The sequence below is a fragment of the Lactuca virosa genome, chromosome 2 (assembly GCF_052849685.1).
Source record: "Lactuca virosa cultivar CGN04683 chromosome 2, Lactuca_virosa_CGN04683_v6, whole genome shotgun sequence".
Taxonomy (NCBI): Eukaryota; Viridiplantae; Streptophyta; class Magnoliopsida; order Asterales; family Asteraceae; genus Lactuca; species Lactuca virosa.
In genome coordinates, this window is record NC_136427.1 from 297,346,818 (window position 1) to 297,418,906 (window position 72,089).

Here is a 72,089-nt window from a genome sequence, read left to right on the forward strand (position 1 = left end):
AGGCTCCCAAGCCTGACCCACTCAGTTTATTTGTATCACAGGTATTTTACGAAGTTGCTTTACACTGAGAGATTAAAAGAGAAGTAGATCACTAGTGTAAATGAATGTAAGTTTTGTTTATGCTTATGTTTTTGTATTGACAATGACATCCCAATGGTTTAAGTGAATAAAATTTATTTCTTCGGAAATGATTTGATAACATAGTTATCATGTTTATCTGGGAACAAATTCCGCAACACTTTTAATCAAATGATTACTCTGAAATTATTTTAAAAGCATAAATTAAATCGGTCTTTTCTGGCTGTGAAATTGGGGATGTCACAATAATCCTTCCAGAGAAAGCTAATTCTAATGGAAAATTTTCCTAGGATATGATGAACAATAGAAGACAACTGGGAGATGAACCTCCTTGTGCCGAACGACAATGTTTCCTTTAACTCCCGAACCAATATACACATCACTGCTAGCCCATAACCACAAACACCCATGACTGGTCCGATCAGCCTCGGGCTGGAATACCAATATGTCGAACCCAATCAACTATCGGTTGAAATTCTAAGTGTTTGTTGGCCTACCGCCTCAACCCTAGCACTCCTCCTGAGCCTCCGTGCCTACGACTTACAGTCGGCCCGCACTGGGTATCTTGGCCTACTGCATAGAGCAGGACCGCCTTAACCCACCCAAATACAATGTGTCGCCATAGACAACCAGGAGAAAGATCTAACCCGGTTCCCGGAACCTGAAAGACAAAGACATTCTAACCCAACAACCCTCGATTTCACCCTCGATGACATCACACCCTTCGCCTGAAACTCGCGACTCGCACCACAAGCCAAAAGATTCCCCCACTTACCTCACTGACCAACAGAATGCATGCCTCACACGGATAAACTTGCGATTCCAAACGCAAGTTTCCACTATAAGCCATCCTGAAATGGCCATCCATGAATCCGCCCCAAGTTTCTGACTGAAGATACCACAAATCATGCAGAAAAGATCCTCAAACAGGTCGATAGCGAACATCTCTCAATCCGAATCCATATGATACACCAAAACCTTAGTATAACCTTTGACTCTCTGCCATGCCATTACCAATCTCCGAACCGACGAAAGAAGATGATTAAACCAAGAACTTCCGCATTTCATCCGATCCCTAACAACAACTTGCAAACAAATAGAAATACGGAGCAAACATTCCACAGATTCATTCTGATGCCTGGCTGGCACTCCCAACGGCCCTTGACCGTTCCCTATCCAAACCAACTGATTTATGGGTTCTCCGATCCCCATCAACACGTCACTACCGAGAGTATCATAAATAGATTAAATGAATAATCCTGATCATTAGGTCCACAGCCCACGACTGGAATGCTCATGATCTCATACCGACCTTGTCGGTATTACATTGTATTCTTAATCAAATTAAGTCACTCTGGAAAAAATTCTTTATTTGTAGTGGCTTGGATCAGACCAGACAATTCAATACACGACACGACTGATATGACACGTCTTTTTCTTGTACGGGTTTAAGAAATTCGTATTTCGTGTTGACGCGAATTCTAAATTCGTGTTTCATGCCTTATACACCATATAAGATACAAATAAAATTTATGTGATACGTGACCTGCTAAGACACATGTAAACACGTTTAGACATGAAAATTTTAAATTTATTTCTCTATAAAGACTGGTTTTCTTTATTTTAAAATAAAAACTAAATTATTAAAGACTAGATTTGCAATCATCATATGTAAACTATAATATTCATCAAGATGATGTTATCCTCTTTAATAAATGAAAGTTTTTTTTGTCACTTATAATTTTGTGGGAGTTTTAAAATTATTATTTTCTAATTGTTATTTTTTGGGAATTTCCATTTTTTTAAAATAAAATTCCACAAAATTCTAACGAGTTTTATAAGGAAAGATAATTATTCTATTAATTTAATAATAAAGTCTTATAAATGCTCTAAAAAATATTTGATTTCTTTTATAAATGTTACAAAAGATTACATTATGTTATGTAAAAGTATTATTTTATAAAATATTTAATGTTTAAATATTGATATTAAATTTTTATTTTTTATAAACCCATGTAGTAGACGGGTTTCACATCTAGTTTGTGTAAATATTGATATTAAATTTTTATTTTTTATAAACCCATGTAGTAGACGGGTCTCACACCTAGTTTGTGTAATATACATTTGTATTAAATAATGCAAATGTATCAATGGTGCATTAGTGGACATAGAACGTCCAGAGAACATGGCGTGGCACAAGACATTTTGTCAATTCGATGGATAGCTGTATCTTGATGGACACAAATGGTGTCATAATATGTGTATCTAATATATTCATTTTTTTTTTGAACAGATTATTGAAATGGTCGCTAGAATAAGCAAAAATATCACATTTCGTCTCTATATTTTTAATTTGCATTCGGACCGTCCCTACAATTTAATTTCGTTGCGTTTTTTGTTCCTCTTAAACAAAAAAAAGACTATAATGCCCTTTATATTTTCTTTTTCATTTTTTTTATTATTTTGTTATTATTTATTAATTAAAGAAAATATATTAATATACATAGGTCCCACCATCACCACCACCTTTCAATGTCAACCATCACCTACCACCATCTGAAAACTACTAGCCACTGGAAACCACCATCAGTGACCGCCAACCACCACCTGATCCACATCTACCTCCGTCATCCCCTATTCAACCATCACAGTTGACATCTGATAGCAAACTCCGTTCAACCTCCACCGTTTATCTCCGGTCCCCACACCAAAATCAAAAGAAATTGAATAAAAAAATAAAAAAACCTATATAATCACAACCAAAATCTATATACAAAACCCAAAATCTAAATATGTATACAAAACCTGAAATCAAAATATGTTCTTGGAATCGTTCCTAAAAATCATTCCAGAAATCAAACACAAAGTCTATTTTTGTCGATCTTTTGGTTTCGTGGATTTCAAGAAATCTCCCGTATGTTGATTTTATCGTTTTGGTGTCCATACGTAGATACGTAGGTGACGGAGGTAGAGTGGTGGTTTCGGAAATGACTCTGGATCTTGTTTGATTTCGTTTTTCCTCTTTCTTGTTGTACAGAAGCATTAGAGTGCAGATTTGGCGACACCACCATTGCCATTTCTTTTTTATCGGTCATGCCTGTAGATTACGGCCACACCTGCACAGTTCGACACTACAAAAAAAACACCTACAAAATTGTAGGCAAAACACTAAATACCTTCAACCCAAAAAACAAAATGGTAACCCAAATCAAAACATGAAATGGCAACCAATATCAAATGAGAAAAAAAACATTTTTTTAGGATTTGCAACTTTTATGAAACTCATATATCAGCTGGATCTGGTTCGCATCTTCGTAAGAAAGTAGATTCAGTTCAGGGTGATGAACAAGCATGAGTGGCAACGATGGGGATGAGGAAGATTAGGGATGTCGACCTAGCAATGGAGAAGACATAATAGAGATCGGCGGTTGGTTTGGCCGAGAAGGGATCAGAAAGAAGAGATGAGGAGGGGAGGATTCTGGCTGATGAAGCACTCGTTGCCAACGGTGGTTGATGATGCCGACGACTGAAACGTTAGAGAAGAAAACAAGAATATGGGATATAGAAGGCGAAGGGATATTCTAGGGAAAGAGGGTCATATACATATTATTTTTTATTTGATAAACAATAAATAAATAATAAGCTAGTTAAAAAAGAATTACCAATGGCAATTTAGTTTTTTTAGGTATGGTAGGAACCAAAAACACAACAAAATCAAACTGTAAAGACGGTCTAAATGCAAAACAAAATATAGATACCAAACGTGATATTTTTGCAAACCACAAGAATGATTTTAGTTATTTGTTCTTTTTTTTTTAATTTAATTTTGTCATGTAAACTAAAAGTATCAATTCAAAGTATCAAAATTCAAAAATTCCCGTTCGTTTTTGTTTATCCTCAATTTGCATCCTAACATCGAAACTTCAGTTGTATTCTTTTAATATTTATTATTATTAAAACTGTTTTTAGATATGACTGGCTTAATGATAAAATATTTATGAAAAATATTACTATCAATCTTTTATATCAACTAGGAAAAGGCCTGTCCGTTGCACGGGTGAAAGTTTAGTGGCAAAAATATAAAGAAGTAAAAATAAAGTGCCAAAATTATAAAGAGGAAAAGTTTGTTGAAACTTTAGTGACAAAATTAGTAAAAATAAAGTACCAAAACTATAAAGAGGAAAAGTTTGTTGAAACTTTAGTGGCAAAATTATAAAAAAGTAAAAATAAAGTGGTAAAATTATAAAAGAATAAACAAAAAAGGGTTTAAAGAAGTAAAAGTGAATGTTTAGTGGCAAAAATATGAAAAAGTAAAAATAAAGGGGCAAAATTATAAAAAGGAAAAGTTTATTGAAACTTTAGTGGCAAAATTAAGAAAAAGTAAAAATATAATGTTAAAATTATAAACATGAAAAGTTTCCAGTTAAACTTCTCATGTGCTTTAATATATATATATATATATATATATATATATATATATATATATATATATATATATATATATACACGCTTTTACATTGGACGCACACACACCAGATTATACCAAAAAATCCATCATTTACAAAAAAATTCACCACTTTTTTTTCGTTTAAAATTTTTTTAAGCCATGTTTTTTATCAAAAAAAAAAAAAAACCGAATATACCGTTGTTCACAATTTTTCGTCTTCTTTCCATAGAGATCAATGATGATATATAAAAAACGAACTTTTTTTTTTCGAAAAAAACTCACTTCATTTTCTTTGATGAAAAAAGTTAAGGTCTATTTTTTATAGAAAAAAATTAATAAATATATCAAAATTCATACTTTTTGTATTTTTTAAACATAGATTCATATTAATGTTAAAAAAAACGATATTTGAGTTCAGATTTACATTGTGAACCTGTTCAGATTCATATTGTGCACCTGTTCAGATTCACATTGTGAACCTCCTCAGATTCACAGTGTGCATAATAATAAGTCAGAATCACAGTGTGAATCTGAACTGATCGGAGCCTTTTCACATTGTGAATGCTAAAATTTGAAATATTTACAGTTTAGATTCACAGTGTGAATCTACACTAATGGAGAGTTTTTTTTTTTTTGTGAACCTTCTCAGATTCACAGTGTGCATAATAGTAATTCAGATTCACAATGTGAATATGAACTGTTCGAGATTTTTCATATTGTGAATGTTAAAAATTGAAATATTTACAGTTTAGATTCACAGTGTGAATCCACACTGTTTGAGGTTTTTTTTTTTAATCGGTGTTGTTGTTTATTAATAGAGTATAAAAAATTAATATTTTTGGTATAATTAGTTTTTTTTTTTTATAAAAATAAACTTAAATATTGAAAAAACTAAGAAAATTAAGTGGGTTTTTTCGAAAAAAAAAAGTTCGTTTTTAATATATTATCATGGATCTCTATGGAAAGAGGACGAAAAATCGTGAACAACGGTATATTCGGTTTTTTTTTTCGATAAAAAACTTGGCCTAAAAAAAATTTAAAATGAAAAAAAGGAAGTGAGTTTTGTTATAATCCGGTACATGTGCGTCTATTATAAAAGTTTACAACATTTCCTTTTGCCGTTGATCGCTTTAAATTTCGACGCTTTGGATTGGTTCCTTGATTAATAATGGTTCTCTATTGAACTTTTCCATATATATATATATATATATATATATATATATATATATATATATATATATATATATATATATATATATATATAGTGCTAGGTTCAAATGTTTTTAGCAAGTATTGTGTGCCTAAATGCACCAATGAGAATTCAAGAAATAATAAACAATTAAATAAATCATTTAAGGGTATTCTGGACATTTTGTACTTTTGTAATTAAGGAATCATTTAATTGAAATCCTGCAATTAAGGAAATAAAATCAATATTTTTGACCTAGTCTCTCTCTTGCATCGTGTCTTATATTCAAGGAATTAGCAAGATGAATGACCGACACCCCACAACACAACCGATCAAGACCTTGATTTCTTCTTTCTTCTTTCAGTCGACGGACACCACAGATAGAAGGAGTCGATCGCTTCTTCGTTTTTTTCTGATGCGCACACACGAGATGGAGAAGAGAAACGCACGCACCCCTTTTCTTCCCTCCTGACGATCGATTCTTGATCTCGTATAATCCTAATCAATATGCGACGCTCTCAATTCGTACAGGTATATTTGAATATTGAATCTATTTTCTTTTAGCGTGATTGGTTCGTTCATCGTTTTGGAGATTGAGATGACTTGGAATTGTGTTTTAGGTCTTAACCAGCTCTCTTAGACGTCGCTTCTATCGCTCCAGACAGAATCCTTCTTTTAGATTCCTATTTTACAGTCGTTGTATTTCATGGATCTACGCTTGCTCAATGGCGCAAAGCTGGGTATCAGAACGAGCCTGAACACGAGGTACATGCTGTTTCTTTTCCTTGGATTTCCCCAAATATGGACCTTATTTTGAGAGCTCAATCATGTAACATGTTAACTGGTTTGCAGGCATTTGCCCAGTTGTTAAGAGCTCTTATTAGTGATGCTGAGGCTATTGTAAAGGAACGATTTCCAGTTGCTCGGTTAGTCATCTATGATCAGCATAGATCCCAGGTTAAATTCAGTTCTGTAAATACTTTGGCAATTTGCAGGAAATACTCCCAATTCCCATGGACAACCGAAATGTCTAATACAAATATGTTAGAATTCATCAATGCTCACCATGTGTTTGATGTAATTACTGAACCAGGAGTACAACAAATTATCTCTATTAATGTTATTATTTGTGTGCTATAATGTTATTTGAACTATCATATCTCTCTCATACTAGCTTGGAATGATATGAAATTTGTTTATGCATATTCTCCTTTGTGTTAGCTACAAGTTAGGTTCAGAAGTCATTTAAATTTGATTAATATTGGTTGAGTTATAGTCCTTCGAACATGCGATGTTACAGCTGTATTTTTAGCACTCTTTGTTCAGAAACATTTGTGATCTTTGAACTGTCATATTTACCACATTCTAGCTTGTAATAAGCTGACCTTTTTCCAAAGTACTGTCCTCTATGTTAGCTACAATGTAGTCATTGTAATTAGATTAAGTCGATAATTTGGATCAGGTGACTCGGGAAATACTTGATCAAGTGACTCGAGCACATTCTGTTAGAATAAATTAAAGTCTTTAATGTCTAACACATTCTGTTAGAATTATAGTTTTATTCTGTTAGAATATACTGAAAGTTATACTATTTTAAAGTTGATTATGTTTTTTTTTTGGATTTAGGTTTTGAAGGGGCTGCCATTGATGTGGAAAATGAAGAAAACATGGAGAACGAGAGTATTCTAGCAGAATGTTGTTATTTTTTAAGAATGTTATTCATTTTTGTTGATATTCTTTTAGAATATTTTATAACTATATTAAAATGTATAAGACTTTTAGTCTGTAAGAATATGTATGAATTTGTATTTAAGTTCGGATGTATAAGAATATATCAGAATGTTTGTTAATTTTCAACATTTGGTTCAAGAATTTTGTTTTTCTTCAATAATATTCTATTAGAATAAAATTCTGAAAGAATATCATTCTAACAAAAAATATTCTGACAGAATAAAATCGGTAAAAATTGAAATTGAATTAATTAAAAAATTAAGATTTTTTTAAATTAGGAGAATTAATCATTCCTAAAAATCCGAAAATTTCCTTTTATAAATGTAGTTAATTGTCCAAAATACCCTTTTGCTAAAAATTGTGTGATTATATGGTACATGTTACCCCATTGTAATATCATACACTCTCAAATCATGTCCATTGATTAATTTCATCCGTTGGTCTACATCTGTGCATTCTGACACACAATACTTAGTAAAAACAAAGTAACCTAAGCCTATATATATATATATATATATATATATATATATATATATATATATATATATATATATATATAATTACTCTTCATTAATTATTGAAACAAAATTTTGCTTGAGAATTGAAGGAAAGCAATGGGCAATTAAGCCGGTGGTCCAAGTGACGTGCGACGTGTCATTAACCGTAAAAGGAGGACGACCGTAATCCGGAGTAAATGCAAGCTGCCACCGGTCACCGCCCAAGAACACGCATGCCAATTGATGACCTGGCGGTTAACAACACTTCGCCAGTGACGTAATGCCACGTGGCACAGTTGATGACAGCCTGCTTTTGTTATGCTGATGTCATCCATGCTTCTAGAACACGTGATACCCAAGACAAAAAAAAGTCAAAAGCTTCCCTTGCTTACATTTTTATTACTATTTTTCCTTTCTATAAAAATTAGGATTATAATTTTCTAGAACGTTCAAAAATGGGATTATGGATTATATCACGTATTCACGTGCAATGCATCACAAATCCTGCAAATAATTACCACGGTGTAGTCATTTTCGGAATCAAACAATAATATTAAGGATATCATGTATGAAAAAAAAAACATTTATAACAATACAAGAATATTAAGGACATCATGTATGAAAAAAAAACATTTTATAACAATACCGAGAAAATAGACATAGTTTTTGAATTTGAGATAGATAATATATTATTTTTGATATATGTTAAATTGCGACAAATTTATATCAACACTAGACAAATTTCCTCGTATTATGATGCAAGAATAAATTGATGTTATAAAAAATACTAATAAAAATATGTTGTCAAAAACTACTAAGTTATTATTACAAACTATAAAATAAAAATTCTAACAATAATATAAAACATTATTATCATTTTAACTGTTATTGTTGTTAATCGATAAAAAATAGTGGTTAAAAGTAAAAACTTTTATTTTTCAAATATTACTTCAATGTAATTAACATATATAAAGATAAATTTATTGTTATAATAAATATTAAAAATAGATTAATACTACATATTGATTAAAAGTATCACGTTTCATTTAACCAAAATTCAACTAAATATTCATTTATATCAAAACGAAATCATAAAGGTTCATAATCTGTATCATTTGTACAACCAAGTAAAATAAAAAGATCATATAAAATAAATAAGTTACTTTCATTAACTATGTAATAATAATATATATAATAATATACAATATTATCGTTATTTTAACTATTATCCTTGTTAATAACATTTTTTAGTTTGAAGTTGAAAACTTGTATAATCCTAATAATACTCAGTAACATACAAAGAAAATTTTATTATCATAACAAATATTACTATAACGTCTCAAAAATACCGAATAAAATTTTATTTTAAATAAGTCAAAACAATTAAAAGACAATCAGAGTAAAAATATTCTCAAAACATTAGAGTAAATAAAAAACAATCAATGCAGAATAAATTTCCAGGAGATGTAATGTGATCCAGTCAAACTCTTCCTTTTGAAACCAGATGTACCTAAAAACATTGTAAACATAAACCGTAATCACAAAGCTTAGTGAGTTACCCCAAAATACCGCACACAACAAAACATATACAAACATGCACATCGGGTCCATATCCATCGGACTGGATTACCCCTGAACCCACAACATTAGTCTAGATTGATGGATTTTGATACAAAATATAAGTGTATTTTTCATAAAAACTGATCAACGGAAGCATTAAAAATAACAAATTTATTTTAAGTTTATAACAAAACCAAACCATCTAGGATCTATTTATAGAGATTAGAATGATATTAAAAACAACCAATGAGTGTTTTAGAATGACAACATTTGAAGCCTTTGAAACCACTTGGAATTGGGATGTTATCCACCATCAAGAATAATGCACTTTGAATGCTAGTTCCTTCTTGTATTCTTGAGTGTCTTAAGCCTTTAAGTACTTAACTCAAATAAGCATCAAATGAGATAGCTCAATGGGGCTTCTAATCACCAAAAATTAGCTTCAAAAGGAGAGATGATGAGAGCATAAGAATTTTCGTCCATGAGAAGGAAGAGTAGAAAAACTAGTCAAAAGCTCATGCAAAAGCCTTCCTTTTATACTCCCATGCAAGACATATCTTTATATTATAATAACATAAAGTATTGGTAGTATTTTAGAAGCATGGGGGACATAAGAAAAAAGTTGACAATCAACCTCTCTTCTTATAATAATAATTTTGGCCATGCCTTCAAAGAAGACAAAAATTGTCTAACTAGTAAAGCAGAAGGATTGTTTAAATTTTATAAACACAAAGTTTATAAAATATAAATTTTGTCTATAGGTAAAAGAAAAAAAGATTCAACTTAGGGGTGTGCGCGGTGCGGTTTGGTGCGGTTTAGAGTCAAAACCGCAAACCGCACCGCGTATGCGGTTTAAATATTTTAGAAACCGCAAACCGCACCACAGATGTTCAAAACCGCGTTATGCGGTGCGGTTTGATGCGGACGGTTTATGCGGTTTGGTTGCGGTTTGTGCGGTTTAATGAGTTGTTCAACACTAAATCTATCAAAAAACCAAAAAACTGACCCGGATAAAAAAATTGATTGCTTTCATTTTATAAAAACAAATACAATTTTCAAGTTAAGTCGTTTTTTATAAATTGTGATTCATGCTACTATAGTTTTGTAAGCGTCATTGTTATTGCTTTATATTGCAATTATAGTTGCTATATTCTTGTAAACCGTGAGATCTTGATCTAATAGTGATTTAATGTTACGTTATAGATATTTGGTTATTGTAAGAAATATATTTAAATACATCGTTTCTAAATCGTGATTTGAAATTATAACAAAGTAAAGAAAAAAAAAAGTATATATATATAACATGCGGTGCGGTTTGAAAAGCGGTTTTATAAATACAAACCGCAAATCACACCGCATAGTGCGGTTTGATAAAATGATGAACTGCAAACCGCACCACGAAATTCTAAACCGCATTATGCGGTGCGGTTTGGTGCGGTGCGTGCGGTTTGTGCGGTTTTTTGCACACCCCTAATTCAACTAGTACATAATTTTGTACATGACTTATTAAATCATATAATATGATATAATAACTAGTTATACTCTCTTTTAATTATTATTTTCACAAAACAATAATTATTCCCCAATTAAATACAAGAATTTATATATTTATTAATAATCATATTAATAATAAATATACAGAATGTTCAAACTTGATAAAGGTGTGACCCTATAGGATCATATATTATTAGCAACATCACTTAATAATGATTTTTGGGAATATAGATTCAACAATCTCCCACTTGCACAAGATTCATTACAAATTGACATAGATAGTAGTTGGAGTCTAGCAACGAGCTACTGCCACTAACAACATACGAAGGGTGCCATCTTAGCAACAACCAATTACAAGAGCTCTAAGCTACAATTGTTACTAAAGGTGTGGTATCAGTTATTCCTTTGTCTCAAACATTATGTTGAACATGAGATATGGATCGTGATCAATCTCATGTGGTGTTCAACTTTTAGTAAGGCCTTAGATGTCTAACTCTCAACGAATAAGAGGAACAAATCCCATCTTAATTACATATGACCATCATGTAGTTCATGTCATACCCAACGATGGCCCTTATGACTGCCTTTTACGGAACAACATTAAACCATGTTAAAGCACAAAAATTCCTACACTTCAAGTCCCAAATATGTATCTCAGGTATAAGAATAGAAAGATACAACCTTGATAAAAAAAAACACTCATGTCAACGATCGATAAAGTGATTTTGATGCGGGTCAGGTCCAATACTTATTCTCCTAATTAAGTACTTATGAAGTTGGTAGCAACTCTTACTATTTTCATCTCCATGAGAATCAACCAATCCACTAATATTAGTCTTACCTCATAAATGCTCCCACATCTATGAACAACTATGGACATTTAGAATAACCTAGTTATTCAATGGTTTAAACATGCTAATATAGAACACAAAAATTATTTAATGAAATACTTGTATCCAATATAGTAACTCATTACAATATATGGTGTTTGCATTGTTCCAATATCCAAATACTAAATTTTAATCAGATACATCTACTTAGGACACCAAGGTCATATAGCATCACTAGCTTGACTTTCATGCTTTAGCTAATTAAGGAGCTTTGTTAAGTAGATTTGACAAACTTGATTTGTATAATCTTTGCAAATACAAACATTTTTAGTTTTATATATATAACTTATATATAAAGAAAACTATTGAGAATGTATTACATGCTTAAATATGACTTAGATACCAATAATTGCGTAATAGGATTACTCATATTCATAACTGTAACACCCGTTTTCCAGGACGAATCGAATTAGGGTTTCAAGGAGTAAAAAGGTTGGATTTTAGAGAAAAATGATCCTCACGACGTGAGACATAGGGGCTCACGACGTGAGATGGGTTGCATGAAGATTTTGTACGGGACTGAGCTCACGACGTGAGGAGCGATGCAGCCCAAGCCCATGATATTTTAGGGTTTCCTTCGTATTTAAGCATCTATAACCTTATTTTAGGGTTCCTTATCAGGCCCAAACCCTCTTTCACCTCAGAAAAACCTAGTGCCCATCCTTGCTTGATCTTTGGTGGTTTTTGAGCCTTTCTTGGATTCGAAGAAGGAGGAAAGAAGAAGAAGAAGGTGGTATTGTGTATTGGCTTGCAAGAAATCATCATCATCATCATCACCTTGCTTTGTTTATGTACTATTGTAAGTGATAAAGCTCCTATCTTTATGGTTTTATGAGGATATATGTCACACCCCCAAACCAAGGATGGCGGAAACGTCCGGGGGTGGAGGACTTCATGTATAGTATCATAACAACAATTGTAATAGTAATTCAAGCAAACACAACCAACATATATATAATTGAAAAAGTTACATCATTGTATGAATTACATGTTTACGAATCAATTACAATACGTTGACAAAATATGAAATAGTAGACGCCTTAGCGTCCCATCCTCAAAAGCACTTGATTACCTATTTAATGATTTCCTGAGAATACAAGTTGTTTGAAAAAGTGTCAACACAAAGGTTGGTGAGCTCATAAGCTTTTGTTTGGTATTATTAAAAGCCTTTCGTTTGTGAAAGTAGTATTTGTGTTAGAAAATCCAATATTTTCCTTAATGTGTAAATGTAGTCTTAAAACCCAAAGACCGAAATGTACAAGTAATTTGTCATATTTATAGTAAAACAATGCAAGTTTAAATCGACATAAACTCGTTAAATTTTAATGAAGTTCCCGTAAATTCCAACGTTTATTAATACTTTATGTGAGTTATTATAACCATGCTATGACCTAGTTGGCCTGAAACGACGTTCTTCAAGCGTCGGAAATGTTATGACATTTGTCACCCCAGACCTGCCGGTCTAGCTGTTGCATGCAGCTTAGGTGTGGGTTTGTCAAACCCAATATAGATCTATACACAAGTATCACGCTCTCCCTCAAGGAGACTCTGGTTACAATACAGGACTTAATGGTAATTTGAAGTAAATGTCTCACAAAGTCATTAACGGAATTACGTGTTATGAAAACTTGATACCGTATGGCCGTACCTTGCTTAATGAAAATATCCTTTGTATAAATGTACCCTTTTTAAATGTATGTGTTATGTAATGTATCATAAACTATACCTATTATAGTTTATCAACCAAGGGTAGTACGTGGTAATGTATGCAAACTATATTCAAAATAGTTTATTAAATGTTTGAATGTATCGATTGTACTTTCATTATAATCACTTGTTATTCTTTATATTTTATATGACCCAATCCATTTGTAAACTGATGTGTGTCTAAATATTAAGATAAAATGTCATATATTGCAATAACATATAATCACATAAAGATATACACCTTGCTCAACATGTTACAAGGTGAAATGAAATTAACAGCAACTTTTCGTTGAAAAACCGTTTCTGTTACTGTTCTTAGAAAATTTATAGAAAAATCATCAAAGCTCTAAATCCAAATCCGCAAATTTTGAGAGTTTGGAATATGAGTCTAGTTTGTTCGTAAATTTTATCATGATTTTTAGTGATCTCTAACAGAGGTGAAAATGTTCATAATCACAGACTGGTCCGGGTTTGCCTCTGAAATGACAGGCAGTTTTGTAAAAATCACCATAAATTGTAGAAAAATCATATGGAGATGTGCAAGTAGCCATTTTAAAGCTAAGAGTTTGAACTACTTGCACCTGGAACAGTTTTGAAAACTAAAATATTTAAGTTGACCAAAATAGTCCGTGATTAACGTCCATCTTTTCTGATGTAATCTGTTAGAAAAAAGTTAATTGTGTTCTTGATGATTTTACTTGTATTCCCCCCTTAAAACTTAAGAAAAACATGTAAATGTAGGGGTATGAACTCACCTTATGTGATTTCATTAGATGAAAGTGAGATAGAGGAAGTGTTCAACCCAAGAACACTAAGAAGATGTCTTGATGATTCGAGAATCTAACACCGAATAAGATGGAATTTGTGTAAGATATCAATGATTTGAGTAGAATGAAGTTTAATAATTATGTGAATGATGAAGATACTTACTAATTGAAGGAAGAAATCCCTGGAGAAAGCCTTGAAGTTCTTGAAATTGAGAGAAAAGATGAGAGAATTTTGGAGAGTGTCCTTTGGTTGCTAAGTGTAGAATGAAAGAACTTTATGGAGAATGAGGAGAGAGGATCAATCCTCCAGCTCTTAGAACATGGGAAGAGCTGGAGATTGGGTGTAAAGGTCCACTAAGGTGACAAGGAGTAGTGGGAAAGAGTGGATGATCATAGAGTGAGGTGGTGGTGGCTTGCTTTTGTCATAAAATAAGGAAAAGCAAATATTCCTTCAATAATTAGTCCAACCACCAATTCTTTTAATACATTTTTATAAAAATCCTGGAGATTTATATATTTTGGGGCCTTAGTTTATAAAATAAAGTTTTGGGTGAAAATCCCACGTTAAAATAATGAAAAACGGAGTTAAAACGAAGTCGTAGTCGAAAAACCGGAAAAATTATGACACGCAAACATGCATGTCGTCTTCTTTTATGACAGGGGCTTCCTTGATACTCATTGCGTGTCATCAACACGCGAGTCGTAAGGTTACGACAGATAAATGTGTGTCGTCTTCCTTTATGACAGGGACTTCGGTCCTGAAGCTTCAGTTTTGGGTCCTTAAGCCTATTTTACCCGTTTTTACCCCGTTTCAAGTGGTTTTTGACCCAGTTAAGGGTCGGGATGGCCCGAATGATTACAAAAAATTAAAGGAACTTTTGAGAGAGATTTGGGAGAGATTCGGGAGAGATTTGGGAGAGATTTTAATAGAGAGAGGTTGAGTGAAAGAGATTGTGAGAGGTTTCGTTTGTGATCTTTTTGAGTGTCCGGCTTCGCAACGAAAGGTCCATAAACCCCGTTAAGCCATGATTTAGTGTCTTACACAATCCCGATGATTGTGCAATAGTGTTTTATCGCTTTGGTTTGTTGTTTAGCACTGTTAAGGCTAAGGAAAATCAAACACATGAATTTTTCAAATGATGTTTTCTCATTTAAATAGCGAATTGTATAATGTAAACCCTAACATACAAGGGTTAATGGAGTTGACCGGTTTGACTTGTTGACTTTGTTTGACTTTGACTTGAGCGAAATTTGACGGTTGTCACATCATCCCCCCGTTAGAGGGAATTTCGTCCCGAAATTTGCATTTTGACTGGGACTTCAAGAGTTTGGAAAAAGATGTGGAAAACTTCTCGTAGTACAAGAAATTGATTATGGCGAGGAACAACCTGCCTGATGTCACATGACGACCTTGGAAATTTCTTATTGTAACTTGAGCTGAGTCAATTTAAAAGGAGTTTATTGTTTTAGGATGATAGAGTATTCTATGTGTGCTTTTATACTCCCTGTTTTATCCTTGGTATTACCACTATGAATATTTTATAGTTAGCGAGTTCCATCATTACGAATGTTTCAACAAATTTTGACGAAATTTGCATTATAAGTCCTACTAGTTCTTTTATAGTCGATTGGCGTAAACTAGTCGTATATCATTAAGATTGCAAGGGCATTTTGGATGGGTGACCCCGCCTTAAGCCCACAACCAAACAAGGAACAGGGAATGAGGCGGAATCACACATTCTAAGTCCATAGAATCTTAATGATATATGACCATAACGTTTACACTAGCCATCATAGATTCCAGGGGCGTAGTATTATTGGGGCCAGGAGTAGGAATTGTAGTTCAAAATAAAATTGTTATAAGCCTGCTATCTTCAAACTTGGGCTTTGGCCCCTCCCGATTCCTAATCAGAATGGTCCAATACTCTTGCCCGCTCCAAGTCGAGAGTTGATTCATGTGGCTTGAGCTTAGGCTTGGGTCTTAGAGAAAGAGGCAATGCGTCAGGCTGGCTTCACAGAGCTGCAAAAACTCTTCTCTCTCGACAGTGGATAGATAACATGCCTCGGCTCTTCAGGCCCACATTGCCTACTGGGCCAACTCAAATGAACATCCACTTTGTTACCCCACTTGGGTTATAGGCAAGTGTTACCAAGCCCGATATCAAGAAATCAAAATCGATTCATCCCTATTTGCCCAATTCGCTGCCTATCTCGCCTGTTGTTCGTTTCTCGTTGTCTCGCTAAGTCAGTCGCCTGGTCTCACTCTCGCCAATCGCCATCGCCTAATGCCCAAATCCCTATTCACACTTCACAGAAATCAGGTATGTAATCCCGAGACCCATATCCTGTTCAGCTGTTCTTTCTTTTCTGATTGTAAGATTGTTGATTGTTGGTGTTGGCGTATTGCACTGCTGCTGCTGTTTTCAGTCAATCCGTTGCCTATTTATGCGTTACTACTGTCTTACTGAGTTTCTTTTTAATTTGGCTGTCATTTGTGATTTGGCGATTTTCCAATTTGATTTACTAGTTATGAACTTATAGATTTGGTTATTGTTAAATGAGTTATTGGTTATTGTTCAAATTTTGATTTTGATTTTTTTTTTTTTTAATTTCAGTTTATAATATTTTCGGCCCCCCTCCCCCAAGTTAATTGTTCAAGCTCCGCTACTGATAGATTCACTGGTAAAAACCCTGAGTTTTTACATAGATGATAAGACTTATTTGGGTTTTGCCGTGTTCCCAAGATTCATGGTTTATAGACTTGAATAGATGCTAGTTTTAGTAATAAAAAGAAATTTAGAATTTAAATGTCGATGTTAGATGCTTGTACTGATATTTAAGGGGTTAAAAAAAATAAAGTTTTATTAGTTACCTATAGCGACACTCAAGTCATAATTTGCATGTGTGAAGACTTGGAGTACTTTCTAATGAAAAGTGTGCTACTGGGGAAATTCGAAACTGGTACGTAGCTTCAAAGTCAAGAATATGCAGTAGGCATGTGATGCATTAAATGCATGAGGCACAAAAGTCCTAATTTGCAGCAACATATACGTATATGTGTGTGAATTGAAGAAGAAGGTTACGGCTCAAAGACCATTCATTTCCTCTTTATTTTTTTTATTTATTACTCCTCCCACTTACCTTATATAAATCATCACAGAAGAAGGGTACGGCTCAAAGTCCATTCATTTCCTCTTTATTTGTTATTCGTTACTTCTCCCTCACAAATGGATCCGCCTGCAGATCATCAAAACCCCATAGATGACCTCGATCGGTTTCAGTACTTTGATCATCAGGATCTGTTCAGGTATATATAAATGTCACTCATTACACCATCTTTCGCACAGAAAAGTGATTTTGTTTATATTGATCAAAACATGGTTTGATTTTTGCAGTGGTGACCTGCTCAACCATCAGGATTTCGAGTTGTCGAAAAAATCGCATGAAGTGCTCGATCAGAATGTTTTCACAGTACTTAACAAAGATCAAAACATCATTTCTAGAAATGAGTTTCATGATCTTGATCCCCTTGAAGACATAAGCTTATGGGATTGTTGGGAGGATGGTAATTTACCATTGGTTAGTTTCAGTGAAGACTGTAAATCCGGTGGTGAGGCTACAGGTAGTTCTAGTGCTGCCACCACTGATCACGGTGGCCGGAAGGTGGCAAATAGATTGAGACCATTGGAGTTTGAAGAGATAGCGAAGTACTTTGAGATGCCGATAATCATGGCAGCAAAGGAACTAGGGATAGGGTTAACATTGTTGAAGAAAAGATGCAGAGAGCTAAACATAAACAGATGGCCTCATAGAAAACTTAAGAGCCTTCAATCCCTCATTCAAAATGCCAAGGTAAACTACGATAATAACCTTCTATACATTACTCATGCATGCATGCATGCACTTGGTAACCAAAGTAGTTTTGGTATTTTCTAAAATTTTAATTATTAGTTTCTTTATAACATAAACATAGGCCCTAGGCATATGCCACATCGAATCAATTGTTTTACTACGATTTCTGATTTATATTTACATAAACTTAACTCATTGTAAATTTTATGAACTCACACGAAAAATATATTGCATCTACCTAAAAAAACTAGGAGTTGGGATTAAAGGAGGAGGTAGAGACGTTAGCAGGGCACAAGAAGATGATGGAGAAATTGCCAGGTATGGAACTGACAGAAAGAACAAAGAAGCTTAGGCTAGCTTGCTTCAAAGCTATTTATAAGAAGAGAGGACTTAACAATCCTTAGTCCTTACCTTTTCTTTTAGCCATTTTGTTATCATTAGTGGATTTTAATCTACATTGTATGTGTTTTTCTCTTGATAGTTTGATACTCTTTTTTTTTTTTAGTTTCATTTTATGTATTTGTCTATTGATTTTTAATGCAGAAAATTTTGTATAATTTGGGTATTATAGTTTGTATTATGTATTTAGCCATATTTTAGATTGCCGACACGACTACGCCGACGACTCTATACCAGAGGTCTATATAAATAGACTTACGAATTTAGTAGGAATAACTTGATTATAATCTTGTGATTTGTTCCATGTCTGATCCACTCCTAAGATTCTCTTGACATGCCCCCAGTTATGTGTAATTAAAATTTTATTAGACTGTTGATCCTAATGAGTCTACCCTAAGTCCACAACCAAACAAGGAACATGTCCTAAGGCGGACTCACCATTTCTAGGTCAATCATTCCTTAATTACACATAACTTCGAGGTACACCTAAAGAATCTTAGAGTTACCAGTTGTAAATTGTTTGTAATACCAAGTCGTGAGATTCAATGAAATAAAATGCATGCCTATTTCATTGATAAACCTTTTAGTAAATATCCTTACCAATTATATACACATGTATATTTTCGCACTTTAGTGAACTATTCTTGGTGTTTCTGTTAACGTCTTGGAGATGGAGTTATGGTAGTGGGTAGAAGTAGGTTTTGTACGGGCGTTAAAATTTACACATCATGTTGCTCCTACGAAAATAGGGGTAGAAGAGATAATTAATAGACGCCTAATCCTATAATTACTTATAGGGGTGATCCTTATTAGTTACGTCTATAATCACGTAGTGCATATCAGTTATACATAATTTGAGATAGAATAGACTTTCGAATAAATGACTCTACTCTAAGTCCACAACCAAACAAGGAACAGGAAGTAGAGCAATAGTCATAGATTCTGAGTCTATAATATCTTTAATTATGTATAACCTTGGCGTATGCACTCAGTTATCATAGGCCTACTAATAGAGGTCTTTAGTTTTCACATAAGTTGGTTATAGTATCACCAAATACTCCTATAGTATTTTTAGTTGTTTAGATTCGATTCTTAAAGTATTCTCTGTAGGGTGTAGTTAGGTTGATAGATTTGTTGCCCATTATGACTATCCCCCAGTATATGCAAGTCACTCCTCGGACAGATATAGTTGATCAGGCTATATCCTTCCCAGACTTGATTTACATATACCAAGGCATACCCATAATGTACAACTCCTCTTCTTTTATTTTATGTTCTTCTAGTTATGACACTATATGAGCATGTATGCATGTATTTATACTTTTAATAAAAAATCATTTATTTTCTAAAAGTATATTTATTTAAAAAAATGCACAAATCAGAGACTATTAGTCCCAATTGTGTTTATAGTTTGTATATCTTATGTGGTTTGATATACTTAATTCACTATAAACTGTGCTCTGATACCAATCTGTCACACCCCCAAACCAAGGATGGCGGAAACGTCCGGGGGTGGAGGACTTCATGTATAGTATCATAACAACAATTGTAATAGTAATTCAAGCAAACACAACCAACATATATATAATTGAAAAAGTTACATCATTGTATGAATTACATGTTTATGAATCAATTACAATACGTTGACAAAATATGAAATAGTAGACGCCTTAGCGTCCCATCCTCAAAAGCACTTGATTACCTATTTAATGATTTCCTGAGAATACAAGTTGTTTGAAAAAGTGTCAACACAAAGGTTGGTGAGTTCATAAGCTTTTGTTTGGTATTATTAAAAGCCTTTCGTTTGTGAAAGTAGTATTTGTGTTAGAAAATCCAATATTTTCCTTAATGTGTAAATGTAGTCTTAAAACCCAAAGACCGAAATGTACAAGTAATTTGTCATATTTATAGTAAAACAATGCAAGTTTAAATCGACATAAACTCGTTAAATTTTAATGAAGTTCCCGTAAATTCCAACGTTTATTAATACTTTATGTGAGTTATTATAACCATGCTATGACCTAGTTGGCCTGAAACGACGTTCTTCAAGCGTCGGAAATGTTATGACATTTGTCACCCCAGACCTGCCGGTCTAGCTGTTGCATGCAGCTTAGGTGTGGGTTTGTCAAACCCAATATAGATCTATACACAAGTATCACGCTCTCCCTCAAGGAGACTCTGGTTACAATACAGGACTTAATGGTAATTTGAAGTAAATGTCTCACAAAGTCATTAACGGAATTACGTGTTATGAAAACTTGATACCGTATGGCCGTACCTTGCTTAATGAAAATATCCTTTGTATAAATGTACCCTTTTTAAATATATGTGTTATGTAATGTATCATAAACTATACCTATTATAGTTTATCAACCAAGGGTAGTACGTGGTAATGTATGCAAACTATATTCAAAATAGTTTATTAAATGTTTGAATGTATCGATTGTACTTTCATTATAATCACTTGTTATTCTTTATATTTTATATGACCCAATCCATTTGTAAACTGATGTGTGTCTAAATATTAAGATAAAATGTCATATATTGCAATAACATATAATCACATAAAGATATACACCTTTCTCAACATGTTACAAGGTGAAATGAAATTAACAGCAACTTTTCGTTGAAAAACCGTTTCTGTTACTGTTCTTAGAAAATTTATAGAAAAATCATCAAAGCTCTAAATCCAAATCCGCAAATTTTGAGAGTTTGGAATATGAGTCTAGTTTGTTCGTAAATTTTATCATGATTTTTAGTGATCTCTAACAGAGGTGAAAATGTTCATAATCACAGACTGGTCCGGGTTTGCCTCTGAAATGACAGGCAGTTTTGTAAAAATCACCATAAATTGTAGAAAAATCATATGGAGATGTGCAAGTAGCCATTTTAAAGCTAAGAGTTTGAACTACTTGCACCTGGAACAGTTTTGAAAACTAAAATATTTAAGTTGACCAAAACAGTCCGTGATTAACGTCCATCTTTTCTGATGTAATCTGTTAGAAAAAAGTTAATTGTGTTCTTGATGATTTTACTTGTATTCCCCCCTTAAAACTTAAGAAAAACATGTAAATGTAGGGGTATGAACTCACCTTATGTGATTTCAGTAGATGAAAGTGAGATAGAGGAAGTGTTCAACCCAAGAACACTAAGAAGATGTCTTGATGATTCGAGAATCTAACACCGAATAAGATGGAATTTGTGTAAGATATCAATGATTTGAGTAGAATGGAGTTTAATAATTATGTGAATGATGAAGATACTTACTAATTGAAGGAAGAAATCCCTGGAGAAAGCCTTGAAGTTCTTGAAATTGAGAGAAAAGATGAGAGAATTTTGGAGAGTGTCCTTTGGTTGCTAAGTGTAGAATGAAAGAACTTTATGGAGAATGAGGAGAGAGGATCAATCCTCCAGCTCTTAGAACATGGGAAGAGCTGGAGATTGGGTGTAAAGGTCCACTAAGGTGACAAGGAGTAGTGGGAAAGAGTGGATGATCATAGAGTGAGGTGGTGGTGGCTTGCTTTTGTCATAAAATAAGGAAAAGCAAATATTCCTTCAATAATTAGTCCAACCACCAATTCTTTTAATACATTTTTATAAAAATCCTGGAGATTTATATATTTTGGGGCCTTAGTTTATAAAATAAAGTTTTGGGTGAAAATCCCACGTTAAAATAATGAAAAACGGAGTTAAAACGAAGTCGTAGTCGAAAAACCGGAAAAATTATGACACGCAAACATGCATGTCGTCTTCTTTTATGACAGGGGCTTCCTTGATACTCATTGCGTGTCATCAACACGCGAGTCGTAAGGTTACGACAGATAAATGTGTGTCGTCTTCCTTTATGACAGGGACTTCGGTCCTGAAGCTTCAGTTTTGGGTCCTTAAGCCTATTTTACCCGTTTTTACCCCGTTTCAAGTGGTTTTTGACCCAGTTAAGGGTCGGGATGGCCCGAATGATTACAAAAAATTAAAGGAACTTTTGAGAGAGATTTGGGAGAGATTCGGGAGAGATTTGGGAGAGATTTTAATAGAGAGAGGTTGAGTGAAAGAGATTGTGAGAGGTTTCGTTTGTGATCTTTTTGAGTGTCCGGCTTCGCAACGAAAGGTCCATAAACCCCGTTAAGCCATGATTTAGTGTCTTACACAATCCCGATGATTGTGCAATAGTGTTTTATCGCTTTGGTTTGTTGTTTAGCACTGTTAAGGCTAAGGAAAATCAAACACATGAATTTTTCAAATGATGTTTTCTCATTTAAATAGCGAATTGTATAATGTAAACCCTAACATACAAGGGTTAATGGAGTTGACCGGTTTGACTTGTTGACTTTGTTTGACTTTGACTTGAGCGAAATTTGACGGTTGTCACAATAGATCTAAGTGTTGTCCTACTTTTCTTCTTAGATGTGCATGTTTGAATGTAAAGAAACCATAAAGTTGGCAACTTTATGGGTTATGAGGGCCTTAGGGATGTCTTGGAGTTCAGATCTAGAGAATGGTTGAGTTTTGGAACCTTGCATGAAAACTGGATGTCTTTTCTTCAACTTTGGGCCTAAATGAGATCTAGACATGTATTGGACATATATGTCTTAAAAGCATCGACTTTCTAGAGTATTAAGAGGTTATAAGACCTTCTGGAAAGTTAGAGTTCAAGGCTTAATGGATTAAGGACTTAAAGGTTAGATTTTTGGCCTCAGACTGTTCTCACGATGTGAGACACAAGGTCTCACGACGGGAGGAGTGTTTGATCTCATTTCTGATGAGCTTATTGACGCCCACGATGTGAAGAAAGGATGCCCACGTCGTGAGGACAGCTCGGGTGTCATTCCTTGATTGAGTTGGCTAGGTTGAGTCATTATGAGTTGGGGATCAGATCGGGTGAGCTCTCACGACGTGACCAAGGTCTGGTTATGACGTGAAATGTGATTTTGGGCTTTGGGCCTTGTTGGAACCTAGTTTTCTGTTTTTCTCCTTCTTGGATTAGACCCAAGAGGGGTTTGGGCCCAATTAGGAAGTTAGCCCATATTACGCTTCTTGGTGCTAATGGCTTGGGCCTTGGTTGTTGGGCCAGGTAAGGAAAGGTAAAATGGACTTTTACCCTGGGTGTTAGACAATCGGACTAGGATTCCACCTATGGGTTGTGGACCAATCATTAATTAGGTATTATTTGATGATGCTAGCGTAGGGATTTTTCCGGTTCAGCAGTTCGAGCTTTTATCTGAGATATTTAGCAGTGTGAGGTGAGTTTCCTCACTGTGTTTAGCGGGTCGAAGGCACCAATGTCGACCCATGGTTTATTATGATTAGGATGCTAGTTGTCTGCATGACTCTGCATGTATGTTTTGATGATATGTTTACCGGGCGGGGCCTGATGATTATATTATATGCTATTTATCTTTGTGATTCTTGCATGTTTTTATGTGTTTTTATGTATACCAGGTGGGGGCCAATGCCAGACGGAGCCTGATGACTATCAAATTTGTTCCGAGCGGGGCTCGATACCGGGCGGAGCCCGATGACGGGCGGGGACCATTATATGTTTATAAGCTTTGTGCTTACAGTTTTCAGTTTATGTTTCAGGTAAATCAGGTTTGAATGGGAAGAGCTCGGGATGACTGCACTGCACACACCACATTGTTCTGTAATTTTACATGACTCTGATGTTTTTGGATGTTATTTGATATACTCTGATTTCACTATGGTTTTATGATATTGTTATGGATAATGGTTTTATTAAAATAAAAATCGAAATTTTTGGTCTTAATTTTTGTGACGTTACAATAACGAACTATACAATAAGCATCTTACATTGTGGTTCCCGAACAACAATGTATCCTAATTCTGGTGTGTAGCTGTAGTTAAAATCTACATGGAACTACTACCCATGTAATTTCTCTTCATTCATAATGAGAACACACCCGCTTGTGATCGAGAGTCATCTCAATCTACTTAGAAGTTCAACATATGTGTAACAACTTAAACATAGCTTTCTTTCAAATATTCTGCAAATTAGGAATATTTCTTTAGTTCTCGCAAGTACTTTAGAAATTTCCTTTAATTCACGGCATAACTGATTCTCGGATTATACTGGTATCATTCGACATGCTCTAAGCATACGACTTATTTGGCCTTCATGAATAATTATGACATATATGATTAATCCAATTGCAACAACATATGGAATACAATCATATTATCTAGTTCAAAACATTGTACTAGGATTTTAAGGAGTGCTAAAATCATGTCATGTGGTATTTGACAAGATAACTCTCTCAGAGTCCTTTATCTTAAGCTCTTTAAGATCCTTGATAATTAATGCAATTTTACTTAATCCTTTAAGTTGCCACGATCCATCTATATAGATCTTTATTCCAAGAATTAGTATGTCGACTACATATAAGACTAGGAATGTTACTGTGCTCCTACTAGGTTTATAGAAACACAGGAGTCGTCTTGATTTATAATTAAATCACATTATGTGATTATCTTATAAGAAAGAAGATTCTTACTTTGAGATGTTAGCTTAAATCTTGGAAAGATTTTCATTCATGTATGTTTTCTCCTTTAAAAACTCACTTACTCTTTATAGCCAAACTATATCGAGGAAGATTAATCAAGCTCATACTTGATAATCATACATGAATGCATCTCTATGTGTTTCATTAGTTTCTGATCAACTATTAAGCATATTTAACAACAGTTGAAAACTTGTTGGTTCCAAACCATGATGTATTTAGCTTATGGTTTTTTAACTCTTAAAGTTCCATATAGCTCCCACTTAGAAAAAAACTTCCTAAGCATTTGTCTTATGGAATGTCAATTAGAGGGATTAGTAGAAACTTCATCCTAAACAATCAATTAGGTTAATCTACATAAATGAAGTTAGTAGATGCTAGAGTGGTTAAGTTTATTGTCTAACACAAGCTTCATAACTCTATACCTTTTAGATAATGATAAACCATTACATCTTAGTCTAATGAAAGTATTTAATCTACTTGTTTGGTTTGAAAATATATTTGTTGCAGTGAGCATAATTCAAAAAATTTATAAAGTAAATAGTTCTTTTAAAACATCATATAGTAGATTGCAATGTCTACGTTTTATCCTCTTCAAAAACTTGTACTATCGACATTCAACTAGTGGCCATATGACCCTATCCCACTAGAGAATATAAAGGCTACCTCGAACATCAAAAGATAGATCCAAATGACTAGGTGATCATATGCCACAAGAACCATACTAATGATGAGTAAGTGTTTTTGACGGAATGAGTTGTGAATCGATTCCATAAATCCAAAGATGTTACAAGATAAACTTGGTTTAAAAAACTCATTTTCTTTATCACAATGAAAGGTTCATTATAGTCTCATTAAGTTGTATTTCAATCTTCACTATGAAACAATTTGAGCAAATCAAAAGTTTCAATAATAACGAATAAAAGTCATTAGTGGAATTGACTAAGTATCTATCACCAAATCTATTCATGGATTGAACAGATTACATGCATCACTTATGTATAATTCTTTGTCAAGCCTTTGTTCTTTAACTACTGATAGATAAAGACACTTACAAATCTGTAACATCCGGTTTCAGATTATCCATGATTAGGGTTCATGGGCCGCGAGTCGGGGATAGGAGGTCTTGGGTGGAGGCGAGTTGCTAGAAGCGTAGGGCATCTCATTACCTTTCTGTAGGTATGAGGATTTTTGATATTCGATTCATTTTGAAGATGCTATGGAAGTTTAGGAGAGTTGGCATTATAAGTCCCTAAGTGAGGTTTTTGGGCTGCGAAGTACGCTGGGCGTACGTATGCGTACACTTAGCGTACAGATACGCGTGTTTCTTAAGCAAGAGACACCTAGTACGCTGGGCGTACCAGTGGAGGTACGCTGGGCGTACTAGGAACATAAGGAAACCCTAATTAAATGAAGTGCCCCTATATAAAGAAAGAGATGGTCTCATTTCTGACCACCTTCCTCAGTTAATAAACCCTCTCAAACCCTAATATCCGTTCTTGAGCTTGTGAGTGGCCATGATGAGCTTGTTTGTGTTCTTATGGGCTTTTGGGAGTTAAGAAGGAGCATGGAAGGGAGTGAAGTTGAAGAACCGGCTGTGGATCTGAGCTTTCTTGGGGCTAGAGCATCATTTGAAGGTATAAAGCTCCAAGCTTTCCCTCTCTTTTTGTTTTGTGCATATTAGGGTCCATTTTAGGGTTTTTGGTCCCAAGCTTGAGGCTTTATGAGTTGATGCACTCAAGAGCTGAATAACCTGTCCTTTTCAGTGTTTCTAGTGGTGGAGAACCATAAAAATAAGTCCTTGATCGTGTGAATCCACCCATGCATGAGTTATGGGCATTTTGGATTAAGAAAGTAAGAGTTTTTATGTGTTGTGACCTTATCAACCATGCAAAGGCTTAAAGTTGTTAACTTTATGGAGTAAGAGAGGTTAGGAAGTCCAGATCCAAGAATTGAGCTAAGGTCTTAACGGGTTAAGACCTAGAAAATGGATTAAGTAAGTCCGAGGGTACGCGCCGCGTAATCCTAGTACGCCCCGCGTACTGGGCTGAGGTCCCCGATCAGTATTGTGCATGCTTGAGTACGCTGAGCGTACCAAAGGAGGTACGCCCCGCGTAACCCCTCTGTGGGTTTTTGGGCTAAGTGATGTTTTGGGCCTTGAGTGTTGGGCCTGGAGTTTGGACTTCATGCATAGAGTCTTGGACCATCGGAATATATATATATATATATATATATATATATATATATATATATATATATATATATATATGTGTGTGTGTGTGTGTGTGTGTGTGCTTTGGGGCCCTTGGGTTGGGTTTGCCTTTTTGGTTGGGAATTGGGCCGTGTGAGGGCCCATTTGTTATTGGGCCTTGGTGGGCCCAAAGGGCTTAGAGTATTAATGGACTGTTAGGTGGTCTATCTTTGGACCCAATAAGTGAGAGGTTGGACTTAGCTCCTAACTGAGATTTATTGGGGGTTTGGCACAGAGTTAGAGTCCGGTACGTAGCAGCAGTGATTATAGGAGCTGTTCTTCATCCGAGGTGAGTCTTCTCACTATACTTTACCTAGAGTGGTAATTAGAGTTATGTGACAGAGTACTTTGTATTTTATTTATATGATGTGATACACTGCATTATTTCTATGTGATTTATGCTATGTATGTTTCAGAGTTTACAGAGTTAGGACCGGAAGGTCCACAGAGTTAGGACCAGAGGGTCCACAGAGTTAGGGCCAGAGGGCCCACAGAGTTATGGGACTGGAGGGTCCCACAGAGACACTTTGACCAGAGGGTCAAACAGAGTTATAGCCTCGAGTGGCTAATATGTGTTGTATGTGGTATTTTGGTTAATTCACTAAGCTTCGTGCTTACCGTGTTATGTGTTATGTGTTTCAGGTTTTCTTGTTTGATCGCGGGACGACACCGGCTTGATTGTACACACCAGAGAAAGAGTTAAGAGGATCCTGGATTATCTGGAGCTATGTTTTTGTGGATTAATAATGGAGTTGTGCTTTGTAACCAAATAAAAGAGATTTTTATAAGATATGTTATGAAGAGTATGCATTTTAAAAATGAAAAATTGTTTTGAAATTTACGGTGTTACAAAATCATCTTCCCATATAAATAGAATTCACATATATCAAATGGATCAAACTCATTTGCCTTCAAAAATTCCATCCTTTTGAAGTTGGTATATATGTTTCATATTTATATAGTTATGATGATTATGACATAGATAAGTTTAAATCAAATATCATTTGATTATTTAGGTGTTATGATTAGAACTATCATTCTAATGAAAGCTTATAGATTTACTTCATAAATGACATTATGAGAAAATATTCTTAACATGGAATACACCATTTCAAAACATGAATGTGAACATTCATTAAACGATAAGTAAATCTAGATTTATTCATAAATTTAAAGTGTTACATGTTCCTATAAAACAGGTACGAAACATCTATTGTTTAAAGACTATAACAGGACTTGTTATATCTTCAGCATGAAATACCATTCGTATGTAATCAGTTGGTTATTTCTTCCAATCATCAGCACATAATATCAATTATTAGTGTCACATGCATCATGAAATACTCAAGTGAATGATGGAAAAATCAATAGTTCTATCATATAGACATCTGAAGTAATGGTCAAGTCAGACTTCCTCACCTCGATGAGATTAGAGGAGCAGTTCCTCTTTTAGTGTTCAGTTTCTTCCACAATTGAAACACCACTAATCATTTAGGGTTCTTTCTTGATTTTTGGGTTTATATTGTATTTCCCGTAACCGAACTATAAGTCTATTTGAGTACACAATATCCTAGACTTCCTTTTATTCAATGGTTGAACAGATTTGAAGCTCATTCTACTATTCATAATGAATATCTGCTTCACTTGATGAGACATCTGATATGTTTCATAATTATCCAAGACTTTCATCAAGTCAAGGTTTATTACTCTAGTATGATGTGAAACACATCAACATCATCACAATAATACTTCCATCAAAGTATCATGATTAGATTGACTAGTTTGTAGAGGTTGTTCAAGTATGAGATCTTTCAGTATATATAATTTCTATTTATCCTTAAGGCAAAACCTCAAGGTATTATACCAGTTATAGAAATTATAACCATCAAACTTTACTATCTCTTGAAACTCAACAAGAGAGATATTTTTCAGGCGTAAGAGTATTAACAGTTATTAACTGAATTTAACAAAATTTCATTTAGTATTTTCAATATTAAGTATATAAAAATTAATACTTTTTATTATTTCTTAAAACATTTTTTACTAAAGTCTAGGATCCAAATAACAAAACAAGTAAATGGTTAGGTTACCTTTATCCCATAAACTTAATCAAACTCGGTAGGTAGCGATTACCAATTTGCATAAGATATGTAACTCCTAGATAATGGGATCCTAAACAACTATTGCTTAACTTGACATGTTTATCCCCTCTATGGCTCGAACCTCTCATGCTTAGGTGACCTTTATCACACAAGATTATGATCAAGTCATCATACTTGAAACAACTTGTAGTAGTGCAACTAATCAGTGACAAGGTGACCCTTTAGTCACCTTAAACTACAAAACTACCCCGAACATCATAAGACAATCCAAATGATCAGGTGAGCCTGTGCCACAAAGACCATGCAAATGATACCGAGTGTTCTTCAAAATGACGACAATGACTTGTATTTTTAAAAAAGGTTATATGTATGTATGTGTATATATATATATATATATATATATATATATATATATATATATATATATATATATATATTACAATTATAGTTATAAAAACATGGTCTCATGAATGTTGCATGCATCCAACAATTCATGTACCCTTTTGTAAAATTCATATCAGTTGTTATGATGTTCTTTAGGTACTAAATAAAACTTCATTTTATTTACCATTAACCGCGATCAATTATAAACTAAAATTCGATATTTTAAATTTTAGTCGTAGACGGTTAAGAACCGATCATAGTTTTAATAAAAATTCAGTTTATACTTAAGACTTGGAGTTTTGGATGAGTTCTAAAATTACAGTTTTAAATCTCCTTTTAACAATAAAAAACTTATGACTTCATGATAAACCAAAACTTAGGTGATGAAACTTATGTCTTAAATCTCATTTGGCATGCATAAAACATAATATCAACATATTGCGTTATGTTAAAAAAACTAATATCATATATTAACTTTCGATTTAAAAAATAATCACTAGTTTTATTATTTGTCGGTATAATGCTATAAACCGATTTTAGTGTTTTTAATAAAAACTTTTTATTTATTATAAATACGTGGAGTTTATATAATGTTTAAAAATCTTTTAAACCTTTTTAAATATTTTAAAGTTGGCTATTTATAAGTTCTACAATAAAACTATTTTTAACAAAAAATAAATTTTTAATCGGTAAATCGGTAACCGGTAAAAACGTTTTTATAAATATCCATTTATAAACATCTTATGTTATCTTTTAAATATTTTTTACTTAAACTCCAAGTGATTTATTTTATGATAAAACGTTGTTTAGCTTGTAAAAACCATTTTCATACATCAGACATAACATATAATAACATAAAATAAACATCACATGCATGCATTAAAATGTGTATAAATCAAGCTATATCTAGTATTAATTTTTGTGAGCCATCACAAGAATTAAGTCTTTCCTAAAGGACTTAAAGGACTCTTCAAAAGGTTTCAAGCTCCCACTTGACAAGTCAACTCTTGCTTGCAAAAAGAAATTAAAGTCTTCATGTTATAAAGGTTGTTGCACTTAAACCATTAAGACTATAATTAAGCTCAAAACCAATAGTAGAAGCTCATGGCTGAGATTATAGTCTCAAGTGGTTAAATCATCTTCAAGGAGGTTATTTCTTCATTTTTTACATTTAAAAAGAAATACAACTAGTCTAACTAATTTATTACAACAAATCAACAAATGAAAAAAAATACATATTTATCTATTACATCTTATGAAGAAATAAATATCAACCAAACACGACACAAAGTTCCAAATGACTTGTTTATACACAACAGCATATCAAATATTATAACAAACAACTCTTAATTTTTTCTAAGGCAACTTTTATATAACCAAAATGCACGAAAAATGGTTATATTTAATAATAAACAATTTTAACCAAGAAGTTGTCGAACAAGACAAATATGGATTTTTCTTAACAAAAAGAAATTCATGCTTTTTTTTCAAAAACCAAAGATTATCAAACATAAAAAATCATTCTAACATATAAAATATGGCTTTGATACCGCTGATTGGGTTTGATACAAAATATAAGTGTGTTTTTTATAAAAACTGATCAGGGTTAAAAAGAACAAGTTTATAACAAAACCAAACCATCTAGGACCCATAATAGAGGTTAGAATGATATTAAAAACAACCAATGAGTGTTTTAGAATGACAACATTCGAACCCTTTGAACCCACTTGGAATTGGGGTATTGATGAAGATAACAAAAATTCAAGAATATAATTTCTCTATGTGTATCCACCATCAAGAATAAGGCACTCGAAATGCTAGTTCGTTCTTGTATTCTTGAGTGTCTTAAGCCTTTAAGTACTTAACTCAAATAAGCACCAAATGAGACAACTCGAGGGAGCTTATAATCACCAAAAACTAGCTTCAAAAGGAGAGATGATGAGAGCATAAGAATTTACGCCCATGAGAAGGAAGAGTAGAAAAACTAGTCCAAAACTCATGCAAAAGCCTTCCATTTATACTCTCATGCAATACATACATTTATATTATAATAACATAAAGTATCGGTAGCATTTTAGAAGCATGTGAGACATAAGAAGAAAAAAGTTGACAAACAGCCTCTTTTCTTATAATAATAATTTTGGCCATGCCATCAAAGAAGACAAAAATTGTCTAACTAGTAAAGTAGAAGGATTATTTAAATTTTATAAACTCAAAGTTTATAAAATATAAAATTTGTCTTTAAGTAAAAGACACAAGAATTCAACTAGTCCAAAACTTTGTACATGCCTTATTAAATCATACAATATGATATAATAACTAGTTATATTCTCTTTTAATTATTATTTTCACAAAACAATAATTATTCCCAAATTAAATACAAGAATTGATGTTATTTATTAATAATCATATTAATAATAAATATTAAAAATGGGCCAACTTGATAAAGGTGTGACCCTATAAGATCATATTTTATTAGCAATATCACTTAATAATGATTCTTGGGCATATAGATTCAACATTGGTTTCCCTCCCGGTCCCAGCTTATGTCTGGATTGCTCTCGAGCCCATATCATAAGTCTGGAATGCCCTTCTGGCCCTCAGCTTATGACTGGATTACTCCCGAGCTTACAACATAAGTCTGGAATACCCTTCCCGACCCACAGCTTATGACTGGCTTGCTCCCGGGTTTGTTGGTGTACAACACAAAGCAATAGTGCCTCAATCTAACCACGCTATGCCGACATATGGAAACAGATAAACAATAACCAACAATACATGTAATCATACAAATCTATAAATATAACAAGCCACTATAACATATCAACATCCTATACACAAGGATACATAACATAATCTAGTGGGCCGGCATTGGTAACTTCGACCCATGAGTATAGTGAGAAACTCACCTGAATTACTCAACAACTACCTCAACATCAGAATAGCAAACCCAAGCTTCAATAGTCTAGAAATGTAGTGTCTTTGTTGGATCCAAACTTGAAGAATCATTCCTTGCAACCAAAATAACCTTCTCGATCTTTAAACTTCATAAAAATAACACAAAAAACATCCAAAAGAGGAGATATGAGAGAGAGCAGAAGCTCAAATCTTGAAGGTGGAGGCTAGGGTTTCTCCCAAGGGGTTGTAAAGGTGATGGAGGCTAAGAAAATACCCAAAAACACGAATCCTTACCTTTAAATACCTTGAAAACCCTAAAAATTTTAGGGCTTGGGCTGCACAGTTCTCACCTCATGATAGCCTGCTTCTCACCTCGTGAGAAGGGTTTTTTCACCCAATTTCATTCCAACTTCATACAATCATAACTTCTTCGTTTCTACTCTGTTTTCAGAGATCTTTATATCCACGAAAAGGTATTGACGAGCCCTACAGTTCTATCTAGTTACTTTTGGATTAACTCATGTCGAACTAAAAACCATAATCCATGCAAGAAGTCTAAAACATCACTTTATCCATTTAACCTTTTGACTCCAGAACACAAACCAAGAGCTCGGATCATATAACCAATATTGTCAACATCCAATAAAGTCTAAACCCTATTTCCTTGAAGCCCAATGCCTTTACTCGCTCCATTTATTGTCCATAATCCCGAAATAAGAATCTCCTTCAAACAAGCTGTTACAACTCTCCCCCCTTAAACTGGATTTTGTCCTCGAAATCCGTCTTGGTTAGGATCTATGAAAACAACGCCAACATATTCCACATGCTCCCTCTAACTTTTCGAAATAAGGGAATCTTATAAAGAAAACTCGAGAGACCACTCGGAAACCAACAACTGCCAACAAACAACCCAATAACTTGGAAATAATCAACCGCAACAACTATATTTCTCTCCCTAACTGTAAGACCCAACTTCCATTGAAAACCACTCAAACCGGGAACTCTCAAAGCTAAAACCACAAACCACATCCATTAGAAACCATACCCTAAGACTGACGATCATCCATTCGCCGTACCTGTTGTATTATGTGTCTAAGCCCATAACTATTTTGGTATGTACTTAACCCGATTATGAGCATGGTCCTTTTGGGTTGCCTTCACTCATGCAACTTGATAGGATGACAAGAGGAGGTAGAGTAGAATTTATTATGTGAATAATAAATTCGTACTCAAAATGGTTTTATTAATATATTACAAGATTAATATATTATTTGGAAATCATATTATTTAATTAGTATTGATCAGAAATTAATTTGGAATTAACTTGGTGGTCAAAAGAGATTGATTAAATAATTGGGGACTGTTATGCAAATCAATGATAGTTGCATAAATGGGCTGATGGACTCCATAGAGTGAAGTGGACGAAATTTATGGGGAAGCCTATATGATTTCGTCCAAGGGCTCTAAGGAAGGAGTCCATGGGCTGCTTGTTGCCTAAGTTAGGTATTAGGGTTTCCATCTGAAAACCCTAGCAGCCACAGCTATATAAAGGACCCCATACAAGAGGATTTTCGTGGAATGCTTCTAAGAGTCCCTAAGTGGCGAAATCCTTCCCTCTCCTAAGTCATCTTCTTGCAAGGGTGTTTGTGACTCCATTAGAGGTGCAACACTTGGGGCACTAACCTTTCAGAAGTCAAGATCAAGAAGGATTGTGATTGTTATTGCTATATAACAATCAAGGTAAAGTTTCTAACTTGTTTATTATGTCAATTTCAAAATAAGCATGCTAGATTAGGGTTTATTGCTTTGGTATTCAATGTTGTATGTTCAAGTTAGAAAACCTAGATCAAAGCAATTAGGGTTGCATGAACACCATAGGATTGATGTTATGCTCATAACCCAACAGTGGTATCAGATCCTAGGTCGTTTTTCTAGTTGAATAGATGCAAAAGTGAACTGCCAAAGGATCAGAAAGTCGATTTTTTGCTGTCTGCGAAGCCGACTCAGCGAGTCCATGTATGGACTCGGCGAGTTGCATGAACTCAGCCAGTTCCATAGTGGACTTGGCGAGTCCAGTGTGCTGTTGCCGGGATTTTCGATTTTCTGGCCTGGTTTTGATGAGGATAATTACCAAAACTTGTTTTTATTGCCTAAAATCGATTTTTTAAGTTTGGTATAGTTATCCTTATCAAAATTGATGGATTTAGTTAAATATGGATAATATAGGATTATTATGATTCAAATATTTAACCTAATAATTTTGAAATAAGTTTTAAATTACACCCTTTAGGTTTTGTAGTTTAAATTTGAACTTAAAAGTTTTAGTTTTTGAAATTTAAATAGTTAAACCCTAACGTTTTGAAAGGTTTCAAAACTTGTCCTCAAGTTTTGGAATTTAAAATTTAATTAAGAGTTTTAATTTTGAAATATTAAATTCTAAAACCCTAGTGATTTGAAAAGTTCAAATTGCACCCTTATGGTTTTATTAAATTAATTAAGTGTGTAATTATAAGAGAATTAATAAATCCATAATGTAATGGTTTATATTTACTAAAATTAAAAGTATAATTTATTAGATTAAACCATCTAGTATTTTAAAAGTGTAAAATACACCCTTATACTATATAAAATTAAAAGTCTAATATATTATATAAGTATAAGTAAAAGTCAGTCTTACCCTTAGTAGGCCTCATTCACGAAGCTGGTCTATATGGGGTGTTTAAGGAAGCGGCCTGTAAAATGACCGCCATTGGGTATCCACTCTTACCCACCGCACCCTTGACTAGTGGATGGTCGTTAGCCGAACGGGTATGATAGGACACAACCTTCCATTATATGTATAATGAAATACGTAGTAACTAAGCGCTTTTATAAAATTCCCAAATCTTAGTTACTTTAGGAAAAATGTAAAATTGGTGCTAATCCATGAAATTGCACATTGCACCTTGTTGGTCATTAATGGAGCGTGTGTGGTTAACCCGCACACTAATATGGGACCAATGAAGGATGACAATGGGTAGCTCGTAGATTATCGTAGATCAATGGAGCGTGTGTGGTTAACCGGCACATTGATTAGGCGATAAACATCTTCGAGAGTACCAAGCTAATTTGCATGGTTATTCACACCTTGTTTGTGATCCTCGGTATCCCAGTCACAAACTTGAAGGGCATAATCAAGATTAAACATGCCATTGAAAAGTTCAATGAATCTCAAAAGATCTAGGAGTTTCAATTCATTTAAAACCTAAGTTTTCTTTTTCGTTTTTCATGGTGGAAATTGGTAAATCGTCATTTACCCACCTTCAAATATTCTGCAACTGGATTACGGCATCCCTCTTCCGAGTTTTAGAATATTGTGTTGGGTCCTAGCCTTGATATTCCATTTGGGTGTTATATCGAGGAATCTTATCAACTAACTTGAATTTTCTCCCGTTTTGTAAATGTCAAACAACTATGGTTTTCCTGAATCCTTTAGAAAAAGCTTTCCACAAGAAGATGATGTTCCATGATTGGATCATGGAAATCATGTTTCACTTCCTCTACCTCCTCCAATTATTCTTCCTGACCCACGTATTCGAAGACTTGAAAAGTTCAAGATCACTCAAGCCCTATTGGCAAAAAGACATGAAGATGGAAAGTCTATGTGTGTACACGTCTTGGAGATGAAGTCACACATTGACAAGTTGAGAATGTTCGGTGTCGATATCTCAAGGAAGTTGGATGTTGACTGGGTTCTTCAATCATTTCCTGACTCATATAGTGAGTTCATTAGAGAGTACTATATGATGGACCACGACATGACCATCATTGATCTTACTTATTTGCTTATTGCTGCTGAATCAACAATGATTTGGCGCACTGGTCAAGCAAATTTTTCTGGTAGATCTACTTCTCAAACTTCCATGGACATAGGCAATGGCAACGATAGTGCAGAAAAGATTTCTTCTCCTAAGGGAAGGAAACCTGCCATGGTCAAAAAGTTTGACCATAAGAGAAAGGAAAAGGCAAAATCTGAGATTGTCTCTTGTGTCATTCCTAAAGAGTCAATATGTTTCTATTGCCAAGAGAAGGGGCATTGGTTACAAAGCTGTCTTGACTACCTGAGAGATCTAAGAGATGGGAGAGTCAAGATGTATGACTCAGCTTCAGGTAAAATCCACTATCTAATTCTATTAAGTTTCTGTTTGTAGATTCTTAATACATGATGTGATAAGATTACATTTTGATGTTTTGTAGGATCGAAGAAAAGAAAGGAAGCTTAAAGGAATAAGTGAGCTGAGTCTGATCGCGAAGAAATGGATTTCGATCGCATGGTTCGATGATCGGATTTTTGAGCTACTACTTAGGAGTTATGATAGATTGCTTAGGAATATTTACATAGTTTTCATTTGTAATTGCGTTGTAAGGACAAGTTTTTCCGTAAATTTTATAAATAAAATAATTTTGAGTTTTGTCTTATTTATGTTTCCTTACAATGGCATTTGTGAAAATTGATGTTTGTATGTTTCTATTGTTAGAAATATTGAAAATGGATGTGATTCTTAATTACGTTATTTGTGGTATTGTCGAAAGTTTACCAAATAGGGAAAGTTTCTCATCGCCCAAGTTTCAATTGGACAGAAACTTGGAATTATACAACTTGTATTGTGTGATGAATGAGAACCTTTGTATTTGGTAAATTGAGACTAATTTCTTGACAAAGAGTCAAGTGAAAGACTAAGGATTTGGTATGCATTGATGTGCACTAGTCAAGTCCACCACAAAGAACAATAAGACTATTCGTCATGATTTACTGAAAATTTAGTAAACATGGTTATACTTACAAGATTAAGTGTAATTCTGAATCATTTGAAAAGTTTCAATGAATAGCAGAACGAATAAGAAGAATCAATTAGGCAGAAAGATAAAAGTTTCTCTAATCTGAAAAGAAGGGAGAGTACTTAAGTATCATGTTTTATGATCATCTTAATGATTATGAAACCATATCACAATTGATCCTCTAAGGACACCTGAGTACACTAGTATGGCTAAGAAGAGGGATCAGAAATTGTTGAAATGGTTAAATCAAAAGGTGAATCATACTTCGTTCCAAAATCGAGTCTTAGAGTCATACTCCAAGATTGTGACTTGAGTGACATATTTGTAAGAAGGTTTATAACACTAATCAAATGTGGAGTAAGAAATGTTTACTACTCTTACGCATTTGAAATTGGTAAGTTGTGATGTCTTGGATAAGACAAAGAGCAACTAGGACCAATTGTGCGAAGTGTTTGACTTGATAAGAACCCACACTAACTCTTGAATATTTGTTTGTCAAGGAATGTTTCTTGACAAGAGAATCTTATATGTCAAGAGATCAGTGGGAGTCTTAAAGATCCTGAAAAAGGTTTCAAGAACTAATCAAGAGTAAACCAATAGTTAATCACTAGCACACGACTTGAGGTTCGTAACCTATCGTGTTGACATATTCTTGTTTATGTGCCATTCCAGTCGGGTTGACTATGCATGTGAGTTCTACGAGTTCTCATTTGAATGCATAAAGGCAAAGCACCTTGATTAGTGAAAGTTCATTGATCTGTGAGGGTGAGATGCTAAACATACTGGAAGCATTGGTAGGCCCTTGTGCTAAAAGATGGCAAGAAATTGAGATTGAACAAGTTCAATCCGTATGAGTTTGATTTTGTCATAGACCTTGTCTTATGATAATTGTTGGAATTGACAAATTCACATGGATAGGAACACATACACCATAAAATCTAAGTGTCATAAGGTTTCTCTCCAATTCATGAAAATGATTGTGAGGAAACGCTTTCACTAAGAAGATTTTAAGGAGTTACTTGTTGTGTAAATTGCGTTCTCAAATTCGATTATGATTACGACATCCCTCTTCATAGTTCGAATTGTGAGAAGTGGAAAATAGTTTGAACATTTAAGACTTATTGTTGTAAGTTCTGAAATTGTTTAGACACACATATGAGCTTTCTAAAGAGTGTATGAGCTTACATAAAAGCTTATCGAAGTGTCTTGTATCAGAAATATGAACTTTGGAAAGAAATTCAGTAAGTATTGCTTTCTAGAAAGTCCAGCTGATTTCTGAATACATGTCAAAGCTAGTGGGAGCATAAGTGTTATGCTGGTAAGAAGATAATTATCATGATAGTGGGAGCATGATTATTATGTTAAGTGTTGCAAGTTAGCAATATTAATTATAGAAAAAAAAAGTTTAAATTTGCAAAGTTGCAGAGGTTGAAAAGTTGTTTTTTCTATAATTAAGGGAGAGAATACTATACTTCATTTGAAATCTAAAAGCTTAGATCGACAAATTTTAATCAAATTTAGTCAAAGGACATATATGAATGTTATCTTGAAAAGGTTCAACATAAGGGAATTCTATATATATGGCAACATTATAGCAAGAGACTGGTAAAGTATCACGTCTTTATGTAAGACATTATGAATCGTGTCCTATACGCTTCGGGTATAGGATCGATTGCATATGCTGTAATATTCGACCGTTCTGATTTTCCAAATGCCTAGGGCATTAAGAGGGAAAAAGGATTAGAACCGGGTATGACTAAAGTGGTTAACCAACTGTCGAGAACAATCCAAGGTTCGCTAAGGATTGGTCACTTGTGAGCAGTTGGAAGTATAGTAATGGATGGACCATATCGACATTATTATGAATAGATAGGATTCTATTTGGAATGAGTTGTCATATGGAAAATATGGAAATGTTTCCATATTGGGAGTTGGATATTAAGAATCTATGTGTAGGTTAGAAACTTTTATGCAAGAAGGATGTTCAAAGGAATGTAATTTGAATATGAGACTTCGTATCTATGAAATTGTCTTGTAAAAATCTCCAATAGAGTATTTTGTAATTTCGTTGGCAAAGTCTTGGTGACTTTGGTGTAATGACATTACAAAAGGGATCATTTCATAAAAGGTTAGAATCTAACATATTCTGATAGTGGCAAGAATTTGGTATTCTTACACTTATAATAAGGATTAGGAGTTGTGAAATGAGAATCATTGGTAATATGTTCAATTGATCTATTTCACAAAGTAAGGAACATAGGTAAACATAGTGTGCATGCTTGGAACATGGGACAACTAGTGTTTTGATTCAAGTAATAAGTTGATTACTCGAAACATTATACAATGAATAATGTGTAATTAATATGGTGATTAAATAAAAGGTGTTTTATTTATATTCATAAGTTCTGAGACCATATGAGATTCGATTATTCTTGTGTTTCACTTTGCATGTTTTGACTTCCCAAATAACTAGGTTATTCAAACATCCACAGTCGATCATACGTTGGAAGTAGGTATTGAGGCAAGACTATCATGGATCCGTCTGTAGATTGTCTGAGGTGTTTAGACATAGCACAAGTCTGCTGCAGAGTTCGTGAGTACTTCTGTAATAAGATTAGAGTATTGGATTAAACCCACGCTCACGTGAATCACTTCATGGATTTTATCACGGGTGATTGTGAGACGATAATATCTTATATTCTTGAAACCAAAAGATATGAGTTGCAGTCTACAAGTCGGTTGCACATTGATAATACGTAAACGCACCAGTTACTTGGTGTTATAAAACATATTGTTGTGTGTGATTTGATGAGTAAATAGAGCAAGCATATGAGTCGAAGTTTATCCATTCCTTTTACCCAAAGTGGGATAAAAGCGATATCTATGGGCCCCTTGATGATTTAGTGATGACACCCCAAAGCGCTTGGCCAAGCCTGGACTGATTTGATTTGTTCAATTAGTCAGTCATCATAAATCGGAAATCGAGAAACAACACATAGACATAGAGAATGATTAAAATCCATGTCTCGTGTCTATATGATATCTTGAGAATGGAGGGAATATATGATCCCTTATCTAAAGGACGCGCTTCTGATAAGATCAGAGTTGACAGCGGCTTTTGAAAGCTACGATTGCTAATCAGGTTCTGAAGTCGTACTTGCAAAATAGTTATTAGACTTATCCAAGTGGGAGACTGTTGGATTAGGTGTCTAAGCCCATAACTATTTTGGTATGTACTTGACCTGATTATGAGCATGGTCCTTTTGGGTTGCCTTCACTCATGCAACTTGATAGGATAACAAGAGGAGATAGAGTAGAATTTATTATGTGAATAATAAATTCGCACTCAAAATGGTTTTATTAATATATTACAAGATTAATATATTATTTCGAAATCATATTATTTAATTAGTATTGATCAGAAATTTTTGGAATTAACTTGGTGGTCAAAAGAGACTGATTAAATAATTGGGGACTGTTATGCAAATCATTGATAGTTGCATAAATGGGCTGATGGACTCCATAGAGTGGAGTGGACGAAATTTATGGGGAAGCCCATATGATTTCGTCCAAGGGCTCTAAGGAAGGACTCCATGGGCTGCTTGTTGCCTAAGTTAGGTATTAGGGTTTCCATCTGAAAACCCTAGCAGCCACAGCTATATAAAGGACCCCATACAAGAGGATTTTCGTGGAATGCTTCTAAGAGTCCCTAAGTGGCGAAATCCTTCCCTCTCCTAAGTCATCTTCTTGCAAGGGTGTTTGTGACTCCATTAGAGGTGCAACACTTGGGACACTAAGCTTTCAGAATTCAAGATCAAGAAGGATTGTGATTGTTATTGCTATATAACAATCAAGGTAAAGTTTCTAACTTGTTTATTATGTCAATTTCGAAATAAGCATGCAAGATTAGGGTTTATTGCTTTGGTATTCAATGTTGTATGTTCAAGTTAGAAAACTTAGATCAAAGCAATTAGGGTTGCATGAACACCATAGGATTGATGTTATGCTCATAAGCCAACAGTACCTACCCCTGGTTCCCTGACTAGGAACACCACCAAACCATGCAAAAAAGAATACTCAAAACATCCCGATCGTGAATTTCACCCAATCCCAAATCTGGAAATTGTGCCCAAAAACCTGAAATACACACTTGACTTCCTGACAAGTCGTCACCAACCTGCTGCTCCCATGAACATAATGATGGTCAATCCAAGAATCTAACATTGCATCCAAATCCCTCATCAGCTCAGGTATACATCCATCTGACGAATCACTTGAGACATTTACAACGAACTTCATGACTCGAGATTTCAGAAGTGATACCCAACATTGGTAACCAAACTCGTAACAAATAGCCCGCAAGCAAACGGGGTTCATAATCCAAACATTCAGCAAGAGACTTCTGATGCACAATTAATACTCCCAACAAACTTTTATTGTCCACCTTATACAAACCAGCTGCTCACTGAGCCTCCCGACTCCCTGAAATGTCCTTACACCCAATCATACCAATAAGACTAATGATATGAGACCTGGGAGTATCAATCTAATGACTATCGGGTCCCACTCATCTGAGTCATACAACCACTGGTTCATGATACATCGTGACACCTTCTAATCACTAGAACGATAAGCTCAAGGTACTACGCCGATCTTATCATCATTCCATCACTGTCCTAAAGACGACCAGCACCACAAGGGCCTAAACGTACCCAATCATCAACCCACCGACTTGCAGGAACCCAATCAACATCCACCTCCACAGAGCATGAGTCATACCTTTCTATAACACACAATTCCTTTCACAGAACAGGCTGCTACGCATGCAAAATCAAACGAAAACATGTTCACACACAACCAGAGAATGAGATAGCCGGTTGTACTCTTGTTCCAATTCAAGGTTGTAAACAAAATAAGAACTAAATCAATAACTCCAACCAAGTGTTCTCATGTTATCTTACTCAGTCCACACACACCCCTTCATGACTATATTTGATGAACTACAACAATATACACCACCAAGGGGAAACACATAATCAAACCTAGATCTACTGCATTCCTTCTTCCTCAAAACCTTACTCAAAGGGTGAAGTACCAGTTGATCTAATGAAATGACGAACCTCAATCGTTAACAGAAACATCCTCATGAATGAGTGAAACAAGATCCTACCCCTTGATTGAAACTAAACAAGTTCCAACAATACGTAACTAGCTCGATAAAACTTCCAAAGTTATCCAAAAATGTTGCTTAAACCCTGGTCGGAACAATCCAAATACCAACCCTGCCGACACGACATGCCAAAATTGGATTTTGCGTAGATCCAAAGCCACACCTGAAAAACTAAACACATCGCCCCGACATCGGAACTCTCAACAATTGAGGGTACCCATACCAGAAACCAAAATGTACAATGTACACATTTTGGCAATAGATTGACGCAGCCATCGAATTTCAACTGATAAAGCTCGAAACTTTCAAAAAACCTTAGCTATTAACGATGAACGAAATGACCAACGATCGAGAATGCATTGACAACTAATGCAATGATCCAATACACTACTGAACAAAACTCGCGTGGAAGTAAACATACCAAACTTTGAAGCTGATTTACCGATCAACAACGGCCTAGCCCAGACTATAGATAGCAATCTATACAACGAGCTGACAAATCCCTCAAGTACTGATACTTAACCTGAACGAACCAAACGCCTCCTTTTGTATTCATCAGCATTCCCGAAAGGAACCACTGGCTACAACAAGCTCCTTGTCCGACAGCTTCCTGCCGTGAAGACAACTCATGCATTCCTGAGCACATACTTCTGATCGCAACTTGCTCTGCACCTATATCTTGAGCAAATCTTAAACCAGAGTCTCGCATACCTGAACCGCAGATCGTTATGACCCATTCTTCCGAAACCATAAACTCGAACAGATCGATGATCCTCCAAGCAGGATACCCAGTTCTCCCTCACTTAGGGTCCGAACTACCACCAACTAACATTGCAACAAACCTAAATCCCAAAACCGTCTGATCCAAATCCCAAATCCCACTTAGGGTCCGAACTACCTCAAGAATTGTGATGGATTCTCTAAGTAACTACTCTTGTCCACTATCGTCTGATCCAACCACATACAACCATTCTCAAACGAATATACACCACTAAACAACGCACCAATTCCTCTAAGGCACTTCCTAGGCTCTCCTAGGATTCCCACCTCACACTGCCATCATCTGTTGAAGAATCCCTACTAATATCAACTAACTACTTCATGAATACAATTACATGCAACAAAACTTAAGTAATCTTTCGAATAAAAGACCTGACCCTACAACGGTTGGACTCAGAAAAGAGTTGCGCAATAAGGCCAAATCAATCACTCTAAGATTATTTAACCTTCGCGACATGTAACTTAACATATATAGTCATTAAGTAGTTAAATCACATCAATAAGAGTCCCACAAAGCACATATCAATAAGCATTTGTAAAGTAACACTCATAAGCCACAAAAACTAAAAAGACATCCTCCAACTCCCTTGCTTTTGTGATGCTAGGAACTTTAACCAACACTGTCGGTTGCCTTATGCATGCAAATTATACACAAAACGGGATTACATAAACTTTCGAATGAATGATTCTACCCTAAGACCACATTGAGACAAGGAACAAGAAATAAGGCCAAATCGGTCCTTCTAGGACTATATGATCCTGATCGTATATAATTTTAAAGCATACACTTAGCAATCAATCCCACCGACATAGATTCCAAATCTGCCATAGCATCCAATTCCTCCTAGGCTACAAGGCATCACAAATCAGGCCATTCTATTATGCAATTCCTAAAGGTATCCTTAGCCTACTCGCTATCAGGCATAAAAGGTATCTCTCCTAAGCATGTATTCTAGCATGCAACCCTGAGCAGATCCTTATTCTAACTTCTAGTCTGCATAACATACTATAACACATATAACATATCAACAAGTATGGGTATTTTGGGAACTACATACTTGAGCTCGACTGATTGCACACATCACACCCCTTTTGTTTATAAAACCTTTTTAGAAAATCATTTTCTTATAAAAGATTTTAGAAATCCTCTGTTTGAGTTCAGACACACCTGAGGGTGTGCCCAAATCGCTCAAACCAAAGCTTTGATACCAACTTGTAACGTCCTAAAAATACCAAGTAAAATTTTTATTTTAAATAAGTCAAAACCAGTAAACGACAATCAAAGTAAAAGTATTCTCAAAACATCAGAGTAAAATCATAAACAATCAATGCAAAATAAATCTCCAAGGGATGTGGTGTGATCAAGCTGGGCTCTTCCTTTTGAAACCAGATGAACCTGAAAACATTTTCAACATAAACCGTAAGCACAAAGCTTAGTGATTTCCCCTAAAATACCTCACACAACAAAACATATACAAGCATGCACACTAGGTCCACAATCATCGGATTGGATTACCCCTGAGCCCACAACATAAGTCTGGATTGCCCTCCCGACCCTCAGATTATGTCTGGATTGCTCCCGAACCCACAACATAAGTCTAGAATGCCTTTCGGCCCTCAACTTATGACTGGATTACTCCCGAACCCACAACATAATTCTGGAATGCCATTCCAAAATCCTCAGCTTATGACCGGCTTGCTCCCGGGTTTGTTGGTGTACAACACAAAGTAGTGTTGGAAAATTGGTGTTAACCAATTTATAAAAGGGGTTTCCCCATTTTTAACACGTCCAAAATGGATGAATGAAAATTAAACCTTAAAGTAAGGATGTTGGAAAAAGTAAATAAAAGAGTTTAATGGGTAGGAGAAAGAAAAGAAAAGTTCAGGGACCTTTCTTGAAAATATTTCTTTCTTTCATAACTGAAATTGTAATTAATATTACAGTTTAATTACATATTAAACACACATTAATCTTGTGATTAATCGAGGTGTTTAAATTGGAGGTTATAGAATGTGTAGCATATATACCACTACTCTACATCCATTTGATGACACCAAAAGAATGCAACAAATTCTCTTTTTTCCCACTTCATCTTCTTCTTTTTCTAGCTATATTAAAGATATAATCCATGCCTATTGAGCGTTCGGGTGGTCTAGAAGAACCGCTTCAAACTGTTGTATCGTGGGAAACAAACACCCGATAGCGGACGAATTTGTTTGAAGGACAATGTGTTAAACACATGCCTCAGTTTTTCTGATTTCTTGTTTGTTTTCGTACATATCCGTAATATTATTTCTACAATCTTAAAACGTATTCGTTTGTACGAAAGGAACTAGAAATCGGAAACAATTTTTTACTTGCATTTGTTTTGTTCGGTTTTAACAGGAATTGGGAAAAAACAAAATCATTTTTTTAAGTTTTTTTTGCTTGTTTTGAAAAAAAATAACAGTTTCAGTTCCGGAAGAAAAAGAAGACATTATTTTTTATGTTGTTATACTTTTCAGATTTTACAGCAAACAGATGAAAAGGAAAAACAATTTTGCTGAATCAGATTTTCAACATTTCAGTATTTTAGAATTTCAGAATGTGATATTGCATTAGAAAATGCATTCAAATTTCATAATCAGATTTTCTGCATTAGGATATTTTCATTAGAAATTCTTATTTCAGAATTAGTTTCAAGTTTTCATTAGAGAATTCATCAGATTTCTGAATCAGAATTTCTATCAGATTTTGTATCAGTTTGTATCAGAACTTTTGCATCAAATATTACATCAGATTCGTGAATCAGAATTTATATTAGATTAATACATCATAGTTCTAATTTCAACATCAGATTTCTCCATCAGTTTTTAGAAATATAGTATGAAATATTCGCATCAAAATTTCTGATTTCAACATCAGCTTTCTTTTATCAGATTTTCAGCATCAGATATTATATCAGATTTTGTGACTCAGATCTTGCATCAAATTTATGCATCATAATATATGGTTTACTCATCTGTTTTCTTTTTCAAGTTTGTCTATCAGAATTTCAGAATTCTAGCATAAGATTTTGTGAATCAATTTTCAGAAGAAGAAAAACCCATGGGTTTTTGTTTAGAAAATTAAAAGCTCTAGTTTTCTTTATCATATTTAAATATCATAAATCAGATTATTGGAAAAGAACTACTAACTTTCTGAAAACTCCATTTCATATTTTTATTTTTCAGATTTCAGAATTCCAGAAATCCAGATTTTTGAGTTTCAAAATTTCAGTTTTCAGCGTTCAGGATTCCAGAAACAGTTTTTAGATTTTTTTTGATAAAAGATATTTTATTTTTTTCATTAAAAAGAGAATAGTTTATTAATACATCTTAGTTATCATCGTACAACGAATGAGAAGGCAAACGGGCAACAAGTTGCGCCGCAAAGCACTTTTGTATGGTAAAGTCAATTCTTTTGAAGACTACATCCATAGATCTAGGGTATATAAAATTTCAATGCATGATCCGTTGTACTCTACTAAGAAGCTCCACCGCATTCGGCGCAGGGAAACCAAACGTATCAGGCTTTAGATTTGTAGTTTCAGATGATTGATTCCAGTTTTCTTGTTTCAGCATTTTAGCAACAAATTTATGATCTTAGATTTCAGAATGGTTGAAATAGTTTTTTGAAAGAGATTGAATATTTCATAATCAGATTTCATGAAAGTTTACAAAAGCAGATAATCTGATTTTCAGAATTTCGGTTTTCAATCGTTATAAATTTAGACATAACTTTCTGATTTCATAATTTCAGAATTGTTGAAATGTATTTCTGAAACAAGTTATAAATTTTGATTATAGTTTTTGTCTATTTTAGAATCTATTGAATTCTATCTAAGTAAGTGACATATATTCTTTTCTGGGAATTGTATGTTTAAACAATTACATTTAGTATTTAATGTTTCTAAATGTCACCATCTATAATGGAATGATTTCTTAAGTGAACTCTATGGATGCTAACTCCATTGAGTGATTGACTAATGCGGGTGCTACCCATAATGTGTGCTCAAAGAGAAAGTGGTTCAAGAACTTTAAAGTGTTGCATATCTAATGTTTTGTCCAAGTTGAGTCAGAAAGTTATTCTTGGAAATGTGATTCTAACCACTTAAATTTGGTGTTTAAAATATTCCATAAATGGTATCACCCATAAAAGAGCAAACACCTAATGATGTGTTGTATGTTCTAGAGATTTGGTAGAACTTAGTCCTTGGATGGTTGTTGAAAAATCATAGATTTTGCTTGGTGTTTGAATCTGATAAGTTTGTGTTAACCGGAAATGGTATGTTTATAGGCAGGGCTATACGGATAATGGAATGCGCAAATTCCATGTGATGGCTAATAAGCCTAATATCAATGACAATAACCCTTCCATTTACTTGTTTGAATTTTCTAATGTGTGGCATGCTAGACTTAGACATGTTAATTTTAACACATTAAGACACTTAATCAAATTTGAACACATACAAATAAGTCAAAATATAGATGCAACACATGTGTTGAATCAAAGTTAACATGCCAATCATTCAAGTTTGTTGAAAGGACAACTAAACCCCTTGTATTAATTCACACAAATGTATATGATATGAATTCGAATCCATCTAAAGGTGGAAATAAGTACTTTATCACTTTTATTGACGATTGCACTAAACTATGGTATGTCTATTTACTTAAAAGTAAAGATGATACGATAGACAAGCTGAAAGTGTATAAAAGTGAAGTTGAGAATCAATTCAACAAAAGGATTTAATTACTAAGAAGTGAGTGTGGAGGTGAATATGTATATAACCATTTAAAGAATTTTATGCAAAACATGGTATAAGACATGAGATTATTGCACCTTATTCTCCATAACAAAAATGACATTGCGGATGGGAAAAATCATACCTTAAAGGAAATGATGAATGTCATGTTGTTAAGTTTTAGGTTGTGTTATCAACTAATTGCCTTTTAAATAAGGTACCCCAGAAGAAAACGAATAAAACACAATATGAGTTACGGTCGATTATAAAACCATCTTACAAATAGATTCGAATGTGGGGGGGGGGGGGTGTCTCACTAAGGTTGTTATACCTAACCCCAAAGTTGTAAAGATTGGAGCCAAGATTGTTGATTTCGTCTTTATTGGTTATGCAAACAACAATAGCGCTTATTATTTTCTTATACACAACTCTAAAATAATGGCATAATAATGGAATCAACAAATACATCATACTTTGAAAATGTGTTTCCATGTCTTGATAAATAAAAGATAAGTGCTCCAAAACAATTGGGCACAAGGAATCCTCTCATGAAGAAGAAATAGAGGAAGTAATAGATCATGATGGAGTAAAAGGGTACAAGTGAGAAATCATTTGGAGATGATTTCTGCATATATATGGTTGAAAAATAGCCTCAAACTTTCTTTAAATGAATTCACTTCCTCTGAAAGAGCTCAATGGAAAAAGGCAATTAAAAGTTAAATGGATCCTATCTTGTCAAATCACACATGAGAGCTAGTGGATATACCTCTAGTATGTAAACCATTATGCTCTAAGTGGATTTTTAAAAGGAAAATGAAAGCAAGTAGATCCAAAGAATATGAGAATCGGTTAAAACATAATGGTCTTATGCACCGATTTTTTGTTTGAAAATTTAGAATCAAAAGTTATTTCCATTAAATCTAATAATATTGGTTGGAATTCATCAAACAATATAAAGGGTTTGATGAATATAAACATATTCAACATGAAGTTGAAAGGACTATGAATGGAAATATGAGTATTCTAAATTTGGAATCATATGATCGTTTCTTAGAAGATCATATTGGATCAAGTTGTAAAAACCAATAATGGTTCTATCGTTTGAACTATTGAGTTTAAGAAATCACTTCCGTTTAGTGGATTTCCAAATTATAAGAAAGAGCTGATGACATATTTGAAATATATGTTTGCATTAAAAACATAAGAATGTCTTGATTAATTTCATTTGTATGCTCTTATAATTATATGTGGTTGTAACTTCTCGAAATTTGGAAGTATATCATTCTGATATGAAACTAAAACTTCTAAACATAGAATTAGAAGTATAAATCTACATGGAACTACCAAACAATTATCTTACCAGATGGAAAGCAACAAAATGTGTGAGTAGTAAAGTCATTATATGATTAAAGCAAGCTTTGGAACAACGGGTATCAAAATTCTGAATGTCATTCAACATCAATGGATGTGATGAAATAGATCCATATAAATGGCACTTTAAAGTGTTATTCTATTTTATTACATAGTAGGATCCTTCAGATAGGATGCCTAAAGAATTTTACATGTAGATGGTTAATAAAAATCATGGAAAAATACGATATTTTCAAGGAATATCATGTATGGAATATTTATAATTACATCTGGCCATTGTTATGGTGAATTCACAAATACATGTCGTACATATGCTTATCTTATTATATTGACACAATTACACATATTCAATAGTGGTAACTATGGTGTAGTAATAAGCATATTGATAATGGTCAACATTTGTTGGAAAATATAAGAGAACAAATTTGAAAGTTTATCCAAGGTTGGACAATGATCTAAAGGGTTTTGTAAGTTCTTGGGAGAAGTCCCATGATGAGCCAATAACTCCTATATATACATGATAATGTAAGTAATGGTGAGTCTAGACATATTTGTCAAAAACATAACAAAATTCAACAACGAATCTTAAGATGAATTATCTTTAACGACTACATAAAGTCAAAATAAGATTGCGGATCCGCTAATGAAATACTTGGAATGAGAGGTCGTTTATGAGGAATGGGGCTAAACCCCATAGATTAATAAGGTAGTGCAAAGGAAAACCCAACCTAGTTGACTAGAGTTCCCAATATCTAGGTTGAATAGGGCAACCTACTTACATATAACATTTGTGAATCACTGTGGGGGCTATCCCTTACCCATTCCTAAAACAAACAGTGATGCATGTTAAGCTTATACTCGTGGATGATAAAATGAAAATCATCACGAATTAGATTTTAATGATTATTATAGAGTCACCTATGTGAGAGAGAAGTGAGGTCGCTTCAAAGGGAATTGTATGGGAATTCCTAAGAGATCTTACAGAAACAGGAAAGTGTCCATGACCATAATGGACACATCAATGAGAACTTAATTAGGTCAGGGAGAATCATGTAAGACACATATTGATTATGTAATGCCCGGTTCTCGGTACATATTTTTATTATAAGTTTTTGCATTTTTACACAAGGACTCGACGAGTTGGAGGCCCAACTCGTCGAGTAGATGTGAATTTTGGACGCGGGTGGAAGAGTCTACTCGCCGAGTTGGAAGCCCCGACTCAACGAGTAGACCTGTTTGGATGAACCCTAAATTTGAGGGTTTGCATCCTATTTAAACAACTTATAGGGTCTCCAATCCAGCCTCCACCGCCCTCAGACTCTCTTCACGAAACCCTAATCAAATATTGAGTGTTCTTGAGCCTTTTTGTGCCATTTATGTGTCTTTGAAGCTTGAGAAGAAGGAGGAGGCTTGGGAGATCAAGAGAAAGCAAGTAGATCCAGAGGTTTTGGCACATTTCCAACTCAGTTGAGGTATAAAGCTGATACCTTGACTATTCATTTCTTAGATCTCCATCTAGGGCTATTTTCTACCTTTTCTAAGTCTTAGTGAAGCCATTTTCGGGATTGTGAGTATCAATGGGGTTATACTTCAGATCTTGAACCTTTAATGATTCCCATGGCATAAAGGTGCCAACTTTATGGCCATGGGAGTCCCATGCACCATGTAGACTTCATTTTGGGTCCTTGTGAGCTAGTTAACCGATGCATGCACGTAAAGTTTGTACCTTTATGTGCTATATCGATCCTAGGAGGTCAGATCTATGTTCTGGATGCATTAAGCCTGACTGAAATCGACTTGGTAGACTTGGACTTTGGGGGACTCGGCGAGTCGCTCATAGGACTCGACGAGTCGGGTCATGGTTCCCTAACCTTTTCTATTTCTGATCGGTCTGGTTGAGTCTAGAAGAGGACTCAACAAGATGGACGTGAATATGGACTTGAAGATCAAAGAACTCGACGAGTTCAAGGATAAACTCGGCGAGTTCAAGGAAATGTCCCAACTTATATGAAGAAGAACTTGGCGAGTCAAGGGCTAAACACTTCAACTTGTATGAAGAAGGACTCGACGAGTTCATGGTCGAGCTCGGCGAGTCAAGAGCAAAAGGTCCCGATTCTGTATGAAGGAGAACTCGACGAGTTCTTGAAAGACTCGACAAGTAGGATCGAAGTTCCAGTAATTTATGGATTATGGAACTCGACGAGTTGGTGGACCAAATCGGAGAGTTGAGTCAACCATATGTTTACTTTGACCAAAGTTGACCTTGACCAGGGTGTTGATCTTGACTTTGAGTTTGACCCAAGCGTTGTCTTCGACCAGGGGTAAAATGGTCATTTTACCCTAGGAAGAATTATCGGATTTTGACTGAGTATACCATGTAGTTGATAGCCGGGGAGTCGCCGGAGCAGTAGTCAGAGATTCTTCACTCGAGTTTCAGCAGTCAGCCTTACAAGGCGAGTTTCCTCTAGTAGGAACGGGTCTACGGTACCAAGGTCGGCCCGTAGTATGATTATGATAGTAGTAGAGTGTGGGCGAGGCCCGTATCTCCCAGTTAGCCAAGTGTGGGCGGAGCCCGTATCTCGTAGCTTAGTTTGATTATGGATATATGCCTCATTGATAGATTTAGTTATACTTGTTGTCTGTGTGATGCTTGTATGTATGTTTAGTAGCCGAGTGTGGGCGGGGCCCGTATCTCGTAGCATCTGAGTGTGGGCGGGGCCCGTATCTCATAGTAGCCGAGTGTGGGCGGGGCCCATATCTCGTAGTAGCTAAGTGTGGGCGGGGCCCATATCTCGAAGTTAGCGGAGTATGGGCAGGGCCCGTATCTCCATGAGTGTGGGCGGGGTCCGTATCTCGTAGTTGCATATTATATGTGTATGGTATGTGGTAGTTTGGGGAGACTCGCTAAGCTTCGTGCTTACACTTTTCAGTTTTGGTTTCAGGTACTTCCACTAGCAAGGGGAAGGGCTCGGGATGATCGCATGGCACACATCACAATTATAGCCTGGGATGTTTAGACTATGATATATTTTTCTCATATATTTTGATACAGTATTTGACATGATGTTTTGAGATACATGATGCTTGATTTTCTTTATGATGATGGATGATTCATGGTTTTATTATAAGTTTTAAAACGAAATTTTTGGACTGTATTTTTGGGATATTTCAGATTATTTACACAAACGGAAGAACAGTTCAAGGACATCGAGTCTACTGGTCCGCTGGTAAAACAAATATATATCTTAAGGGAAGGTTCAAAGGGTAATACCTACCTATCCAATGCATGATTCAACTGTTGGATTTTATCTAGGTAGCTTGAAAAAGCTTGAGAAATTTTCATTCGTGTGGGGGATTGTTGGAAAATTGGTGTTAACCAATTTATAAAAATAGGTTTTCCCCGTTTTTGAACACGCCCGAAATGGATGAATAAAAATTAATCCTTAAAGTAAGGATGTTGGAAGAAGTATATAAAAGAGTTTAATGGGTGGGAGAAAGAAAAGAAAAGTTTTAGGACCTTTCTTGCAAATATTTCTTTCTTTCATAACTGAAATTGTAATTAATATTACAGTTTAGTTACATATTAAACACACATTAATCTTGTGATTACTAGTGGTGTTTAAATGGGAGGTTATAGAATGTGTAGTATATATACCACTACTCTATAACTATTTTATGACACCAAAAGAATGCAACAAACTCTCTTCTTCCCCACTCCATCTTCTTCTTTTTCTAGATATATTGAAGATATAAGCCAAGCCTATTGAGGGTTCGGGTGGTCTATAAGAACAACTTCAAACAGTTGTATCTTGGGAAACAAACACACGGTAGCGGGTGAATTTGTTTAAAGGACAATGTGAAAAACACATGTATCAGTTTTTCTAATTTCTTGTTTGTTTTCGTACATATCTATAACATTAGTCCTACAAGTAGTACAACCTCAAACCAACCACACTACGTCGACATATGGAAACAGATAAACAATAACCATCAATACATGTAATCATACAGATATACCAATCTAACAGACCACTATAGCATAGCAACATCCTATACATAAGGATACATAACATAATCTAGTGGGTCGGCATTAATGGTGCCTTTGACCCAAGAGTATAGTGAGAAACTGGCCTGAATTACTCAACAGAAGCTTAACAACTACCTCAACATCAAAACAACCAACTTAAGCTTCAATACTCCAAAAATGTAGTGTCTTTAATGGATCCAAACTTGAAGCATCATTCCATGCAACCAAAAGAACCTTCTTGATCTTTAAACTTCATCAAAATAATATAAAAAGCATCCAAAAAAGGAGATAGGAGAGAGGAGAAGCACAAATCTTGAAGGTGGAGGCTATGGTTTCTCCCAAGGGGTTTTAGAGGTGATGGAGGCTAAGAAAATACCCTAAAACGTGAATCCTTACCGTTAAATACCTTCAAAACCCTAAAAATTCATGGGCTTTGGCTGCACAATTCTCACCTCGTGACAGATTGATTCTCACATTGTGAGAACATGTTCCTCACGTCGTGAGAACGAGTTTTCACTCAATTCCATTTCAACTTCAAACAATCATAATTTCTTCGTTTCTACTAAATTTTCGGCGATCTTTATATCCACATAAAAAGGTATTGACGAGCCCCACACTTCTATCTAGTTGCTTTTGGCTTAACATATGTCGAACTAAAAACCATAATCTATGCAAGAAGTCCAAAATATCACTTTTCCCATTTCACCATTTCACTCCAAAACACCAAGAGCTTAGATCATATAACCAATATTATCAACATCCAATAAGATCTAAACCCTATTCCCTTGTAGCCCAAGGCTTTTACTCGACCCATTTATTGTCCACAATCCCGAAATAAGAATCTTCTCGAAACAGGATGTTACTGATGGGTTTTGAGCATTCTAACACTCCTATGGTGTACATGCAACCCTAGAAACCTTGGATCTATGTTTTCTCTATTATACATGCAAATATTCATTTTCCAAGGTTCTCAACCTAACTAGCACATTATGGGGTACTTGTAATATAAAAACTTAGTAGAATAACATACCTTTCTTTTGGTTGATTGCTTGGAGTCTTGAGAGCCTAGCACCAATAATGTGAATGCCTCAAGTGGAATCACAAATCACCAAAACAACTTGGAAGACTTTGAGAGAATATGAAGCACTCTAGAAATCGGCCTACCCTTGTTAACTCACACACTAGTGCCATTTCAAGTGCCAAGGACCTCCTTATATAGTATGGTGGATTAGGGTTACATCCATGTAAACCCTAATACCCATGACTTTTCATTTCCATAGGATCCATGGGTTAAAAGCTCCATGGACTATCCATGGACTTCCATGCAAGCTTAGCCCATCCTAAATGAACATTGGCCCATTCTATATATATATATATATATATATATATATATATATATATATATATATATATAAGAGTCCATATCTAATTAGTTTCCTTTTGATCACTAAATTAATTCCAAATTAATTCTTGATCAATACTAATTAAATAATATGATTTAATATTAATATATTATAGCTTATAATATATTAATAAATCATAAACATACTATTCTCAAAAGACTATCCATACAAATTGTTCCGGAGAAGTGCAACCCAAATGGACCATGCCGGTTCGGGTCAAGAACATACCAAATATAGTTATGGACTTAGACACCTTATCCAACAGTCTCCCACTTGAATAAGTCTGATAACTTGTAATGCCCCATTTTTGGTATGTAATTTAATTAAAGTAATTTTCATTTCTTAAGGGGTACTCGATGAGTCTGTAGCCCGACTCATCGAGTAGAGACGGGATTTGCACGCGGTTTAAGTTGGCAACTCGACGAGTCCATATCCTCGGACTTGGCGAGTCTGCCAGTCTGGATGAAACCCTAATTTCAAGGGTTTGCACCCTATTTAAACGTTATTATGCGCCCCAAACCAGCCTCCATCACCCTCAGAACGTCCCTTACTAAACCCTAGCCTTCCTTTAAGCATTCTTGGGATATTTCTCATTTTGTGGAGGATTTTGGTGCATTTTGAAGTTAGAAGAAGAAGAGAGAAGAGGAGTTCTCAAGAGAAGTAAAGATCTGATTTTATTGTGTCATTCCAGCTTCCATTAAGGTATAAAGCTCGAATCTTGGCTTGTCATCATGTAGATCTCCTTAAAAGCTTGCTAGTGTGGTTTTTGAGCCTTTTCTAGACTTTGAGGTCGATTTTTGGGTAGTTAAGTCGTATGGGTTTCAGATCAAAGAATTTCAGGACTCCTTAAGCTCAAGGTTGCCACCTTTATTGAGCTAAGCACCCATTCCAAACCTAGATCTCCTATTTTAACTCCTTTTTGGGCATTTTAGCTTATCTTGAGCATGCATGAACGTAAAGTTAGAAACTTTACGTGTGAAATCAGTTCTAGGAACCCAGATCTATGAATTGGATGCATTGGAATCGAGAGAAATCGACTGTATAGTAATGGCATGCTTGGGACTCGGCGAGTTGTTCTTCAGACTCGACGAGTCTGGTCGCGAGTCCCCGATTTTCCCCATTTCAGAGTTAAGGTGGAATCAGTGAGTAGGTAATGGACTCGGTGAGTTAAGGCTCAGATCTAGTAGTGGAGGGACTCGACGAGTTGTTCATACAACTCGGCGAGTCAAGGATTGATTTCATTAATAGGATGAAGGAGGACTCGACGAGTTGTTCATACAACTCGGCGAGTCAGATGAAGATGAACTAGTTGTTAGTATCGAAGAAGAACTCGTCGAGCCTTTGCCAAACTCGACGAGTAGAAGCGGGTAGAGGTTTAGAAAGGATGATAGGGACTCGGCGAGTTGGCGGCCCAACTCGGCGAGTCCGGTCAACTGAAAGTTGACTTTGACCAGGAAGTTGACTTTGACCAGGATGTTGACTTTCTCCATGGGTAAAATAGTCATTTTACCCTGAGAGTAGTTATCAGTATCTGATTTAGTGTTTATGGGATTTGTAGCCGGGGAATTCCGGAGCTGCCGTCAGACAGTTTCAGATTTAGCATCTCAGTAGCCAGCATTACGAGGTGAGTCTCCTTCCAGTAGGAACGGGTCTACGACCACAATGCCGGCCCGTTTAGTTAGCAGTAGTTCCGGACTTCGGTCCGATGCAGTAGTTCAGTATGCTTGATGCCTTTGTGATTCAGGCATGGTTATGTGTTATGTGTTCCGGACTTCGGTCCGATGCAGTATGCAGTATATGTGTTTATGCTAGTAGTTATGATTATGCTATGCTATGTTCAGTTAGTTCCGAACTTCGGTCCGATCCAGAGGGCAAGGCCCTGGTTAGTTCCGGACTTCGGTCCGATGCAGTTTCTGGACTTTAGTCCGATGCTGAGGGCAAGGCCTTGGTTAGTTCCGGACTTCGGTCTGATGTAGTTTCCAGACTTCGGTCCGATGCAGAGGGCAAGGCCCTGGTTAGTTCCGGACTTCGGTCCGATGCAGAGGGCAAGGCCTTGGTTAGTTTCAGACTTTGGTCCGATTCAGTTTCCGGACTTCGGTCCGATGCAGTGGGCAAGGCCCAGTAGTTGCTTTATATGTTATTGTATGGTATGTGGTAGTTTGGGGGAGCTCACTAAGCTTTGTGCTTACAGTTTCAGTTTTTGGTTTCAGGTACTTCCGCTAGTAAGGGGAAGAGCTCGGGTTGATGGCATCGCACACACCACAGCTTCAGTTTTATCCTGGGAGTTTTATTCAGATATTTTGATATGATTGATACAATTTTGTTTTGACACAGTTACTATGACTTTTGAATTACTCATTCCATGGTTCTATTATACATGACATTCGATGATGTGATTTTTAGTAATATTAAAACAAAAAAAATTTCGGTCGTAATTTTGGGATGTTTCAAGTTGGTATCAGAGCCTTGGTTTGAGGGATTCAGGCACACTCTCGGGTGTGACTGGACTCAAACTAAGGAAATGGTAAGAAGATTTTCAAAAGAAAAATGTTTTCGAAAGAATTTTTGAAAAAGAAAACTTAAAAAGAAAAGAGTTTTTGAAAAAGAGAAAAGGGTGTGGTGCGTGCGATCAGCCGAGCTCAAGTAAGTACTCCCAAATTACCCATACAAGTTTATGTTATGATTATCAGATCCAGTTTCAGTAGAACAACATGCTAGAATAGGACTAAGGATCTAGGAGGATGCCTTATGTGCCTGCTATATGTGTTTCAGCTTTATGAGAATTGCATGCTAGTATTGAGTAGACAGCAGTAGGATAGCCTGTTTAGGTTATGCCTGATAGTATGAGCTTAGCATTGTATGCTAGTACAGTTTCTTGTTATAAGGATAGAATTGCTTGAGTAGTTTCCTGTGTCTGAATGCTGCTTGCTTTGTGCTTTGTGGGACTCTGAGTGATGGGAGTTAGCCATTAGGTGAATACGTCACGTCACATGTGATCAGGGTTGAATAATCTCAGAGTGTTGGATTTGGCCCTATTGCGCAGCTCTTGTTTGAGTCTAACCGTTGTAGGGACGAGTCTTTTACTCGAAGGATTATCTGAGCCTCGCCACATGTGATGGTATTCACGTGATGGCTAATTGGCATTACAAGGAGCCCTTCAGCAGCTGAGGACTGGATGTAGCGGGGTCAGAGATTTCCCAAGGGCAATCCTAGGATGAGAGTAGCAGAGATCTGTAGCAGTAGGAGGGGCTTGGTGGAGTCGAGGCGGTTCTTGAGGAAAGTACGGATAGATGTGGAAGGTAGTATGGGCCCGTACTACTGAAAGCAGAGGATCCGTACTCGAATCAAGGAAGGCTGAGACAAAACCAGGGAACTTGTGGTAGAAGTGATCCATCTAGTTATGACAGTATTTCCGATGATTGTTATTATATGTTTCAGAATGGTGGTTTTACGCCCTAGACCAACAGTCGGCAGTTCAGGTGCCGGAGAGGGATCAGGTTCAGGCTCGGGAGCCAAGCATTTGGATGAGCAGACCCGAGAGTTCATCTCTTCCGAGGTCACACGTAGCATACTTGAGCAGACTCCTGTGATCTTTGGATCGGTCAAGGAGGGTATCCTAGAGCTTCTGGATGAGAAGCTGGACGCGTTCCGTACTGAGTTAGCAGCCATGATGGGATCGCGCACATTGACGTTCAGGGAGTTCAGAGCTTGTGGAGCTCCAGACTACCATGGGGCACGGGATCCCATTGCGAGTACCAGGTGGTTGGCGGATGTCGCCAATGCGTTCCATAACAGCAGATGTCCCGAGGGGGACAAGGTCAGACTAACATCCTGTCTTCTGAAAGACAGGGCACGAGATTGGTGGGAGGAGATCGGACATGTTATCGGAGATGACGCAGCTCTTGATGCGATGACCTGGGCTGATTTTACTACCAGGTTCAGAGCCGAGTTTGCACCAGTTATTGAGGTGCAGCAGTTAGCTAGGGAGTTTTAGGATCTCACCCAAACTACAGAGACAGTGGCAGAGATTACCGCCAAGTTCAGGGAGAGGGCTCTTCTCGTTCCTCAGTACGCAGCTGATGAGGAAATGAAGAAGGCCCGTTATCATGAGATGTTGCGGAGTGATATCCGCCAGTTTGTGAGCCGGTCCAGCTGTAAAACGCTGGATGATATGATTGCGAGGGCTCGTGAGAGGGAGATAGATCTGGAGATGGAGAGGAAGAGGAAGCCAGAGGTGGCTTCTGGTACAGGGAGTTCGGGAAAAAAGCCCAAGGTATCGGATCACAGATCTAGAGGACAGCAGAGCCACAGTCGGTGTGGCAAGTGTGGGAGATTGCACGATGGGGCATGCAAGGCGGGTAGTGCCGGTTGCTACAAGTGCGGCCGGACCGGGCATATGAGCAGAGATTGTACAGCTACCACCACCACCACATCATCTGATCTGATTTACTTCCATTGCAATCAGAGGGGACATAAAAAGTCCCAGTGTCCGAGTTTGGCAGCAGCAGGGAAGGTGGCGCCACCTTCCCCTGCTACATTGAGGATTACAGATGGCCGTCAGGGCCGGGGTGAGGCGCCAGTGGGAAAGAGTAGAGCTTTTCAGATGACAGCAGAGGAGGCGCGAGCGACTCCTAATGTGGTGACGGGTATGTATTTCTCCTCTTGTCTCTTATTTGATATTGATTGTTTCTCATAGTTATATGTTTTCGTATAGGGTCGTTCTTAGTGAACAACATTTCAACTACAATATTGTTTGATTCGGGGGCCACCCGATCATTTGTTTCACTTGCGCTTAGCAAGAGGTTTAGTAGAGCTCCGGGGGAGCTGGATTGTCCACTCGAGGTTGAGATAGCTGATGACAGGACCGTCAGAGTCGCGAGAGTGCATAGGGGGTGTTCACTGCAGTTATTTGATGAGCAGTTTTCAGTGGACTTGGTACCTATTCCCCTGAGAGGGAATAAGGTTATAGTGGGTATGGATTGGCTGAGCCCCAATGGGGCAGTGATTGATTGTGAGCTGCAGTTAGTGAGGGTTCGCACTCCCAGTGGGGGAGAGTTAGTGATTCAGGGCGAGAGGCCACAGCGCGGACCAGTTCTTTGTTCAGCAGCGAGAGCGAGGCGCTACGTTCAACAGGGTTGCGCAGGGTACATCCCCTATGTTATAGATGCCCGGGAGAAGGGTAAGGCGTCAGTTGACGATGTACCCGTAGTGCGAGAGTATCCGGACGTATTCCTCAAGGACTTACCTGGGATACCTCCGGAAAGACAGGTCGAGTTTCGGATTGACCTGGTTCCAGGTGCGGCTCCGATAGCCAAGGCACCATATCGGCTGGCTCCTCCAGAGATGAAGGAGTTGTCTACACAGCTGCAGGAGCTGCTAGACAAGAGTTTCATCAGGCCGAGTAGTTCACCATGCGGAGCCCCGATCCTTTTCGTGGGGAAGAAGAATGGGTCGCACCGTATGTGCATATATTACCGGGAGCTGAACAAGGTAACAGTGAAGAACCGTTACCCACTCCCGAGGATAGAAAAATTTTGTTTGACCAGCTTCAGGGAGCATCTTGGTTCTCCAAGATTGATCTACGGTCAGGATATCATAAGATGCAGGTCAGGGATGAGGATGTGCAGAAGACCGCTTTTAGGACCCGTTATGGTCATTATGAGTTTGTGGTGATGCCGTTCGGACTCACCAACACTCCAGCCGCGTTCGTGGATCTCATGAACCGCGTATGCAGACCGATGCTGGATCGGTCTATAATAGTGTTCATTGATGACATCTTGGTTTATTCCAAGACTCAGGAGCAGCATGAGGAGCACCTGAGAGAGGTGCTAGAGACGCTGAGTAGGGAGAGACTGTTCGCGAAGTTCTCCAAGTGCGAGTTCTGGTTACGCGAGGTGCAGTTCCTTGGTCACCTCGTCAACCAGAAGGGTATACTAGTGGATCCGGCCAAGATAGAGGCCATGATGTAGTGGGAGGTCCCGAGGTCTCCATCTGAGATTCGGAGCTTCCTAGGACTGGCAAGGTACTACAGGAGATTCATTCAGGATTTCTCCAAGATAGCAGTTCCGCTCACCCGACTGACCAAGAAGTCGGTGGTGTTTCGCTGGGGGCCTGAGCAGCAGGCAGCATTTGAGACCCTCAGACAGAGATTGTGCGAGGCGCCGATTCTTACCCTGCCAGAGGGAGTAGAGGATTTTGTAGTCTACTGTGATGCTTCGATCACAGGTATGGGAGCGGTTTTGATGCAGCGAGGCCATGTGATAGCTTACGCCTCTAAACAGTTGAAGCATCACGAGGCTAACTATCCGACACATGACTTGGAGTTGGGGGCAGTAGTGTTTGCCCTCAAGATTTGGCGACATTACCTCTATGGGGTCCGTTGTACCATTTACACGGATCACAAGAGTTTGAGGTACCTCATGGATCAGCCGAATCTGAACATGAGGCAGCGCCGATGGTTAGACGTGGTAAAGGATTATGACTGTGAGATCCTTTATCATCCGGGCAAAGCCAACGTGGTGGCTGACGCCCTGAGCCGCAAGGCGGTAGCAGCGCCGATCACGAATTTATGTCAGAGGATGACGGTGATTACTCCATTATTGGAGCAGATTAGAGAGGCACAGGTCGAGGGACTGAAGTAGGAGAGGCAGAAGTGTGAGAGGATTGTGGGCCGAGTAGCTTCTTTCGATTATGACAGTCGAGGATTGTTGACCCTTCATGGTAGGGTTTGGGTGCCGTACTGGGGAGGAGTACGGCAGGTATTGATGTATGAGGCCCACAAGTCTCGGTTCTCCATCCATCCATGGGCGACGAAGATGTATAGAGATCTTCGACCTGATTATTGGTGGCCCTGCATGAAGCGGGACGTAGCTTGGTACGTAGAGAGATGCCTGACCTGCAGGAAGGTCAAGGCGGAGCATCAGAGACCCCACGACAAGATGCAGCCGTTAGAAATTCCCGTGTGGAAATGGGAGGATATCACCATGGATTTCATCACTAAGCTTCCCAGGACCGAACGTGGAGTTGATTCGATTTGGGTCATAGTGGATCGGCTGACCAAGAGCGCGCATTTCATACCGATTCAGGAGAGTATATCGGCCGAGAAGCTAGCTGATATTTATGTGCGTGAGGTAGTGGCACGGAATGGAGTGCCTGTCTCGGTGGTGTCAGACCGAGATGCCCGGTTTACTTCCAGATTTTGGAAGCGGTTTCATGACGAGATGGGTAATCGTCTCCATTTCAGCACCGCTTTCCACCCTCAGACGGATGGATAGAGCGAGAGAACGATTCAGACTCTCAAGGACATGCTTCGGGCATGTGTACTAGATTTCGGTGGCAGTTGGGATACGTATCTTCCGTTAGCGGAATTTTCGTATAACAACAGCTATCATTCCAGTATAGACCGACCTCCCTTCGAGATGCTCTACGGGAGGAAGTGTAGGACCCCAATCTATTGGGGTGAGGTCGGTCAGCGAGTCATGGGGAGTACAGAGGTGGTACTCAAGACCACAGAGTTGATCCAGCAGGTCCGTAGCCAACTGCAGACTGCGCAGAGTCGGCAGAAGAGTTACGCCGACAGGAGGCGTTCGGATTTGGAGTTTCAGGTGGGCGATATGGTCCTCCTAAAGGTATCACCCTGGAAGGGTGTTATCAGATTCCGGAAGAGGGGCAAGTTGGGCCGCAGGTTCATTGGTCCGTTTAGGTTTTTGGCCCGGGTGGGTCGGGTTGCTTATCGGTTGGATCTTCCAGCAGAGCTGAGCCAGATCCACAACACTTTCCATGTTTCTCAGTTGAGGAAATGTTTGTCGGACGAGTCAGCAGTGGTACCCTTGGAGGATATTCAGGTTGATAGCAGCCTGAATTATATCGAGAGGCCAGTTGCGATCTTAGATCGGAAGACGAAGACCTTGAGGAACAAGGTGGTTCAGTTAGTGAAGGTGCATTGGCAGCACCGGAAGGGTTCAGAGTGGACATGGGAGGCCGAGGAGGAAATGAGGGAGCATTACCCAGAGATATTTTTAGATTCAGCAGCAGCAGACTTCGAGGACGAAGTCTAAGTTAAGTGGTGGAGATTTGTAACGTCCCATTTCTGGTATGTGATTTAATTAAAGTAATTTTCATTTCTTAAGGGGTACTCGACGAGTCTTTAGCCCGACTCGTCGAGTAGAGACGGGATTTGCACGCGGTTTAAGTTGGCAACTCGACGAGTCCATATCCTCGGACTCGGCGAGTCTGCCAGTCTAGATGAAACCCTAATTTCAAGGGTTTACACCCTATTTAAACGTTATTATGCGCCCCAAACCAGCCTCCATCACCCTCAGAACGTCCCTTACTAAACCCTAGCCTTCCTTTAAGCATTCTTGGGATATTTCTCATTTTGTGGGGGATTTTGGTGCATTTTGAAGTTAGAAGAAGAAGAGAGAAAATGAGTTCTCAAGAGAAGTAAAGAAGATCTGAGTTTATTGTGTCATTCCAGCTTCCATTAAGGTATAAAGCTCGAATCTTGGCTTGTCATCATGTAGATCTCCTTAAAAGATTGCTAATGTGGTTTTTGAGCCTTTTCTAGAGTTTGAGGTCGATTTTTGGGTAGTTAAGTCGTATGGGTTTCAGATCTAAGCATTTCAGGACTCCTTAAGCTCAAGGTTGCCACCTTTATTGAGCTAAGCACCCATTCCAAACCTAGATCTCCTCTTTTAACTCCTTTTTGGGCATTTTAGCTTATCTTGAGCATGCATGAACGTAAAGTTAGAAACTTTACGTGTGAAATCAGTTCTAGGAACTCAGATCTATGAATTGGATGCATTGGAATCGAGAGAAATCGACTGTATAGTAATGGCATGCTTGGGACTCGGCGAGTTGTTCTTCAGACTCGACGAGTCGGGTCACGAGTCCCCGATTTTCCCCATTTGAGAGTTAAGGTGGAATCAGTGAGTAGGTAATGGACTCGGTGAGTTAAGGCTCAGATCTAGTAGTGGAGGGACTCGACGAGTTGTTCATACAACTCGGCGAGTCAAGGATTGATCTCATTCATAGGATGAAGGAGGACTCGACGAGTTGTTCATACAACTCGGCGAGTCAGATGAAGATGAACTAGTTGTTAGTATCGAAGAAGAACTCGTCGAGCCTTTGCCAAACTCGACGAGTAGAAGCGGGTAGAGGTTTAGAAAGGATGATAGGGACTCGACGAGTTGGCGGCCCAACTCGGCGAGTCCGGTCAACTGAAAGTTGACTTTGACCAGGAAGTTGACTTTGACCAGGTGTAAAATAGTCAATTTACCCTGAGAGTAGTTATCAGTATCTGATTTAGTGTTTATGGGATTTGTAGCCGGGGAATTCCGGAGCAGCAGTCAGACAGTTTCAGATTTAGCATCTCAGCAGCCAGCATTACGAGGTGAGTCTCCTTCCAGTAGGAACGGGTCTACGGCCACAATGCCGGCCCGTTTAGTTAACAGTAGTTCCGGACTTCGGTCTGATGCAGTAGTTTAGTATGCTTGATGCCTTTGTGATTGAGGCATGGTTATGTGTTATGTGTTCCGGACTTCGGTCCGTTGCAGTATGCAGTATATGTGTTTATGCTAGTAGTTATGATTATGCTATGCTATGTTCAGTCAGTTTCGGACTTCGGTCCGATGCAGAGGGCAAGGCCCTGGTTAGTTCCGGACTTCGGTCCGATGCAGTTTCCGGACTTCAGTCTGAAGCAGAGGGCAAGGCCCTGGTTAGTTCCAGACTTCGGTCCGATGCAGTTTCCGGACTTCGGTCCGATGCAGAGGGCAAGGCCCTGGTTAGTTCCGGACTTCGGTCCGATGCAGTTTCCGGACTTCGGTCCGATGCAGTTTCCGGACTTCGGTCCGATGCAGAGGGCAAGGCCCTGGTTAGTTCCGGACTTCGGTCCGATGCAGTTTCCGGACTTCAGTCCGATGCAGTGGGCAAGGCCCAGTAGTTGCTTTATATGTTATTGTATGGTATGTGGTAGTTTGGGGGAGCTCACTAAGCTTTGTGCTTACAGTTTCAGTTTTTGGTTTCAGGTACTTCCGCTAGTAAGGGGAAGAGCTCGGGTTGATGGAATCGCACACACCACATCTTCAGTTTTATCCTGGAGTTTTATTCAGATATTTTGATATGATTGATACAGTTTTGTTTTGACACAGTTACTATGACTTTTGAATTACTCATTCCATGGTTCTATTATACATGACATTCGATGATGTGATTTTTAGTAATATTAAAACAAAAAAATTTTGGGTCGTAATTTTGGGATGTTTCATAACTATAGTTGCAAGTATGACTTCAAGAACCAACCAGCAATCGTAGCTCCTAAAACTCTGTTGAACTATGAAGCGCCATTTTAGATAAGTGATCATATAATCCTCTGTTCTAGATATCAGCCGGACAAATACATGGAACAATGTCGTACTTATTGTCCAGCAGTTCGTTTCCCGATTTTCGATTTGTTTGACATAGAACTAAACTGAACACATCAATTTGGTTCTGACCGGGCCCGACACATGGGTGAAAACAAAATCATCGAGGGGCCCAAATATCGCTTTTAATCCTCCAAGGACTAAAAGGAACAGATAAAATTCGACTCATATTCTTGTTCTACTACTCGTTGAATCATACACAAAGGCATGTTTTATGACATCAAGTTACTAATGTGTTTTCGTACAATCAATGCACAACTAACTCATAGGAACAACTCATATCTCTAGGTTTGAAGACTTATATGATATTACCGTCTTACGATCACTCGAGATAAATTCCATGAAGTGATGCAAGCGAGCGTGGTTTTAATCCAATACTCAGAACTTATGAGCACTCATGAATGTTGTAGCAACTCTTTGCTATGTCCAACACCTTAGACATTTACAATCCCAATTCATGACAGTCTTGATTCATACCTACTTCCAACATATGACTGACTGTGGAGAGTTTGAATAAAGTAATTATTCTAGAAGTCAAAACATGCAAAGTTGAAACAATAGTAAACGATTAACACAAGATAGCAACACCTTACTTATAAATAAACAACAACTTTTATTTAATCATCAAATGTCAATTACATTTTACAAGTTTCATAAATAGCTATCTAATCTGTAAAACTAATATCGTCCTTCAGCCCGATGCGCCTCGCATGCTGTAAATGCCAAACCATGGTCAGTCCCTTCGTGAAGGGATCTGTTGGGTTCTCTTCTGACGATACCCTCTTTGCCACGAGGAGTCCTTCTTTTATCTTGTGTCTTATGAAGTGATATTTTCTGTCAATGTGTCTGGATCTGCCATGATCTCTCGGTTCCTTGGCTAAGGCAACCGCACTATTGTTGTCACAGAAAATCTCCATAGGCTCCTTTATAGCTGGTACAACTCCAAGGTCTCCGATGAAGTTCCTCAGCCATATCGCCTCCTTCGCCGCTTCACTCGCTGCTATGTACTCTGATTCACATGTCGAATCAGCTACTGTCTCCTGCTTGGAACTTTTCCAGGTAATTGCTCCTTCATTCATGGTAAAGACCCAGCCCGACTGAGAGCGGAAATTATCCTTATCAGTCTGAAAGCTAGCGTCACTATACCCCACTACTCTCAAGTCATCACTCCCACCAAGGGTAAGGACCCAATCCTTAGTCCTCCGCATGTACTTGAGAATGTTCTTCACCGCAGTCCAGTGAGCCTTGCCAGGATTCCCCTGATATCTGCTGACCATGATCAAAGCAAAGGCCACATCAGGGCGGGTACAAGTCATAGCATACATGATCGAGCCTACAGCAGAAGCATATGGTAAACGGCTCATCTCAGCTATCTCAACCTTTGTACTCGAACTCTGAGCCTTGCTCAGTTTGGCATTGTGTTGGATCGGTAAGTCACCTTTCTTGGAATTATGCATGTTGAACCTTTTCAACACTTTGTCCACATAGGTGCTCTGACTAAGTCCAATTAGTCTTTTACTCCTTTCTCTAAATATCCTTATCCCTAGAATAGAGGTAGCTTCTCCAAAGTCCTTCATAGAAAAACACTTCCCAAGCCAGGACTTAACCTCCTGCAAGGTAGGGATGTCATTTCCTATGAGTAGTATGTCATCCACATACAGTACCAAAAAGCTAACTATACTCCCACTAGCTCTGACATATACACAGGACTCATCTTCGCTTCTCGAAAAACCAAACTCTTTGACTTTGTCATCAAAACAAAGATTCCAGTTGCGAGATGCTTGTTTTAATCCATAAATGGATTTCTCAAGCTTGTACACTCTATCAGGGTACTCTGCACTGAAAAAAACCCTCTGGTTAATTCATGTAAACATCCTCAGCCAACTTTCCATTAAGGAAAGTGGTTTTGACATCCATTTGCCATATTTCATAATCATGAAATGCAGTAATGGATAGCATAATCCTAATAGACTTAATCTTTGCTACTGGTGAGAAGGTTTCATCATAGTCAACTCCCTGAGTTTGAGTGAAACCCTTCGCAACCATTCGTGCCTTATAAGTGTGCACTTTCCCATCCATGTCGGTCTTCTTCTTGAAGATCCATTTGCACCCGACCGTCTTACGACCCGGTACATTGTCAACCAAGTTCCAAACTTGATTGTCATACATAGACTGTATCTCGCTGTCCATAGCCTCTTTCCATTTGGCAGACTCAGGGCCTGCCATGGCTTCCCTATAGCTGTTAGGTTCATCCAAATTTACCAGTGTACTATCACTGATAAATGTATCACCTTCCGCAGTAATATGGAAACCATATTAATGCTCAGGTGCATTCCTAACTCTAGTGGAACGCCTTAGAGGTACGACTCGTCAGTTGGTTCAACAGGAGTTTCCTCCTCAGGTTGATTGCTAGGGTTTGAGGTTCCTTCACCACTTGACTCTGGAAGCACTTCAAGGTCAATTTGCCTCCCACTGTTTCCTTGGCTTATAAATTCTCTCTCGAAAGACCCCTCTCCTTTCCACAAATACCACATTCTCACTGGGTCTGTAGAAGAGGTAACCAAAGGATTTCTATGGGTAGCCGATGAAAATACACCGCTCACTATGAGGTTCGAGCTTGTCCTGAGTCTCACGTATCACGAAAGCCTCGCAACCCCAAATTTTGATGTGGTCTAAATTGGGAACTTTCCCAGTCTTTAAGTCCCTAATCTGCTTGTGTATCAATCAGATCCGTTTGATGGTGCGGAATCCCAATCAAACGGATGATGTCAGATCAAATAGAAGAGAAGGAGAAGAAGAATAATATGAATCTCAATGTATTAATGAACAGAATGAAGATCCTTTATATGAGATTCACACACACGAACACACACTTGTTCTTCTCTTGTTTCTCTCACACCTTAGAATGCACACACTTAAGTTCCTTGGTGTTCATCACTCTATTCCTCACACCCCTCACCCCTATATATACTCGACTGGGCCGCAAACTGGGTTTACGGCCGTAAACAGAGTTTACGGTCGTAAACACCCATTGGGCCGTAAACAGGGTTTACGGTCGTAAACCTGTTTACGGCCGTAAACACTACCTGGCCGTAAACCTGATCGTAAACACATATAATATTACAGAAAATTACAATCAACTAGAAAAGCAAAGTATAAACCATATTTTTGACCCAACAATCTCCCCCTTGGTTTATAGCTTTCTTTTCTTTTCTTAAATGACCCAACAAGCTCCCCCTAAAAAATAGCTGGCTTTCTTGTTAATCTTCATTGGGAGCTTTGGCTTCAGCTTTACTCTTTGATATCTTCATGACTTCAAGATGAACATATGAATCTTTAATGAATGACTTCATCTTGAGCAGTTGGGCTTTTCTTCAGAATTTGGCTTTGAACGCACGTCGGATGAGGAGGCTTCTTGTACTGATTCTTGAAAGATAGCGCTTTCAGCTTGAGAATATTCAGAGAGAACATCAGAGAGAACTAATCTTCTGGATCACTTCAGCAGGTTTAAGATAGCAGCAGACTGATTGAGGAGGCTTCAATGCAATCCGTCACATATTCTTCAATTTCAGCTTCACCTTGCTTCTGGGGTTGAAAGATTGAATGTCGAAAGAATAATCTTCATTTCTTCCTCCTTCGAATGAGAATTCTTCGATGATCACGGATGAAGCCTTGGCTCAGAAATCTTCGACACAAACTCAATGAGTTTCATCTTCACCTGAGTTCACTATTCAAGACAAAACAAAACTAAAAGAAAAATTTAGCACAAAATATTTTTTTTTGGATTTTTCATATTTTCTGAAAAAGAAATAAAACAGAAATAACACTATATATATATATATATATATATATATATATATATATATATATATATATATATATATATATATTTGGATTTTTTTTTATTTTCTGATTTTTGTTTGGTTTTTAAAATGTTTTTAATTCTCCCCTAATATTTAAATTAGAAGAAAACTATGAACAAATTTAACAAAAATAAAAATGATATCTAACTTTAAGAGTGATTTGGGATCAAAGTTGTTAGACAACCCTAATCCACTTGTCGGTACCTTTCATCTTCACGTCTTTGTCTGGTCGATCGCCGGTATTGTGGTCCACTTAAACATGAAAAATTGTGACAATATTAGGACATACTAATAATTGTAAGACAAAGTGATCCTAAGTTCCTAGATAATATTTCCTAAGGACCATTCAGCTGACGACGACCAGGGATATTGTTGTCCACCTAAATTGAGCAGCGAGATCTATGGATAATCTGTGAGTGTTCAATTGTTAATTGTACTAGAACATGGTTCCCGCTTCCTGATATGCTCCAATAATCAAGAACTTCCAGAATACTCCTTACATCGGGTGAGCAGACAATTATTAAGAGAGAAGATAGATTTAGAATGCATATGCTATACACCCAGGTCGGATCTCTTCCAATCACGCAGAGGGTGAAACATATGACTAACTAAAGTTTTAGAGGGATTGAGAAGTAGAATGGTGCATATACTGTGTACCAGGTCGGATTATGAGTCACGCAAAGGAGACAGTATATGGCTAACAGATAGAAAGAATTGCATAGATAGAAGATACAGAGAAATAGAATTGCATATGTTACAGTCCAGGTCGGATTTTGAGTCACGCGGAGGAGGTAACATATGACTAACAGACAGATAGAGAAAGAAAACAATTTTCTACAGACCTAATTCATCGGAATTCACCAGTCACCCCATCAATACCGGAATTAAGGACAGAATCCGCACATCGAGGAAAAGTTAATCCACGGTTCCAAGTACAGGTTCTTTAATGTGACTAGTAGATTCCCATATATATCTCCCTGCTCAACCTATCCAAGCGTCGTATTGTCAGGCTAAACGGATCTAACTAGGTCAAGATTTGTCAAGTCTAAGAATTTCTTAAGTTCAACTCTGCCTAGTCAAGTCCATTTAGAATCTTTCGTGCCTACCAGCGCATCAAACCAGAGCATAGACCCTTCAACTTTGGGTACGTTACGCAGACTCAGATTGCCTGTTATCACATTCTTGATATCATTTCCCAGTACTATATCAACAAGCAGATCTGTAACCGACAATATTTTTAGATTTTCTGATTTTCTAATGTTTTTGGATTTTCTTAAATTTTCTAAATTTTGTTTTGTTTTTATTTCTCCCCCTAAATTTGTGCATATGAGAGAAACGAAAGTAAATGCGCAAATTTAAACTATCCTAAAACAAAAATTAGTCTTTAAAGCGAATCAGCATAAGAAAAACTCAGGAGTATAGAGAAGAAAACTCAAACCGTAAGTCACCGATTGAATTTGCATCCAGAAGGTCTGAGAACAGCACGCATAATCTCAGAATAGATCCGAAAATTCTTCATGTCATTAAGCACTAACCCCATGAGTGATCCCATCCTTTCTTCCCTTCCTGCAAATGACACATACTCTCAAACAAAGATCTGAATGTTGTACCGTTGAGAGATGTCCCCTATCATGTGCCTGGAACAGCCACTACCAACAAACCGAAGTCTGATGATATGCCTCCATAGCTGCTCCTACACAGAGTGGGATTAGTTGGTCTTTGGAACCCAGCCCATTTTGAAACTGGGTCGACCTTTTTCATCAACACACGATACTTTCTCCAATGACATGTCCTGTTTATCACAAACAGAAGATGTAAAAATATTAGAATCATTAGGAGATTTAGGAGATTGAGCCTTTGGTACCCATTTGTAGTTGGGTTTAACCCATTTATTTTTCGATCTGATGGGTGGCTCAGTACTTGCTTTTGATCTTGATGTCGGCCGTTGAGATGACTTTGACCTAACCGGTCTTTGTTTCATTGGAGCATCTCTTGGATTGGGCTTCTTGGCCGACATTTCCTTCTTGCCCTTGGGAGTTGGATTCTTGGCCTTGTGGGTTTGATTCTTGGCCTTCTGCGCGTTCTAATCGCCAATGTCTGAACGTGACCTTGAGGGATTTCTTTTGCAGTATCTCCCTCTTTGCGCGTTCTGCCAGCCTTGTGTATAGTAGGGAACGTATGCGCGATTTGGACAATGTCTGGCAATGTGTCCAGGTGTTCCACAGTGAAAGCAAGTCTTTTTCTTCACTGGGAAATTGTTTCTTCCTGCCCCTGGTGGCGTATCCTTGCCTTGTTTCTTGCTTTTCCCACACGCATAGTTACAATAGGCACTCTGTTTCACTGGAATTGGTGGCCTGTACTTCTCAACAACAGGTTGATCAGAAGCAGCTGAGTTCGAAGCAACAGATTCAGGGCTCAAGGAGTTGTTGGTTTGTTCAGTGGTTTTCTCCTTGTTCTCATCCTCTGCTACTTTACCTGTACATGAAGTAGATGTGCTAGAAACAGGAACATCAGTATTTTCAAACAAATAATCAAATATGTCAAAAAAATTTAACTCAACATGATCCGATGCAAAAGCATCAAAGGCATCACAAGATGTATCATCAACTTTATCATCAGAAACAGAGGGTTGTTCATTGGAAACAGAAACATCAGGTTCTTTAACTTTGTGCTTTGACTGATCTAAGGATTGATCTGCAGGGGAAGTAG

The 72,089-nt window shown here is 36.9% G+C and overlaps 1 long non-coding RNA gene across 1 annotated transcript; it reads right to left on the reverse strand.

The window, feature by feature from the left end:
• Positions 1–12,869: 12,869 nt before the first annotated feature.
• LOC145157123 (uncharacterized) lies at positions 12,870–14,598 on the reverse strand. The gene is made up of 3 exons (XR_013737105.1): positions 14,524–14,598; positions 14,349–14,433; positions 12,870–12,973 (listed from the first exon to the last, which is right to left on the reverse strand). It is a non-coding gene; the product is annotated as an uncharacterized LOC145157123 (long non-coding RNA).
• Between the last annotated feature and the right edge of the window lie 57,491 nt (positions 14,599–72,089).